General features: G+C 43.4%; 1 long non-coding RNA gene and 2 pseudogenes across 1 annotated transcript; 2 read left to right on the top strand and 1 right to left on the bottom strand.

Annotated features, from left to right (window-relative positions):
• The first annotated feature begins 19184 nt into the window (after positions 1-19184).
• LOC100459296 (leucine-rich repeat-containing protein 37A3-like) lies at positions 19185-49234 on the top strand (annotated as a pseudogene).
• On the top strand, positions 35687-38182 carry LOC103889746 (endophilin-A2-like; annotated as a pseudogene).
• A 577-nt stretch (positions 49235-49811) lies between the features above and the next one.
• Positions 49812-68489, bottom strand: LOC129051422 (uncharacterized). The gene is made up of 3 exons (XR_008515685.2): positions 68049-68489; positions 55844-55947; positions 49812-55309 (listed from the first exon to the last, which is right to left on the bottom strand). It is a non-coding gene; the product is annotated as an uncharacterized LOC129051422 (long non-coding RNA).
• Positions 68490-72089: the final 3600 nt, after the last annotated feature.

The raw sequence follows: 72089 nt of genomic DNA, 5'->3' as shown, positions 1-72089 counted from the left end.
TAATTTTTGTAATTTTTTTGTAGAGAAGGGGTCTTGCCATGTCACCCAGGCTGGTCTTGAACTCCTGGGCTCAAATGATCCGCCCACCTTGGCCTCCCAAAGTGTTGGGATTACAGGCGTAAGCCACCACACCAGATTCTTTAGGCGTTTCTTAACCTCTCTGCAGTTAATTTAGTAAGAGTGTTGTCAGCCAGGCACGGTGGCTCATGCCTGTAATCCCAGCACTTTGGGAGACTGAGGCAGGCAGATGATTTGAGGTCAGGAGTTTGAAACCAGCCTGGCCAACATGGTGAAACCCCATCACTACTAAAAATGCAAAAATTAACGGGCGTGTTGGCACTCACCTGTAATCCCAGCTACTCAGGAGGCTGAGACAGGAGAACTGCTCGAACCCGGGAGGCAGAGGTTGCAGTGAGCTGAGATAGTGCCAACTGCGCTATAGCCTGGGCGACCTCCCTGTGCTCCCAGTGTTGGGAGACCAACCAGGTGGAATCAGGAGCCAGAAACCAAGTCCCAAGTCTCAGCTCTGAGTATTATGGGGGTATTAACGCCCACCTCCCAGGATAGGGAGCACAGAGCAGGGAATTCTTAGTATTGAAACCCTGAAACGCCAACTTCCTGTACATGAGTCGCTGCTGTCCTCTAGTGGCCACTGGATAAATTGCACAGCACGCTGGCCTGAAGAAGGGGAAGTGGGAGATGCTTTTCCCCACTTCTGAATCTACCTGATGCTGGGGTTCTCAACCATGCTCCACTCATGACTTCCTTCTGAATCTACCTGATGCTGGGGTTCTCAACCATGCTCCACTCATGACTTCCTTTTCATAAAATGTATTTTGTATAATTACAGTAATTTTTAAACATTTTAGGCAGATTTACTGAGGTATTGACATATAATAAACTGTGCGTATACAGAGATTACAATTTGGTATCTGACCCCTGGTATACAGTTCAAGTCATCACATTCAAGATAGTGAAGATATCCATCCTCTCAAAAAGTTTCCTCGTTACCCCCAGTGATCCTGCTTTCTGCCCTTTCTACTTCCCCATCACCCCCAAGCAACTACTGATCTGCTTTCTTTTTCTTTTTTTTTTTTTTGAGATGGAGTCTCGCTCTGTCACCCAGGCCGGAGTGCAGTGGTGTGATCTTGGCTCACTGCAAACTCTGCCTCCCAGGTTCAAACAATTCTCCTGCCTCAGCCTCCCGAATAGTTGAGACTACAGGTGCCAGACACCATGCCTGGCTAATTTTTGTATTTTTAGTAGATACTGGGTTTCACCATTTTGGCCAGGCTGGTCTCGAACTCCTGACCTCATGTGATCCAGCCACCTCAGCCTCCCAAAGTGCTGGGATTACAGGTGTGAGCCACCACGCCTGACCCTGATCTGCTTTCTGTCATCATAGGTTAGTTTATATTTTCTAGTGCTTTCTAGACATGGAATCATACAGTGTGTACTTTTTTTTGTCAGGCTTCTTTCACTCACCATAATTATTTTGAGATTTATCCATGTTGTTTTGTGTGCCAACAGCTCATTACTTTTTAAATTTTTAATTATAGTTTTTGTGGGTACATAGTAAGCGTATGTATTCTGGGATACCTGAGATGTTTTGATACAGGAATGCAATGCATAATAATCACATCATGGAAAATGGGGTCTCCAGACCCTCAAGCTCAATCCAATTATATACTCTTATTTTTATTTTCATTTATTTATTTTTGAGATGGAGTTTCACTCTTGTTGCCCAGGCTGGAGTGCAATGGTGCTATCTTGGCTCACTGCAACCTCCGCCTCCTGGGTTCCAGCGTTTCTCCTGCCTCAGCCTCCCAAATAGCTGAGATTACAGGCATGTGCCACTAGGCCCAGCTAATTTTGTATTTTTAGTAGAGACAGGGTTTCACCATGTTGGTCAGACTAGTCTCGAATTCCTGACATCAGGTGATCCACCTGCCTCTGCCTCCCAAAGTGCTGGCATTACAGGCGTGAGCCAGCATGCCCAACCATTAGTTATTTTTAAATATATAATTAAATTATTATTGATTATAGCCGCCCTATTGTGCTCTCAAATACTAGGACTTATTCATTCGGGGTTTTTTTGTTTTTTTTTTTTTTGTACCCATTAACCATCCCCACCTCCCCTCATTACTTTTTATTGCTGAGTTCTATTCCATTGTATGAATGTACCACAATTTGTTATTAATTCAGAATGATAGTAATTTTAAAAATCAATATAATGCCCTAACTAGAATATACAACAGAACCTAACTCAAAGGTGAGTTCTGTATAAAGGCTCAGGGAAGCTGAGTGTGACGGCTCACACTTGTAATCCCAGTGCCGAGGCAGATGGATCACTTGAGTCCAGGAGTTCCAGACCAGCCTGGGCAACAGAGCCCCTCCCTCCTCAACCTGTACAAAAATTTTAAAAAATTAGCCAGACTTAGTGGTGCAGGTCTGTAGTCCCAGCTACTCAGGAGGCTGAGACAGGTAGATCACTTAAGGCCAGGGATTTGAGGCTTCAGTGAGCCGTGATCATGCTACTGCACTCCAGCCTGGGCAATAGAGTGAGACTCCCCCCACCAAAAAAAAAAAAAAAAAAAAAACTCAGGCATGACCACCCTGGCACATACAATGATACAGTCGGGCACATATATAGTATACATGTACTAGCTACAAGTACAGCCAGGCAGAGGTGGGGCAGATGGGTACATCAACTACTAGCACCATTATGCCGGACATCACACAACAGAGGGGCAGGGCTGGCCTTTGAGCCCAGGTTTGTTTGGCTCTGAAGCCCAGTGGCTGGCCATTCCATGCAGGAGGGTACAGTGCTCTGTGGCCCAAAGCATGGGGACTGGTGTTGAGCAGACAAGATGGACACAGGCAGATTTTAGCTGGATGGAAGGATGCGTTTCTCACAGGGCTGACCACTGGGGTAGCAGTTCCTTTTTTTATTCCATGGATGGTGTGTTTGGGCTGGCTCACCCCGGGATTTCTCCAGTCCAGCCATGACCCAGACTCATTCACTAAGGTCCACATTTGTCTTTCAAAGGTATGTTTGTATTTCACCCACTTTGCATTTCACGGTGACCCAATCCAGGGGCTTTTCCCTGGCATTTCCCACAGCAGAGACATGCTCCTTCCTTGCCCACGACCCTCAGGGGCAGCAGCAGGAGGTGGCACTTCACAGTCTGGCTGGGGGCCTCCCTCAGGGCAAAATATAATTTTATGGAAGAAAGTGTTTAGCAATGCTTTCTTGAGACAGGATCTCATTCTGTCACCCAGGGTGGGGGTGAAGTGGTGCAACCACAGCTCACTGCAGCCTTGACCTCCTGTGCTCAAGAGATCCTCCCACCTCAGCCTTCCAGGTAGCTGGAACTATAGACACACAGCACTATGCCCCACTAATTTACCTCATTTTATTTTTTGTAGAGACAACGTCTCACTATGTTGCCCAGGCTGGTCTTGAACTCCTGTGCTCAAGCAATCCTCTCACCTCAACCTCCCAAAGTGTTGAGATTATAGGTGTGAGCCACTGTGCCTGGCCCATAGCAATGCTTTTGAGACAAGGTTTTAAAATCTGCTACTATAAGATAATCAGTTATATTTGCCTTCAGGGGTAATTTACCTATCGTGTTTTTATTAAAGGAGTCTGTTGGTTGGTGGTAACTCCTTGGCTTCAGAGTGGCTGTCTCCTTGCAAGGAAACTTTGAAGAATTTAGTCCAACATTAGTGTTACAGAGAAGGACCCAAGGTCCATAGGAAGTGGAATGTAATACACAAGTTCTCCAGTCATTTCCTAACTCTGTTTTTAACATCTTACCCCAACAGTTTCCCCTGGATCCAATTAAATGTGTATGTCATGCTTTTATTCTTAGGCTTTGCTTCTTCCTGTTTTCCTTGGAAATGTTTTCCTTCTGCTCCTTGTAACTTTTTGGGTTGAATGCTCAGTTCATTTATTTTATTTATGGGTTTTTTGGTTTTTGTTTTTAGTCCCCTTTCCTCTCCTCTGTTGCTCACAGTGCAGACGACTTTGTGCAGTGGACACAGTGTAGTCTTTGGGACCTGAAAGTCTTTTGTTTTGACTCTTGGTTCAGCTTCCCATGAGCAACTGTTAAGTCTCAGTTTTTTCGCATGTAAAAGGAAGGCAGTGATAGCCCTCTGCAGTGTTTTTTGAGGATTAAATGGGATTGTGGTATGTAAGGAACATTGTGCAGTGCCTGATACACGGCAGATGCTTATCAGATACCTGTCTCCTGATCGTTTCCCACCCTGCACATGTACAATGCCCACCTAGTTAATAAAACAAACAAAACCCCATGGTTTCTTTTTTCTTTTGTGTCGTTTATATTAGTACTTCTTGCTGTAGTGTCACAATGCATAAGCTGAGAGGTGAGTTACCAGCAATAAGATGGGGACATAGCATAGAATAGCTATTAAAATGGGGGATTCTGGAGTCCGGCTGCTTCTTTCTGTCCCAGGTGTCTCCACAGACCACCTGGATTAAGCAAATAGCATCGAAGCCTGAGGATCCTGCTCTCTATTTTGTTTTATTGGAACAAAAGCAGTTAAGACAGGATTTCACCACGTTGGCCAGGCTGGTCTCTGTGGGATTTTAATTGTAGTCAGAGTATTTATCTATATAATTTCTCCTCGGAAAGCTTGAGGTATTTTTTGTAACCCAGTTTATATCAATTTGTATACTTATTCCTGAAATATCTGAGAAGGTATACCTTCTGTAGAGTAAAGACAAGCCTGATAATAAAGCCAAAAATTCAGTCTTATTAATCATATGATTTGAAATATGTCTAAGCAGTGATGGTCTTTTTGTTTTGTTTTGTTTTGTTTTGGAACAGAGTACACCTGTCAGCTCCGCAGACCCACCTTTTGTCATCTCTGGTGTGTTTGTCCAGAATATCTGTCATTCAACTTCAGAGCTCCAATCTTTGTGGACCCTGGCCATCCTTCTCTGGTTCACTGTTTTTCACACCTTTCTCCTCTGTCTTCTCGAGGAATGTCTCAGGTGTGCAACTACAGCCTTGATCGATTTCATTTTTGTCACTGGATTTCAGTTCCTTGAAAATTCTTTTATCATTGCTGTCAGAATTTCAGCAGACTGTATCATTTTTGGTTTTGTCTTATATTGTATTGAGTATTCAAAGCAGACATTTCCTTAAAATTTCCTCTGTAGGCTGGGCGCTGTGGCTTATGCCTGTAATCACAACACTTTGAGAGGCCTAGGTGGGCAGATCACAAGGTCAGGAGTTTGAGACCAGCCTGGCCAACATGGTGAAACCCCGTCTCTACTAAAACTACAAAAATTAGCCAGATGTGATGGCAGGCACCTGTAATCCCAGCTACTTGGGAGGCCGAGGCAGGAGAATTGCTTGAACCCGGGAGAGGGAGGTTGCAGTGAGCCGAGATTGCGCCATTGCACTCCAGCTCTGGGCAACAGAGCAAGACTCCATCTCGGGGGAAAAAAAATCTTCTGCTTTCTACAGCAATTTATTTCCAGAAGTATATTTTCCCAGTCCTGTCCTTAGAGCTGACAAGAGGAGCCCCTGACTGGGCCCTGCAATTTAGAGAACTCTACATACAAAAAGATTAAATTAATTAAGGACTACAAGGCTGGGTGCGGTAGCTCATGTCTGTAATCCCAGCACTTTGGGAGCCCAAGGTGGGCAGATCACCTGAGGCCAGGAGTTCGAGACCAGCCTGGCCAACATGACAAAACCCCATCTCTAGTAAAAATACGAAAATTAGCCAGATGCGGTGGCACACACCTGTAATCCCAGCTACTAGGGAGGCTGAGGCATGAGAATCATTTGAACCCGGGAGGCAGAGGTTGCAGTGAGCTGAGGTTGCACCACTGCACTCCAGCCTGGGTGACACAGCAAGGCTCTGTCACAAAAACAAAAACAAACATACAAACAACAAAACAAAAAAAATTAAGGCCCACAGGATGCCTCTGCTAGTCCGGATCTGGTGCCTGGCATTGGTGCAGCACCACCTAACCTCATGCATCCTCTCTTGACTGACAATGTTCAGGCCCCAGAGAGATGCGTCTCTACATCTTATCCTCTGTCCATGGGAAAAATTACAACTAAATCTAAAGGTTGAATGGGGCCTCTGGTAGGCACTATTTTGATGTACAGAGAAGCTGCGGGCAGAAAAGGACTTAGATAAGAGAAAGACAAGTTAACATATCATGGTTCCAGAGGTTCTCATGAGTTAGCACAGTATTTGTCTCAGTTGCATAGAAGCTGAGGAAAAGTTTGCAATATTAACCCTTTTCCCGTTTAGGAAAAAAAGGGCAGCTCACTGCCAGTGCTCATTTAAATTTTACAGAAACATGCTCTTTGAGGCTGAAGCAAATATTACGGATTTCCTTCCTTCCCCGCCTCCCTCCTCCCTCCTCCCTTCTCCCTTCCCTTCCTTTCCTTCCTTTTACAGAAACATGCTCTTTGACGCTAAAGCAAATCTGACTTCCTTCCTTCCTTCCTACCTTCCTTCCTACCTTCCTTCCTTCCTTCCTTCCTTCTTCCCTTCTCCCTCCCTCCCTCCCTCCCTCTCTCTCTTTCTTTCTTTCTTTCGACAGAGTCTTGCTCTGTCACCCAGGCTGGAGTGCAGTGGTGTGATCTCAGCTCACCACAACCACCGCCTCCTAGGTTCAAGAAATTCTCCTGCCTCAGCCTCCCGAGTAGCTGGGATTACAGGTGCCTGCCACCACAGCTGGCTAATTTTTCTATTTTTTAGTAGAGTCGGGGTTTCACCATGTTGGCCAGGCTGGTCTGGAACTCCTGAACTCAGGTGATCCACCTGCCTCTGCCTCCCAAAGTGCTGGGATTGCAGGCGTGAGCCACCATGCCTGGCCACAAATCTGAATGATTTTCAGTTTGAAAATAAAATATAAAAATTGTTCTTGGAATTATTTCTAAACAGAACTAACATCAGAATCATCTGAATCATCAGAATAGTCTATTCTGGAAAAATCAGATTCATCAAATGAATCTTTGGCCAACAACTGTCTGAGAAGGATGTTAGTATCATGTGTAGGAATGCTACATTTTCTAGGATTTGATATTTTCAGCCATGGACAATTACTGTATTTTGTAAATGGAAATCCTGCTACTAAAAACACAATGCTATAAATAGAATGATGCCTTTTGTTTCCAAAGTGGATATACTAGAGTGATGAGAAAATAATGATAAAGTGAGATATTTCATGGCAAAGTTATCTTCGGGAAGATGCTGCAGCTGCAGGTGCCACCAGTGAGTCTTCTCTGGGCAAACGAGAAAAGGATTAAGTAAATCACATTACACATTACTCTTAAATTTGTATCTATGTCTAGCCCTCAGACAAACCGTGACGCTTACTCTTTTTTTTTTTTTTTTTTTTTTTTTGAGATGGAGTCTTGCTCTGTCACCCAGGCTGGAGTGCAGTGGCGCGATCTCAGCTCACTGCAAGCTCCACCTCCCAGGTTCAAGCGATTCTCCTGCCTCAGCCTCCCAAGTAGCTGGGACTACAGGCGCCCGCCACCACGCCTGGCTTTTTGTTTTGTTTGTATTTTTAGTAGAGACGGGGTTTCACCATGTTAGCCAGGATGGGCTCGATCTCCTGACCTCGTGATCCGCCTGCCTTGGCCTCCCAAAGTGCTGGGCTTACAGGCGCGAGCCACCGCGCCCGGCCACCTTTTCTTTACATCAGCTATGAGGTGGTCATTGAATGCTAGAATTATGAATTTTAATATAATTGTTTTCAAAAATCAAAATAAAATGGATTTCAATCATTTTGATTTACAAATTTGATTAATTCTAATTTGTATGTTGCCTTTTGGTTTAATAGGTACTTTTCTTTCTCTTTTTTTTTTTTTTTTTTGAGATGGAGTCTCGCTCTGTCACTCAGGCTGGAGCGCAGTGGCACGATCTCGGCTCACTGCAGCCTCTGCCTCCCGGGTTCAAGTGATTCTTCTGCCTCAGCCTCCCAAGTAGCTGGGACTACAGGTGCGCCACCACACCTGGCTAATTTTTTTTGTATTTTTAGTAGAGATGGGGTTTCACCATATTGGCCAGGCTGGTCTCAAACTGCTGACCTCGTGATCTGCCTGCCTTGGCCTCCCAAAGTGCTGGGATTATAGGCGTGAGCTACTGGGCCCAGCAATAGATACTTTTTAATATTTGAAAAGAATATTGTTTGGGAAAACATTTCTGACAAAATTAAATTTTTTACATAAACATATTTTGATGAAAATATTAAGATATTTGTACTTTGAATATGACTGTTTTAATCCTTACATGTATTTTTTTTTTTTTTTTTTTTGAGATGGAGTCTCACCCTGTTGCCCAGGCTGGAGTGCAGTGGTGCCATCTTGGCTCACTGCAAGCTCCGCCTTTCAGGTTCACGTCATTCTCCTGCCTCAGCCTCCTGAGTAGCTGGGACTACAGGCGACCGCCACCACACCCAGCTAATTTTTGTATTTTTAGTAGAGACAGGGTTTCACCTTGTTAGCCAGGATGGTCTGGAACTCCTGACCTCGTGATCCGCCTGCCTCGGCCTCCCAAAGTGCTGGGATTACAGGCGTGAGCCACTGTGCCCAGCCTTCTTACATGTATTTTTAAATCTTGACAATAATAATTGATTTTGCTGAAAGGAATAAAAATAAATTTCATGGAATAGTTTCAGTAATTTATAAATTACACATATCTTTATTTTATTATGCATCTCAATATTAAGAATTGGTTGAACCCGGGAGGCAGAGGCTGTAGTGAACCGAGATCGCATCACTGCACTGCAGCCTGGGCAACAGAGTGAGACTCTTGTCTCAAAAAAAAAAAAAAAAAAAGCAAAAAAATTTTATGATCTTTGATATTTTGCTAACTTTCTGTCATGTACAAATCATAGCTTCGAACACATTTTAAAATTTTATCATTTTAAAGGAATATTTGTCAGGGGATGAGGTTAGAACATAGTTTATTTAACACCCTGTTACTTTAATTTATAATTTGCAAATATTTAGACAGATGGCCTGTGCTGTCCATCTGAATGCTACAGACACCATCTTCTCTCAGATTTTAAGTTGCAGAGACCAAATTTCCAGCATGTGGTCCTGGGCTATGGAAACCTCTCCTCCTGCCCAGGACTCTCACTCTACAGAGACGAGTTCATTCAGGTCCCTGAAGCCCTTGTAGAGTTTTGGCCATAAATGGTTCCTCATAAAGTGGTGCCCCCCAGGATGTTCAGCCTCCCCACCCCTGCCCCTGCAGACCTCCTATCCCAGGGTGCCATATGCTGCTGCTCTGCTGGGAGGAGAAGTCTGGAGGGCACGGGGCAGCACTGCCCGCTTAGAAGCCCCTTGTACTTTCTTTCTGCCAGATCCTGCCGCCCTGTTTCAGAGGGTAGAGTGGGCCAGCAGTAACAAAATGTTTCCTCCCTTTCCCCTTTTTGGTAGAAATTTCTCCCAGACTTCCTTGGTGACTAATGGTGTTGGGATGTTGTGGCCTTCCCAGGGAGGGGACAGGTTGTCAGCTCACCGTTTCACAGATGGTTGACCGATGCTGACAGTAGCCGCAAGTGACAGAAACCCAACTCAAACTTGTTCGCAAGTAGGGACATTTACTGCTTCTCAGAATTGAAGGAAGGGGAAGGGTGTGTTTGGGTCCCAGAAAGGGTGGACCGTGGGACTGGAATCCCGTCCAGACTCCACTCCCTCTTCACAGAAGCTTAGCATCTCAGATGGGCTGTGTCCTCTGGCCCTGCGCACATGGGCTTCCTGTTGGAAGCTGAGCAGCTCCACCAGCTTCCCCTTATAAATGTAGTGACTGGCGCAGAAGCGTTCCTATGACTATGGGGGGTGACGGGGGGCAGGGCCCTGGGACTGGCAGACCCCGCCTAAAACCCCATGAGAGAACGAGTTCCCCCAAAGGTGGTGCTGTTCCCAGAAAGGAAGGGAACAGCCCGTGCTCTCCACCCTGTCCCACCCAGCCATTTTCCTCACAGGCGTCACCTGTGCTTCCAGGCCCAGCTGCTATTTGTGCCTGATGCTTAACTAATTTGCATGTTAAAACCAGCAAATTTCCAGGAGATGGATGATGTCACAGAACTGGGGTTCCAGAAGGCTGGGGTGGTCCAGCACTCCTGCCTTCTTTAGAACATGGAAAGCGGTTAGTTGGGCAGGGCTGAAGCATAGGTGGCGAGGAACAGGAGGCTCCTACTGCAGACGGCCTTGTTCTTTGGATCCTCCCAGAAATCCCCAGGCCAGCTGGAACCAGGGGTCAGAGAGGGATGGGAGAGAGGTAGGCTGTGAAAGGGGGTGGGAACACACCTTCTGGAACCACTGTCTTCCTTGAGGGGACCCCGAGAGGGGGCTTGATGGGCAGGGATGGAGCTTCCTCTTTCCTGAGGCTCAGTGACACTTATCTCTGAGGGACCCTCCTGAGACAGTGTGGGGTAGTTTGTTGTTTGTCCGAAATTCTAATTTAACACAATCTTGTAAATTTTATTTGCTAAATCTGTCAGCTCTCGGGTAGGAGGATGAGAGGAGCAAAACAATGGTCCCAAGCTCAGGCTGGTATGGAGTGAGTCTTAGACAGAAAAAGAGACCAGAGAGGAAACAAGCCCACCAGGGTAGCCATCTTGTCCAACCGGAAGCCGCCTGACACTTGAAGGCGATGGATGGAAGAACTCAGCCCTCTGCCTCCTCAGCGACATGCACCTAGTTTAAGGGGAAAGACACACCTTCTCTCAGTGACAGAAATAGCCCCAGATTTTCAGATTTATCAAAAGTATTATTTTTTCAGGCCAGGTACAGTGGCTCATGCCTGTAATCCCAGCACTTTGGGAGGCCAAGGTGGGTGAGATCAGGAGTTTGAGACCAGTCTGGCCAACATGGTGAAATCCCGTCTCTACTAAAAGTACAAAAATTAGCCAGGTGTGGTGGAGGGTGCCTGCAATCCCAACTACTCGGGAAGCTGAGGCAGGAGAATTGCTTGAGCCCAGGAGGTGGAGGTTTCAGTGAGGTGAGATTGTGCCACTGCACTCCAGCCTGGGCAACGGAGTGAGACGAAAGAAAAAGACAGACAGACAGAGACAGAGACACACAGAGAGAGAGAGAAAGAAAGAATTTAAATCTGCCTGTTGTGGTGGCATGCACCTGTAGTCCCAGCTATTTAGGAGGTTGAGATGGGAGGATTGCTTGGGCCCAGGAGTTTGAGGCTGCAGTGAGCTATGATTGCGTCACTGCACTCCAGCCTGGGCAACAGAGTGAAACCCTATCTCTAAAAAATGAATGAATGAATGAAATTTTCACCAGAAGAGTTCTGCTTATATTTACTTTTTAAAATTTTTTAGAGACACAGTATCACTGTGTTGCCCAGGCTGTTCTCTAAGTCCTGACCTCAAGCAATCCTCCTGCCTCAGCCTCTTAAGCAGCTAGGTACAAGCCACCATGCCTAGCTATATTTACCTTTTTTTTTTTTGAGATGGAGTCTCTCTCACCCAGGCTGGAGTGCAGTGGCACAATCTTGGCTCACCACAACCTCTGCCTCCCGGGTTCCAGCAATTCTTCTGCCTCAGCCTCCTAAGTAGCTTAGACTACAGGCACACATCACTACGCCTGGCTAATTTTTGTATTTTAGTAGAGATGGAGTTTCACCATGTTGGCCAGGCTGGTCTCCAACTCCTGACCTCAAGTGAGCCGCCCGCCTCAGCCCCCAAAAAGTGCTGAGACTACAGGTGTGAGCCACCACACCCGGCCATATATTTACTTTTATGTGAATTTAAAACGTGTAGGTGTGACCAACTCTTCTGCCAGCTCTTACATAAGGAGACTTTATCATCATCATCATGCTCATCATCACTCACAAACTGCCTATTTGGAACTCCCTTCAGTTCTCAGAGTGGGAACATTCTTTAAGTGGCCTTGTAGAAACCCTACTCCATGCTAACATGCCAACCAATTTTACTTTCCCAGAGCCACAGAATGACATTTCATTGTATGCCTCGACTCAATCACCTTTCCTTTTTCAAGGACCATTTCAATGCCTGATTGGCTACTTGATCTGACTGCTTCCTGCTAATCTTGCTGCCTATTCTTGTCTATATTCCATTCCTCATTGAATTAACCTTGATCAAATCTGAGAACTCTGCTTAGTAATGACTCCGGGTATACTATACCCACTTCTGTAGCTTGTTCAACACCCTCTTCAATCCTGGTTCCACTTCCTGTGACTGAAATGATTACCTGTGAGATATTATTTAACTTTTGGACTATGATCTGTTTCTAACCTGTGACCATTTCACATAGCCATCCACTCAAATATTATAAAGGTATGGTAAAGATGATGAAACAGTTACTTGGCATCATTTTGTAAGTAATGAGTTTGTAGTGTGTTTTGGACATTGAGACCACTTCATAAGCTTTAGGTTTTGAGAATTTCACAGCATAAAGCTCATCGCTGATGCAGTAATGAAGGAAATGTTCTACAAGTCAATAGATAGGTGAAAGGAGAGGGCATTCATATTAGATTTACTTACTGAACTCAGAGCCTTGGGTTACTACCTGACCACCACTGCTATCTAGTTTAAGTGTCCTTTTCTTTTTCTTTCAAATCTCTGGCAGGTTGTGATATTTATGGGTCTATCTCTTGTGACTTTAGGTTCGTCTTGGCACCAGACATAAGGTAGTTCCACATCAGGCTCTTGCCCTAAACAGCTCCTGATGCCAAGAACTGCCGAATTACTACTTTGATTTCAGTGGATGTCAGAAAGGATCATCAGGGTAAACTTTGTAGATTTTCTTTCAATAACCACACTCTCCTTTCAACATTGAAATTCTAGACTGTAGACGGTATTGAAATGGGTTATAGGGAGGAGATGTGAGAGGCCTCCTGCCATTGATAAGTGGACATGTCTGAACTGGCCTGCTACCTAAATTAATAATCTCAATCACTTGGATGGTGGTATCCATAATTTTCTCTACTGTTTGTGTGGCATATAATTAAAAATGGTTGTATCTAGCAATTCATTTGCAAATCTTACTTGATTTTGAAGCCATAGAACGCCTCAACTCTTAGCTTGAATGACTGGAGTTTAGTTTTTATTTCTCAGAACAAAACAGTTTGAAGCCTAATTAATATCCTTGGAAGGAACTTACACTAAAAATCCTAACAGTTTCAGGAGTTTTCTGAACTTGAAGAAAGGGAAAATGAAAAGACATGGTGCCACTTCCGAAGCAAAGCCTGAAGTTCTGTGCTTTAGAGTTGGTGCTGCCATCCTATGATTGCAGGAGTCTGGCATCGGCTTGGGGGAGGAGCCTGTGGGTAAGGTGGAGGAAGGTCTGTTTTCAATGGGGGTAGAGGAGGGTAAGGAGTTGAAGTGGGAATGATCTCTTTTTTCTTAATTTCTAAAACTCATCTTTTCAGACACATATTAAGTCCTTCCCTCTCTGAGCTACTGAAGTCCTAGGCAGAGTTTTTCTGTCTTACAATATAGGTTTTTACCTTAGGCAATACCTGACAGAACCTTTAAATTTAAAATTGTACAGTCGATTTCCTGCCAGGAAGCTTAGGAGGAAGAAGGAAGTAATGTTTTTCCAGTTTTGGGTTAAGAACTTGTTTTGTACTAAAATAGTCCTTCAAATATGTATCTGTTGTAGCCTTCAGTTATCCTAGCAAAATCATCTAAAGATTTATTTATTTATCTATTTATTATTATTATTATTAGAGACAGGGTCTCGCTAGCCCAGGCTAGAGTGCAGTAGTGTGATCATAGCTCACTGTAACCTCAAACTCCTGGACTCAAGGGATCCTCCTACCTCAGCCTCCTGAGTAGCCAGGACTATAGGCACGCACCACCACATGTGGCTAATTATTTTTTCTAGAGATAGGGGGTCTTGCTGTGTTGTCCTGCCTGGTCTCAAGCTCCTGACCTCAAGTGATCCTCTTGCCTCAGGATCCCAAGATGCTGGGGTTATAGGCATAAGCCACCTACCATGTCAGGTCATCATCTAAAGATTTACAAAAACTTTTGTGTTAACATTCAGTCCTTTTTTTTTTTTTTTAAGAGGGAGTCTCGCTCTGTCAGCCAGGCTGGAGTGCACTGGTGTGATCTCGGCTCACTGCAAGCTCCACCTCCCAGGTTCAAGCAATTCTCCTGCCTCCTGCACACCACCACACCCAGCTATTTTTTTTATTTTTTATTTTTTTGGTATTTTTAATAGAGACATGATTTCACCATGTTGCCGAGGCTGGTCTCAAACTCCTGACCTCAAGTGATCTAGTGATCTGCCCATCTTGGCCTCCCAAAGTACTGGGATTACAGGTGTGAGCCACCACGCCTGACCTCTTTTTTTTTTTTTTTTTTTTTTTTAAGAATAGTCTCACTCTGTCGCCCAGGCTGGAGTGCAGTGGTATGATCTCAGCTCACTGCAACCTCCACCTCCCAGTTCAAGCTATTCTGGTGCCTCAGACTCCGAAGTAGCTGGGATTACAGACACGTGCCACCACACTTCTCTAATTTTTATATTTTTAGTAAAGACGAGGTTTTACCACATTGGCCTGGCTGTTCTTGAACTCCTGGCCTCCACCAGCCTTGGCCTTACAAAGTGCTGGGATTACAGGCATGGGCCACCACGTCCAGCCAACCAAACCTTTTTCGGTGAGTGATTTCAGCCCTTGATGCATAGGAGGGTAGGGTCTGTAGGAGTGTAGCCTGAACTGATGAATTTGAAATCTCTGGGTGATGTGAGCATGTGCCAGGTTCTTGGCTTGTATCTCCCTTCTAGTACTTCCAGAACTTCCCAGCTAGATGGAGGCAGTAAAAATGGGCCCTGCCAGGATGTACCTATAACAGATCCAATCAACCATACCCTTGTGCTGTCTACCCTTAATCATGAAGATTATGAGCTAAGAATCATGGATGCATTTTTATTTTTTAAACATGTAGCAATTATCACTCAGCTAGGCATCTTAAATCCATTTGTTCTGATTGGATTTAAGACCGTTGTTGTTCCTTATGAAAGGGAAGACAGCCCAGAAGCTTGCTATTCAGAAGGTTTTGTCAGATGCCTTCCAGAAACTGTTGATTGTGGTTCTAGGTAAAGCTTTCTTAATTTTAACTTCAGTTTCAATGAGCAAATAAACTCATTTTGAAAAGTTAATTGGATAAAAATATTGATATCTAAAACACTCCACAGTATGCTTTCATTTGCTAAATTCTTTCACAGCAACAGGCTCAAATTTGTTATTTGTGACATTTGTAGAAAAATGACAGCAACTATTGTCCCTAGTTTATAGATGAAAAAGGACTTGCCTCAGTTCACACAGAAAATGTTTGAGGCAGGTCTTCTTTAATTGCATGCCTATCATACAGAATAGTAATTATAAGCTTTGGACACATGGATTTGAGTCCTAACTCTGTCTCTTAGATTTTTTTAATGCAATTTTAAGTCTTATAGCCGGAGAGATTTGAAGATATTTAATATCTCTAAGCTGCAATCTCTTTATCTGCAAACTGGGGTTAGTAATCCAATCAATCTTATGGGGGATATTGTTTGAGAAAATGAGATGACAAATGTAAAAACTCAGAACTATACTTACAAGGTAAGCAGACAAAATATGCTATTATTGTTGTTTTCTCTCTGAATAAACTCTCTGCTGAAGAGTTTACTAGATTATGTTTCCCGAATCAAGAATTCAGTTCCAGCTTTCATTTCTGGCACTGACATACTGTCCAAATAGGATTCTTATGCAATAATCAGCTGCTTTGCTGTGAGCCTTGGAAGTGGTCATGCTATTGAATGGCATTGCTTGTATTCCTTGTTCAGTTCTACAGTGGTGCAAATGTTATAGGCTGTGCCCAGAGGAAGCCTGATGTTTAGCAAAGAGTCTCTGAACAGAGTTGCTCTTCTGCTTCACAGCCCTGAAGGCTTAGAGACTGAGAGATCCTAATTAAGTTACCACAGACCTTTATTTGCTTGTAAGAGGTGGCCCTGATTGCTCTCGGCTTTCCAACCTGGGCAGCCCTTCTAGTGAAAGTCTTAACTTTCTTGGTCATCAGCTCTCAAGTCTGAGTAACAACCTTTAATAACCAAGCTAAATGTGTGGGTTGTTTACCTCTCCCTAGTATGCAAAGGTATCCCTTGCACACACTCAAAACTTCTTAGACCAAAAGCCTTATATTTCTAATTTGCCTTGAAGGAAGTTGTATTGTCTATAGAATACGTGGGATATTTTCTGCGAAAAAAATGTTCAAATGTTCTCTCTCTGAAGCTTTGTTCATTGTATCTGGTGGAATTTTGGTTCTCAGGGAGTAGACACCTAGCTGTGCTTCCAATGTGAAGTGTCTACTAGCCCAGTGGTCTCTATTTTGGATTTGAACTTCGACCCCCCACCCAATGCCTTACTATTTAATCATATTGTGATTGAACATTTTTGTTTCCAAATTTTTTATTTCTTATGTTATTATTCCTTAGTTCCTATCTGTAAGATCATAAAGTCCTTTGAACCAAACACAGTTGATATTTCATACATATGTTAAAAACTGAGGTGTGAGACTGGACATGGTGACTCACACCTCAAATCTCAGCACTTTGGGAGGCCAAGACAGAAGGATCACTTCAAGTCAGGAGTTCGAGACCAGCCTGAGCAACAAAGCGGGACTATGTCTCTAAAAAAGAGAATTAGCCGGGCACAGTGGTGTAGTCCCTGCTACTCTGGAGGCTGAGGCAGGAAGATCACTTGAGCCCAGGAATTCCAGGATGCAGTGAGCTATGACAGTGCCACTGTACTCTAGCCTGGGTGAGAGTGAGATCCTGAAAAAGAAGAAAGGGAGGGAGGGGAGGGAAAGGGAGGGGAAAGGAGGGGAAGGGAAGGAGGAAGGGAAAGGGAAAGGGAAAGGGGAGTATGTGATGAGGAGATGAGGAAACTTCCAGGAAAATGCTCTTATTTTCTGCTTTTAGAAACCAAAAGAATGTCTCATTGTGGGATGCTACCATTATATGCAGGAAGTTTTAGAATGAAAAAGATTCTGAATTGCTCCTTGCTAACTTTATTTCAGAAAGTGGTAAAATAGCTGTGGAGTACAGACCCAGTGAAGAGATTGTAGATGTCAGATGGGAAGAAGAACTACATGGCTTAATTCAAGTATGTGGAGATAAAAACTCAAGGGTAACAGAGCCAGGCGTGGTGGCTTACACCTGTAATGCCAGTGCTTTGGGAGGCCGAGGCAGGCGGATCACCTGAGGTCAGGAGTTCAAGACCAGCCTGACCAACATGGAGAAATGGTGGCACATGCCTGTAATCCCAGCTACTCGGGAGGCTGAGGCAAGAGAATCACTTGAACTGGGAGGCGGGTTGCAGTGAGCCAAGATCATGCCATTGCACTCGAACCCGGCCAACAAGAGCGAAACTCCATCTCAAAAAACAAACAAACAGGCCAGGCGCCGTGGCTCACGCCTGTAATCCCAGCACTTTGGGAGGCCAAGACGGGTGGATCACGAGGTCAGGAGTTCAAGACTAGCCTGGCCAACATGGTGAAACCCCGTCTCTACTAAAAATAGCCTAGGTATGCTGTAGGCTATACCACCTAAGTTTGTGTAAGTATACGCTATGATGGCAAGCAACTCATGACTGTATATGAAAGCTCTTAAATAGGGATTAAGTTTCTAAATTAATCCCAAAACAGTCATTATTTACTATATATGGATTTTTTTTTTTTAAAGGAGCAAAAGTTTCATTTCAGTGAGAACTTCATTTGGGCTAGAGTGTTTTATTTAACTTTTACACCAAAGTTGCAAAGTGTTTTGAAGTTTTTCCCTGTAAAATAATTATTTTAATTCAATTTAAATAAAATCCACCAAGAAAACTTCAAGCTTTAAGAAGTCTAGCTTCCTGTGAAATGTGAGAGGAAGTCAGCACTGATTTCAGAAATCTGATTATAACAATAGATCTATCCCTAAATGAGGCAAATCTTGCAATTCCTTCAATTTTATTTTATTTTATTTTATTGAGGCAGAGTTTCACTCTTGTTGCCCAGGCTGGAGTGCAATGTTGCGATCTTGGCTCACTGCAACCTCCGACTCCCAGGTTCAAGCAATTCTCCTGCTTCAGCCTCCCAAGTAGCTGGGATTACAGGCATGTGCCACCACGCCCGGCTAATTCTGTATTTTTAGTAGAGACAGAGTTTCACCACATTGGTCAGGCTGGTCTCGAACTTCTGACCTCAGTGATCTGCCCACCTCAGCCTCCCAAAGTTCTGGGATTATGGGTGTGAGCCACTGCACCCGGCCCCCTTTCAATTTTAAAACCATCACTGTGCACCCTATACCTATGCTAGGCACTGGAATAAGATGAAGAAACTTCTTGGAGTTTACATGCTGGTAATTGTGCCAGACAGTAATACAATAGGTAACAATGGCTGTGGGGGAAGTCAGCTGGGTTCTAGTTATAGTCGCATTTCAGGAAATTATTTAACATGCTGACTTTAACAACCTAAGCCTCTTCTCCATGTGTACACACAGGGTAGATCTCTGAAGGGTGGCGCTGTAACTTCTAGGGTAACAGCCGTGTTAAGTCAAGGCAGGATGACAGTTCAGCCTCCTCCCAGGCTAGTGCAAAGGATTCTTCACTCTCCCAGACTGAACTGCCCACCCCCAACACCCCTCCTACAGAAAATTTGGAGTCCTGGCTTACTCCCTGGCAGCCCCTACCTAATAGGGTGATGAATTATCAAACATGCAACAAAAGATACCGAAAGTTTGGAGAAAATGACAAATTTTGGAATAAATGACTGTAATGTGCGTCCTCCCTGCCACCCTAACTGGTGCCCATTTTGCAGGTCAGTTGCTGTCCTTGGAAAGGAGCATATTCTTGGATTTCACCTTGGAGGAGGAAGAGTTCAGGCTGCCAGAACTGGACTAGAGCTTCTGAATATCCTGAGGCAGGGTCCCTGACTTCCTTGGGAAGCTCTGCCACGCCCCCACCCCACTCCACCACAACAGGCCGCTGGAGTCTTGGGACCACCGGGGTCTGCGGCCCAAATCCTACCTCACTAAGGGGAGGGGAGGGGAGGGGGGAAAGGGGAGCTTGGGCGGGATTGTGACATAAGATTGCCATGGTGACTTGGAGCAGATCTGGACCCAAGCCTAATAAAGGTGGCATAAAGATGTCATAAAGACTGGGCGGGGCGCACGCTTATCGCGGGTGCGAGCCTCTCTAGGCTGTTAGAATGGCTCCCGCTCACCGCGCGGCGCCAGCGCGTGTCATGTCCCAGCTGTGTCTCTGGGGCCCACGGCCCCCCCTCACATGGCAACTATTGTGGCTACTAGTCCAGGAGGCTCAGCCTCTTGAGTGGGTCAAAGACCCGCTCCAGCTGACTTCTAACCCCCTGGGGCCGACTGAACCCTAGTCTTCCCGCTCCTCCCATCTCCCATGGGAATCTCCCCATGCGTCTACTCCCCCTGCCGACCTGGAGGGCTTTGATTACCTGGCGTCCTCTGCTTCCTCCCAGATGTCAGCCCTGCCCCAGGAATCGACGGAAAATTTGGTTCTGTTCCTGGACACGGATTCAGCTGGAAAGCTGCCCCCAGGGCCAGAACAGTTCTCGGCTGCACACCAGGATCTAAATAACAAGCTGACTCCAAAAAAAAGGCACCCAGAGGTGGTTCCGATGCTGGACTGGGATGAGAACTAGACCCTAGTTCAGCTTCCTCGCCTCAAAAGTAAGGTTCAAGCTGCAGATCTAGATCGGGCTGCAGATCATCAGGCAGATGAAATACTTGTTCCACTAGCCAGTAAGGTTTCAAAAACCAACCAAATTTATTGTTTTGCCCAAGAAGCTGAAGAAAGATCTAGCTCGGCACCGGAGCCTTGCTAACCAATTATCCAAACCTCGGTGTCAGAAACAAGCTTTGCAGGATGAATATTCAAGTATGGATATATTATATCCCAGCAGCCTGCCTCCAGAACTCCGGTGAACTCCGATGAACTCCGATGAGCTTCTAGGGCTGCCTCCAGAGTCCTCTATGGAGAGTCTAGCTCAAACTCCACCGAATCATGAGGTGACAGTTCAACCTCCAGGTGAGGATCAAGCTCATTATAACTTGGCCAGCATTACAGTTAAACCTGCAGATGTGGAGGTTACCATAACTTCAGAGCCTACCAATGAGACAGAATCTTCCCAAGCCCAGCAGGAGACCCCAATTCAGCCTCCAGAGGAGGTGGAACCTTCTGCAACCCAACAGGAGGCCCCAACTGTGCCTCCCATTCCTCCTATGGAGATTGAACTTTCCCCCAGTGAGCAGGAGCAGCCAGCTCAGCCTTCTGAGTCTTCTAGGGAGGTTGAGTCTTCTCAGACCCAGCAAGAGAGCCCAGCTCAGCCTCTAGAAGAGATGGAACCTTCTGCAATCCAAGATGAGGCCCCAACTGAGCCTCCAGGTCCTCCTATAGAGCCTGAACTTTCCCCCAGTGAGCAGGAGCAGCCAGCTCAGCCTTCTGAGTCTTCTGGGGAGGTTGAATCTTCTCCAGCCCAGCAGGACAACCCTCCTATTCCCACTGAGCAGGCTGACTTTTCTCTAGCCCAACCTGATCTCCGTTCCCCACCTCTGCATTCTCCTGAAAAGATTGAATCTCCAGTCCAGCAAGAGGCCACAGCTCAGAAACCAGATCCCCCTAGGGAGGCAGAACCTTCTCCAGTCCAGCAAGAGTTCCCAGCTGAGCCACCAGAGCCCCCTAAGGAGGTTGAACCATCTGCAACCCAGCAGGAAGCCTCAGGTCATCCTCTGAAGTCCACTGAAGAGGTCAGTCCTCCACCGCAGCGGGAGATACCAGCTCAGCCATCAGAGCCACCTGAGAAGGTCAGACCATCTCCAGTCCTATAGCAGGCCCCAACTCGGCTTTTAGAGCCACCTAAAGAGGTAGAATCCTCTCCAGTCCAGCAGGCAGTCCCTGCTCAGTCTTCAGAGCCCCCTATGGTGATAGAACCCTCTCTGACCCAGCAGATGGCCCCATCTTTGCCTCCAGAGTTCCCTCAGGAGGTGGAACCATCTCTAACTCAGCAAGAGGTTCCAGCTCAGATTCCAGAGCCCCCTATGGAGGCAGAACCTTCTCCGACCCAGCAGGATGCCACAGTTCAGGCTCCAGAGCCCCCTAGGGAGGTAGAACCTTCAAGCCAGCAGATGGTCCCAGCTCAGCTTCCAGAGCCACCTAAGGAGGTTGCAGCTCAACCTCCAGCTCATTATGAGGTGACAGTTCTAACATCAGGTCAGGATCAAGCTCAACATTGGACATTGCCCAGTGTCACAGTTCAGCCTTTAGACATGGGACTTACCATTACTCCAGAACCCACTATGGAGGTTGAACATTCTACAGCCCTGAAGAAGGCTATAGTTCCTCCAAAGCACCTTAAGGTGACACTTCCATATCCAGACCAGGTTCAGATTCAGCATTCACACCTGACTGAAGCCACAGTTCAACCTGTGGACCTGGGGCTTATCATCACTCCAGAATCTACTACGGAGGTTGAACTTTCTCCAACCATGCAGGGGACCCCAACTCAGCCTCCTAAGAAAGTTGTACCCCAACTTCCAGTATATCAAGAGGTAACAATTCCAACACCAGGTCAGGATCAAGCTCAGCATCAAATATCATCCAGTGTCACAGTTCAACCTGTGGACCTGGGACTTATCATCACTCCAGAACCCACTATGGAGGCTGAACATCCTACACCCCTGAAGAAGACTATAGTTCCGCCAAAGCACCCTAAGGTGACACTTCCACATCCAGACCAGGTTCAGACTCAGCATTCACACCTGACTCAAGCCACAGTTCAACCTTTGGACCTGGGACTTACCATCACTCCAGAATCCACGACAGAGTTTGACCCTTCTACAGCCCCGATGACTACAGCTCTTCCTCCAAAACACTCTGAGGTGACACTTCCACCTTCAGACAAGGGTCAGGCTCAGCATTCAAACCTGACTCAAGTCACAGTTCAACCTCTGGACCTAGAGCTTACCATAACTACAGAACTTACTACAGAGGTTAAACCATCTCCAACCACGGAGGAGACATCAACTCAGCCTCCAGACCTGGGGCTTGCCATCACTCCAGAATCCACTACAGAGACTGGACATCCTACAGCCCTGGAGAAGACTACAGCTCCTCATCCAGACCAGGTTCAGACTCTGCATCGAAGCCTGACTGATGTCATAGGTCCACCTACTGAACTAGAACCTACTCAGGATTCATTGGTGCAGTCTGAAAGTTATGCCCAAAATAAGGCTTTAACTGCACCAGAGGAACAGAAGTCCTCCACAAGCACCAACATATGTGAGCTCTGTACCTGCAGATATGAGACGCTGTCGTGTATTGATCTCAGTCCAAAGCAGAGGTTCCGCCAAGTGCCTGTGCCAGAGCCCAACACCTACAATGGCACCTTCACCATCTTGTAAGAATCACCTTTCCTCAATTGTCCTCTGTGTCCTGCCTGACATGGCAGCCTTTTCCTGGAGGCCTTCCTGGGCCTTCTTTATCTCCCTAAGCCATACTGACAACTGACTTTCTGCTTTCACCTTTGCTTGTCAACTCTCCCTTCTCTTCATTCTCCTTTACTGTTAGGCCCCTTCTCCAGTCTTTTACTTTTATTCCAGTCTTTTACTCATTTTCATATCCATTTTTATTTAGCCCCATCACATCATTGCTTAACCGCTGCTCTCCTCCCATTTTCCCTTCACTCCCTTTACAGCAGCCTGTCCCTCTCCCCATCTCAGTGATGATGCTGTAAGTGGTTAAGAGTTTATTCTGGAGTCAGGCTGCCTGGGTTTGAACCCAGGTCTGTCATTTATTAGCTTGGTGACCCAGAGCAAGTTATTCTGCTCTGTGACTCAATTTCCTCACCTTTAAACTGAGGATTATGCTAGTTACCATTTCATAGGATTGTTGTGAAATTTAGGTGAGTGAATATATGAAACACTTCATCAGTGCCTAGCATATGTAGGAGTGTTGACTGTTACCATGATTACTTAGTCCTTTAGTTATGTCCAGAACTCATCTTTGTCCCTGGCTTTCTATATGTAGCACTCGTTTTGTGTCACACCCAGGGCCAAGTATGCTACTGTCTCCAGAACATGAAAATGATAGGAGGGAAGAAAGAGAATAGGCATAAAAAGGGAGGTATATATAATTAATTACTAAAAGATAATGCAGACCATTGGTGCTATAATTTACCAGAATCTGTGATCCTTGAGGTGTGGCGATCAGGGAAAGCTACATGGATAAGCTAAAACTTAGGTCTTAAAGAGTAGCTGTAATTTGTTAAATAGAAAAAAAAAATGGGAGTACAGTCTAGGCAAAGGCATGGCTACAGGTATGGTTGGAATTTAGTAGACCAATCTGGCTGCAAAGAATTAGGTGAGGGAGCAATGAAGATATGATTATGTAAAACCTTGACTATCAGCTATAGGAGTTTGAAAGCTACACAATGAGGTATGGAAAGCCATTGAAAGTTTCCAAGCAAGAGAGATTAAATGATTAAAACAAAAGGATTCTTTCATTTTATTTTGTTTTTTGCTTTATGTTCAAGTGTAAACATGCAAAGGATTATTTTAGAATCCATATGTAGAGTGCCCAAAAGGAAAATCTTATTTCAGGGAGACAAAATAGAAAGGTCTAGCAAAATGTAGGACTAAGGTGTGAAGGGGCTAAATCAGATCAGTTGTAATAAGAATGGAAAGAAAAAGCCTAGGATGTTTCAACAGAGGGCAAAGCTTTGGTGTTACCTGGCATAGGGTTTCTTTCTACTTATTTATTGATAATGATAAGCTTTTGCCCATTTTTCTGTTGAAGTATTTACCATTTTTGATTTGTAGAAGGAGTTAGTTCAGACACATAAGTGCTTTTGGATAAAGTCCTTACATTCAAAGTAATTAACTGGCATTGTCTGTCCAAGAGATGGGATGGATAGGAAGTTAAGCTTCCGGGAGATGCCTCATCATTTGTGCCAGTGGCCCCGCATTACTTCTTGATGAATTGTGCACACTGGGAAGCTACTAGCTCTGGAAATGAGAAAGCAGGTGTTATTTTCTGTTTCTGAATATCCCCGACAAGGTTGCCATGATTCTTTTACTTATCCTGTTCATTCTTTTCCTACCTATTCAAGGATATAAACTGTGTTTCTTCACAGAAATTACCAAGGAAACTATATTTCCTACATTGATGGAAATGTATGGAAAGCATACAGTTGGACCAAGAAACTGTGAGTATATTCTCTCCAAATATGACAAAAAACTAACTGCATTGTAAGATCCTTCTTGGTCCAGAATTTTGAGGTCGGTACGTCTGAGAAAAGATATTTCCCCTCCATACCCCAAATCAACCTCTATTGATTGCAATCCTACGGTTATTTTAAAATTAAATTTGGTAGGCTCTCTTTAAAATAAGAGGCAATTTAAATTTATTTTTTATCACAGAAATAATACGTGGTTATATTCTTTTTTTCCCCTCTTTTTTTTTTTTTTTTTAAGAGACAGGGTCTTACTTTGTCCCCCAGGCTGGAGTGCAGTGGCACAATCACAGCTCACTGCAGCCTTCACCTCCCAGGCACAAGTGATCCTCCCACCTCAGCCTCCCAAGTAGCTGGGACCACAGGTGCAGGCCACTACGCCCACCTCATTTTGTATTTTTTGTAGAGACAGGGTCTTCCTATGCCGCTTAGGCTGGTCCTGAACTCCTGAGCTCAAGTGATCCTCCCACCTTGGCCCCCTGAAGTGCTCATATTACAGGCATGAGCCACCACCCCCAGCCCATGATTCTATTTTTAATGTATAAAAATGCAATAACAGGTATAACAAAAACCCTCCTTGTGCCCTGCTCCCTCATCCCTGAGGTAATGCTGCTCTGCATTTAGTATACATGCTTCCAGACTTTTTCCCATTTGCCTACATATATATTTACATAAGGCAAAATAGATTTGTTGTGTGGTTTTTAAAATCTTTTTTCTTTACCTAAATGGTAACTTCTTGCAACTTGATTCTTTTACTTCATGGTTATGTATCATTTGGTAAGTGTATCACCTACATGATATCATATAAGTGTATCAATTATCATATGATATGATATTCTTTCACTTCATGATTTCTTTCCTTCCCAGTACTTAGAGGGTCACCCCGTTCATTTAAACTCCTACATAATCCATGGTATGGATGCACCATAGTTTATTTAATAATTCCCCCATTGATGAATGTTTAGATTAGGCTTAGTTTTCTTGTTACATGCGTTGCTGCAATGAAATCCCTGTACATGCTTCTTTGTGAATATGGGCAAGTATTCCTGTGGAATACATATCTAGAAATGGAATTGTTGGGGTGAAGACTATGTAGACTATGTAGATATAAAATTTTAATTGCCCTCAAAAAAGCCACTTCTGGAGAGTTTATATGATGACTGTGTGCAGGATAGTTTAGGAAGGGAGAGACTAGAGATGGAGACACCAGCCAGACAACGTTACACCATCCAGGTAAAGAGGGAGGGACAACAAGCCCCATCAGTGTATAACTGAAGAAATCGCTTTCATGAAATATTAAAGCAATATAAAGCCAAAAATGAATTTCTATTAATATGATAGAAATTAATTATATTGATATGATTTGAATTAGTTCAAAGTTATGTATTAGGTAAAGGGGTAACTTCCTTTCAAATGCTGTGAAAGGATGTCTTTTATCTCTTCTGATCCTGAACTGGCTTAGGAAAACAGACCTAAGCTAGGAAGGTGTATAAATGTGAGGCTATTTGTTTTAATATTAGAAACTATATATAGAGATCAAAACTTTGAGCTCATAATCTAGGATTTGATGAGACTACAGAAGGGCATCTAATCAAGTCTACTGCTCTCAGGAAAAATTAATTCCAAAGTCTATTAAGTTGTATATTTTATTTATTGAAACTATGAAGGTAAGACTCTAGGAGAGGTACAGGCAGGGTTAGGGCTCTGGAAAGTTCAAATACAAGTCCAAACGTTTAGAGTTGAAAAATGTGTATTCAATATTATTCTAAACTTTCACTATTATTCATACTAATCGACATCTAATAACTTATCAAGGCAATATTTTCCTTTTCCTAGAGATTTATCCTGCAATAAAATAGTCTATTGAAAGACATACATTTGAACCCCTACCATTTTTGCAGTTTATGTAAGTTACAAATATAACTTGATTATATTTGGAATTTTTATAAAACTTAATTATAAACCTCTTTGCTATCCATTTTGAAATATGATTAAAATTTGACCAGTAGAAAGGTACTAAAATTATATAGCAAACTGTTTTTGTCTCTAGCAAAGATTAGTGTGAGAATTATTACACAGACCATAGTGAATCATCAGAGAGCAGTGGTTCTCAACTGGTGTGATTTTGTACTCAGGTGACATTTGGTAATGTCCAGAGACAGTTTTGGTTGACAAAACTGTGGATGTGCTCCTGGCATCTGGTGGGCAGAGGCCAGAGATGCTGCTAAACATCCTCCAAGGTATAAGACAAACCTCCACGGCAAAGGATTATAGAGTCCAAAATGTCGATGGCACTGAAGTTGTGAAATCCTGTTCTAGAGAAATAAAGATCACTTAACACAGGTATTTACTGAGCATTCACTGTTTTGTATCTAATGCACCACATGTGCAATGTTAAATTATAAATCATAAGCCAGTATCTTCCACAGGGAGATTTCTTTAGTGCTTAGAGAAAGGATTGAGGTTATGTTCCATCCTATACAAATTAGACTCATGGCAAATGATAAATGTTCTGAAATAATTTTTTTTCCTTTGGCTTATGTCTTTTTTTGTAGAAATCTTGGTTGCAATTTACTAACAGAACTGAGCTTTGGAACATTTCAGGCCTGGCACGGAATGCAGTTTTTACACAAGTTGTAAGTGAAATAGAAGATGAATAAGTGTAAACACCTATTTATGTATAAAAACTCATACAATTATTGGTTAGCTGGGTACAAGCCCATTATGAACTCTGAAAAGTATGTCTTAAGATCCATTCGTTTTTCTCAAATGGGGAAACTAAGGTACAAAGAGGCCAAGAGACTTACATAGCTTATATATGACCTCCTCTGCTTGTCCTAGTTCTGACCTATAGCATGGGCAAGAAAAGGTATCAAACAAGTGACCCCCAAATTAGTCTTGTTGCTGGGCGGGGTGGCTCAGGCCTGTAATCCCAGAACTTTGGGAGCCGAGGTGGGTGGATCACCTGAGGTCAGGAGTTCAACACCAGCCTGGCCAACATAGTGAAACCCTGTCCCTACTAAAAATACAAAAAAATTAGCTGGTCGTAGCGGTGCAGTTTTTTGCTCCCTGGAGGACTTTGTGTTAAGCTTCCCTCCTTGCAGGTAAGTGCTGCAGACGTTTAAGCAGCTAGAAACTCTGCGCGTGAGCAGCTAGAAACTCCGCGCGTGAGCAGCTAGAAACTCTGTGTATGAGCAGGAATCAAAGTTAAATCCAAAGTGTAGGGCTGGGCATGGTGGCTCACACCTGTAATCCCAGCACCTTGGGAGGCCAAGATGGGAGGATCACTTGAGGTCAGGAGTTTGAGACCAACCTGGCCAACATGGCGAAACCTCGTCTCTACTAAAGATACAAAAATTAGCAGGTCGTGGTGGCGGGCGTCTGTGATCCCAGCTATCGGGAGGCTGAGGCACGAGAATGGCTTGAACCCGGGAGGTGGAAGTTGCAGTGAGCCAAGATTGTGCCACTGCACTCCAACCTCCCCTCCAGGCTGGTCTCGAACTCCTGTGACCTCAGGTGATCCACCCATCTCAGCCTCCCAAAGTGCTGGGGTTACAGGTGTGAGCCACCATGCCTGGCCAAGATGGTGTTCATGTTAAGCAATTGTGAAAAAAAAAAAAAAAATTGTAAAGAAAATACATCGCTCTATTTTAATTCCATATACTTTCCTGACTACTCTTCTACCATAAGTGCAAGAATTCTATGATTTCTCTGTATAACATACCCAGCAAATCAGAGTGGGTATACTCAATGGCCTGAAGGGGACTTTAGACTCAAGGTGAAGATTCTCCTCCACATCTGACTTTAGAAAAGACTTTCCACTTCTCTTGTGGTTGAGAAATCTAGTTTCACACAGTTCATTCTGAGGTAGAGGGAGGCGTTCAGGATGTGTCTGGACTAGAGCAGCAGTTTCTGCAGATACTCCTCTCTGTCCTCATTAATTTGCTGATGCTTAACTTAGGGAAGGGACACTGAGGGTCTGTTTTTCGTTTGCCCTCACACCAGAGAACAGGCTCATTAGGTCCCTCCACCAAGAGGTTTAGGTAGCATCAATACAAGTGTCTTAAACTCACCACCTTTACTAAACACTTTATACACTGGGAGTCCCTCATAAGAATCTGGCAGCCAGGAGCAGTGGCTCATGCCTGTAATTCCAGCACTTCTGAAGGCTGAGGTGGGTGGATCACCTGAAGTCAGGAGTTCAAGACCAGCCTGACCAACACGGTGAAACCCCATCTCTACTAAAAATACAAAAATTAACTGGGTGTGGTGGCGGGCACATGTAATCCTAGCTACTCAGGAGGCTGGGGCAGGAGAATCACTTGAACCCAGGAGGTGGAAATTGCAGTGAGCCAAGGTCATGCCATTGCACTCAAGCCTGGGTGACAGAGCAAGACTCTGATGGAGATGGGGTCTGGAACTCCTGACCTCAGATGATCTACCCACCTGAGCTTCCCAAAGTGCTGGGATTATAGGCCTGAGTTACCAGGCCCAGCCAATAAATGGAAACTAACTTAAAAGAAGGAAGGAAGGAAGGGAGGAAGGGAGGGAGGGAGGACAAGGAGGGAGGGAAGGGAAAGAAGGAGGGAGGAAGAGAAATGAAGAAAGAAAGAGAAAGAAAGAAGAAAAATTTTAAAAACCATAAGGTTAAAGTAAACCTTTCTTCTTCATACAGATTAAGCACATGAGTTCAGATTACAGCTTTGTTTCTTAATAGCTTGGTGACCTAGGACAAGTTATGTTACCACTCTGTGCCTCAGTTTCCTCATTTATAAAATAGGGCAATAATATCTACCACATAAAGTTATTGTGAGGATTAAATGTGAAATGCTGATCACAAATACCTAGCAGCCCAATAGATACTCAATGTAATAATTATTATTTTTATAATTTCTGCAAAAGTACAGTGATTCTTGGGTTAACCTGAAGGGTGGTTTTCTTTTATTTCTTCCTGTTTCTTTTCTTTTTCCCATTCACTTTAAAGAATTAAAAAGAAAATAGATTCCAGTATTTTGGAATAAAAATTCACATCAAAATTAATGTATTCATTTATTGACATATAAATAAAATGTCATTTGTTTATTCAATAAACATTTATTAAATTCCTAGTAAATTTCAGACATGATGCCAGTCACAGGGATGACAATGACAATAAGATGTGGTCTCTGCCCTCAAGGAGCTGATAGCCCAGGAGACTGACAAGTAGACAGGTGATTACATGCAGTGTAACAAAGGCTGTGATGTCATACAAGACGACAAGTGGGAGTATGTGATAGGAGTATGGTTTTGACCAGTTCCTCCTCTTAGATTTATCCCTTTTTCTTTGGCTATAAAGCAAAAGAATTAGTCCAATTTTTTTTTCTTAACTGTGCAAATTAAACCATAAAATTTAAAAACTTTATGAAGATAAAAGGCAAGCAGTCAGGTGCAGTGGCTCATGCCTGTAATCCTAACACTTTGGTAGGTCAAGGGGGATGGATCACCTGAAGTTAGGAGTTTGAGACCAGCCTGTCCAACATGACGAAACCCCGTCTCCACTAAAAATACAAAAGTTAGCTGGGCGTGGTGGCGGACACCTGTAATCCCAGCTACTCAGGAGGCTGAGGCAGGAGAATCGCTTGAACCCAGGAGGTGGAGGTTGCAGTGAGCCAAGATGGAGCCATTGCTCTCTAGGCTGGGTGACAGAGCAAGACTTCATCTCAAAAACAAAAAACAAAAAACAAAAAAACAAGCAACTTGAATTATGGAGGACACTAGAAATAGTGTTTCCTACAGAGTCAGGGCTTCCTACCGACATAGTCACTTCTAGGGTTTTTGACCTGAAAAGTTCTGTGGCATATTTTTTCTTTGCTATCCACTTTTTGTTTTTTTTTCTATTTCTTCCCCTCTTTCTCTCCTCTATCTTCTAGATATCTAGGTAGTTCCCAAAGAAATAGTGCTTTACAGATTCTAATGGTGATTTATTAGGTAAAAACAGAAAATGATTTTTTTGACCTAAAAGTTCCATACCAAAAAATGAATATAAATTTTGATACAGTTTCACACATTGAAAACGCAGGTAATTTTAATTTCATCGCATTTTTTTCAGAATTCTCAATCACAATCCTCTGACAGCTGCTGAAGATCCATATCTCTTTGAACTGCCAGGATTACTGTATCTGTAAGTACTATAGTACCCTCATGAGTCATGAGATGATTTATGCTCTTTTTAAATTTGTCATCAAAGATTAAGTATTTTGCATTTAGGCTAAAAAGTCATAAATTTTAACTGAGTTATTGAAAAAAGTTATTGGCAAAGAAAAGGATTAAGAAAAGATGTGTAATGGTCAAGACAGCCAGCAGGGGAAAAGAACAGTGTTGAAAAACCTGTATAGATTTGGAACATGTAGACATATGGAGGAATATTACTTAACCAAGAAAGCAAAGAGGAATAGGTGCTCATTATTCTAAAAACTAAGAAAAGAGTAAATAATCAAGATGGGTGAATGCAATATGAAATGAGAAGTAAGATAATGGTAAAAAAAAAAAAAAACAAAACTGTAAGTTCTACTCTTAAATATCATTAATTTGATGACACAGATCAACTTAAATTTCTTTAATAAGAGCTCTCTGGAATTTTACAGCAAATAAACTGTTGAACTGGCTTGTTTTATAGAGAAGCCAAAATTGAAGTAGTCATATGTCCTTGAAATATCTTTTTAAGTACAGAATTGGTATTGGGGTTCATATCATGAATGTTTCGGCTCTCTTCTTCGGAAACATGGGAACAACACAAGTCCCACTTACCATACTTAAGAACATTCTCACGATGACTGTTGAATTGGAAAAACTGTTAAGTTATTTTTTTCTTAGATTTATTTTTACTTAGTTGGTTTTTTAGGTTTTATTATTTTCTTAAGTCAGGTTTACTGATATAATTTTCATATAACATTCACCCTTTATAAGTGTACAGTTTAGTGTTTTTGTTTGTTTGCTTGGGTTTTTTTGAGATGGCGTCTCGCTCTGTCGCCCAAGCTGGAGTGCAGTGGCGCAATCTTGGCTCACTGCAAGCTCCGCCTCCCAGGTTCACACCATTCTCTTGCCTCAGCCTCCCAAGTAGCTGGGACTACAGGTGCCCACCACCACACCCGGCTAATTTTTTGTATTTTTAGTGGAGACGGGGTTTCACCATGTTAGCCAGGATGGTCTCGATCTCCTGACCTTGTGATCCACCCGCCTCAGCCTCCCAAAGTGCTGGGATTACAGGCGTGAGCCACCACGCCCGGCCCTAGTTTGATGAGTTTTGACAAATGTATAGTTACATAACCACCACCACATTCCCAATATAAAGCATTTCTGTCACCTCAAAAAGGCCCCTCGTGTCCCTTTGTAGGCAATCCCCTCCTCCCACCATCAGCCGGTTAGCTACTAATCTGATTTCTGTTCCTATAGTTTTGCGTTTTTCAGAATGTCTTATAAATGAAATCATGTAGCATGTAGCCTCTTGTGTTTGGCTTCTTTCACTTAGTATTGCTTTTTTTTTTTTGAGATGGAGTCTCACTGTCACCCGGGCTGCAGTGCAGCAGCGTGACCTCGGCTCACTGCAACCACCACCTCCCAGATTCAAGCAATTCTCCTGAGAGAATCCCAGCCTCCCAAGTAGCTGAGATTACAGGCGTGTGCCACCACGCCCAGCAAATTTTTGTATTTTTAGTGGAGACGAACTTTCACCATGTTGGCCAGACTGGTTTCGAACTCCTGACCTCAAGTGATCCTCCCACCTCGGCCTCCCAAAGTGTTAGGATTGCAGGTGTGAGCCACCTTGCCCGGCCTCATTTAGCGTAATTTTTTTTAAGATTATGCTACCATCCATGTTGTTACACCAATCAGTACAGCTGGCCCTCCATATCTGCAGGTTCCTCATCCATGGATTCAACTAACCATGGATGGAGAATATTTGGAAAAAATTAAAATATGTAAAATAATAATACAACAATAACAGAAAATTTATGGTATAATTATTTACATACCGTTTACACTGTATTAGGTATTTAAAGTATACCCGAGGCTTATGTCATTTATTATATCAAGTATTATGTCATTTCATATAAAAGACTTCAGCATCTGTGGCCTTTGGTGTCTGCAGGGGGTCCTGGAGCCAATCCCCTGCAGACACCAAAGGACAACTGTTCACTCCTTTTTATTGCTCAGTAGTATTCCAGTTGTGTGAACGTTATCAATGTGTTTAACCATTCATCAATGTATGGACATTTGGGTAGCTTCCAATTTTTGGCAATTATGAATAAAACTTCTAAAAACACTCATATACAGGTCTTTGTGTGAACCTATGTTTTCATTTCTTTGGGTAAATACCTAGGAGTTGGATTGTTCACATGCTTAGTGTATATTTAACTTTTTAAGAAACTGCTAAACTGTTTCCTAAAGTGGCTGTGCCATTTTACATTTCCACCAGCATTGTATGAGAGTCACAGTTGTTCCACATCTTCAGCATTTTTTTTTTTTTTTTTTTTGGCAACACAGTCTTGCTCTGTCCCCAGGCTGGAGTGCAATGGTGCCATCTTGGCTCACTGCAACCTCTACCTCCTGAGTTCAAACAGTTCTCCTGCCTCAGCCTCCCAAGTAGCTATAAGCACCTGCCACCACACCCAGCTAATTTGTGTATTTTTAGTAGAGACGGGCTTTCACCATGTTGGCCAGGCTGGTCTTGAACTCCTGACTTCAATTTGGGAGGCCACCTGCCTGGCCTCCCAAAGTGCTGGGGTTATAGGCGTGAGCCACCATGCCTGGCCCAGCAGATTTTTTTTTTTTTTTTTTTTTGAGACAGAGTCATTGCTGGAGTGCAGCAGCAAGATCTCAGCTGACAGCAACCTCTCCCTCCCAGGTTCAAGTGATTCTCCTCCCTCAGCTTCCTGAGTAACTGGGATTATAGCTGTGCACCACCACGCCCAGCTAATTTTTGTATTTTTAGTAGAGATGGGGTTTCATCTTGTTGGCCAGGCTGGTCTCGAACTCCTGGCCTCACTTGATCCACCCGCCTTAGCCTCCCAAAGTGCTGGGATTACAGGCGTGACCCACCATGCCTGGCCCAGCCCAGCAGATTCTTATATTTGAGTTTTTAAAGAAATATTCACCTTTCTACTGCTAGACGTGTAGTGGAATTTCATTCTGGTTTTAATTTGCATTTCTTTAATAGCTAGTGATATTGAATATTCATGTGCAAATATCTTTACTAAATTGTTCAAATCTATTCCCATATTTTAATTGGATATTATTATTTTTATTGAGGTTTTTTTTTCCCCCCTGTAATCCCATGAGACATTCGTCATTATTGAGTTTTAAGAGTGCTTTAGGCCGGGCATTGTGGCTCATGCTTGTAATCCCAATTCCAGCACTTTGGGAGGCTGAGGCGGGTGGATCACGAGGTCAGGAGATCGAGACCATCCTGGCTGACATGGTGAAACTGCATCTCCACTAAATATACAAAAAAAAAAAAATTAGCCGGGCATAGTGGTGGGCACCTGCAGTCCCTACTCGGGAGCTGAGGCAGGAGAATGGCATGAACCCAGGGGGCGGAGCTTGCAGTGAGCAGAGATCACGCCACTGCACTCCAGCCTGGGCGACAAAGTGAGACTCCATCTAAAAAAAAAGAAAAAAAAAAAGAGTGCTTTATAGATTCTAGATACAAGTCTTTTCAGGGACTAGGTACAGTGGCTCATGCCTATAATCCCAGCACATTGGGAGGCTGAGGCAGGAGGACTGCTTGAGGCCAGGAGTTTTAGACCACCTGGGCAATATGGTAAAACTTTCTCTCTACCAAAAATATAAAAATTAGCCAGGTGTGGTGGTGCTCACCTGTGGTCCCAGCTACTTGGGAAACTGAGGTGGGAGGATTGCTTGAGCCTGGGAGATCGAGGCTGCAGTGAGCTATGATCGCCACTGCACTCCAGCCTGGGTCACAGAGTGAGATGCTATCTCAAAAATTAAATAAGTAAATAAATAAAAACAAAAAACAAGGCCTTATAGATATGTGTTTGGTAAATATCTTCTCTCGGGTTGTGGTTTGTCTTTTCATTCCTTTAAAAGTGTTTTCTGGCTGGACACAGTGACTCACACCTGCAATCCCAGCACTTTGGGAGGCCAAGGCAGGTGGATCACTTGAAGTAAGGAGTTCGAGACCAGCCTGGCCAACGTGGCAAAACCCCCATCTCTACTAAAAATACACATATTAGCCAAGTGTGGTGGCCCAAGCCTGTAATCCCAGCTACTCCGGAGGCTGAGGCACAAGAAGTGCTTGAACCTGGGAGGTGGAGGTTGCAATGAGACGTGATTGCACCACTGCACTCCAGCCTGGGTGACAGAGTGAGACTCTGTCTCAAAAAATAAATAAATAAATAAAGTGTTTTCTGAAGAGCAGAAGTTTTTAATTTTGATCAGCTTTAAGTTAGCAATTTTTTCTTATATGGCTTGTGCTTTTTTGTTTCTTATCTAAAGAAATCTTAGAACCTGTTGTTTAATCCAAAGTAGAAAAGATTTACTCTCTATGTCTTCTCCCAGAAATTGTACTGTTACATCATTTAGGTCTATGATCCATTTTGAGTTAATTTACATATATGGGTTTTTTTTTTCAATTTTATTTTTTGGAGAAACGAGGTCTCACTGTGTTGCCCAGGCTGGTTTCAACCTCCTGGCTTCAAATGATCCCCCTGCCTCATTCTCCCAGAGTGCTGGGATCACAGGCATAAGGCACCATGCCTGGCCTTCTTTGTAGATATAGCTATAGATATATATGTACCTATATATCTATATCTATATCTATATCTTCGCCAGGTGTGGTGGCACATGCCTGTAGTCTCAGCACTCTGGGAGAATGAGGCAGGAGGATCGCTTGAAACCAGGAGGTAGAAGTTGCAGTAAGCCAAGATGGCACCACTGCACTCCACCCTGGGTGACAGAGGAAGACCCTGTCTAAAAAAAATATATATATATATGTTTCTTCTCCAGGGCCCTATTGTGAGTTTGTTACACAACTTACTGCAACTTAAATTGTGCCACCACCACCCCCATCCCCCCACAATATGCAAGCTAAATAGAAACTCAGTTATGCTAAGGCTGGCTGAGGGCATTATACAAGATTAGCCCTTCATTTAGCACTCTGCTCCATTCATTTTTGTCAGGTCACTTTCTTACTTTCACCAGGTTGTCAGATCTATTTTACTGCTCTAGGCTCACTTTCCTCAGCCTCCTACAGCATCTTCCCTGTCAGCTAGATCCCTTCCTCTCTGGATGAAGTCCTCTTCACCCACCAGCTTTCTCATTTAGTTCTCTAAGATAGTGAGGATCTGTCTGCATTTTTCTTGACCATTAATGGATAGGAAAAATGCTCTCATTGTCTGTAACCATTTGTCACCAAGGCCATAAAGACATTGAACTAATTGCCTTATTGGAGTTCATTATTGGAAGTCTTCAGGAGTTTACGCATTTATATACAAAGTAAGTAGACCAGCTCATTTTTCTTGGCTCATGTGTAATGATCTTTAATGCATATTGAAAAATTACTATTCTCAAGTAAAGATAATGTATACCTCAGGTCATTTACAGTCTCAAAGGTTTGTCAGTATGCTTTTAAACAATCCTGGGAACAGATCTAGATTGAAGGAGACTAAAGAATCATGAACTCAAGGAGGCACCGGGGTGGGTGCCAAGCTGGCAAGCGGGTGGTGGAGGCGGTGCCGATGGGGGCCGCTGAGACGCGCAGAGGGTTGGTGGTGCCCGGGAGCCTGTCGCTGGCGGGGTCTGGGCAGGAGGTTCTGCGGCAGGGGGCAGCATGTCGGTTGTGGGGCTAAAGAAGCAGTTTTACAAGGCGAGCCAACTGGTCAGTGAGAAGGTCAGAGGGGCTGAGGGGACCAAGCTGGATGATGACTTCAAAGAGATGGAGAAGAAGGTGGATGTCATCAGCAAGGCGGTGACGTAAGTGCTGGCCAGGACCATCGACCCCCCAACCCAGCCTCGCAGGCTAAGCTGACCATGCTCAACACGGCGTGCAAGATCCGGGGCCAGGTGAAGAACCCCGGCTACTCGCAGTCAGGGGGGCTCCGGGGCGAGTGCCTGATCTGCCACGGGAAGGAGCTGGGCAACGAGTCCAACTTCAGCGATGCACTGCTGGATGCCGGCGAGCTCATGAAGCGCCTGGCAGAGGTGAAGGACTCCCTGGACACAGAGGTCAAGCATAACTTCATTGACCCCCTCCAGAACCTATGCAAGAAAGACCTGAAGGAGATCCAGCACCACCTGCAGAAGCTGGAGGGCCACCACCTGGACTTTGACTAAAAGAAGCGGCAGGGCAAGATCCCCAATGAGGAGCTGCATCAGGTGCTGGAGAAGTTTGAACAGTCCAAGGAGGTGGCAGAAACCAGCATGCACAACCTCCTGGAGACCGACATCCAGTAGGTGAGTCAACTCCCGGCCTTGGTGGAGGTGCAGCTGGACTACCACCGGCAGGCCGCGCAGATCCTGGACGAGCTGGCCCAGAAGCTCAAGTGCAGAATCCGGGAAGCTTCCTCACAACCCAAGCGGGAGTATAAGCCCAAGCCCCGGGAGTGCTTTGACCTCAAAAGCCTGAGCAGTCCAACCGGGGCTTCTCCTGCACCACAGTCCCCAAGATCGCAGCTTCGTCCTCTTTCCGATCTTACGACAAGTCCATCTGGACTCCTAGCAGGAGCATGCCGCCCCTAGACCAGCGAGCTGCAAGGTGCTGTATGACTTGGAGCTGGAGAAAGATAGGGAGCTGGGCTTCCATGAGGGCGATGTCTTCACGCTGATCAACCAGATGAACGAGAACTGATACGAGGGCATGCTGGATGGCCAGTCGCGCTTCTTCCTGCTCAGCTATGTGGACGTGCTTGTGCCTCTGCCCAGTGACTCACGGGCGCCCCCGCCCTGCCCCTCCATCCACACTGGGTGGCACCCCCTGCCGGGTCTCCTGCCTTCCATGGGGCCCCTGCTGCCAGGGCAGTGTCCAAGCCTGCTGGCGCCACCCAGGCCAGGGCCCTTGAGGTACTCCCTGAGCAGGGCCCCACACTTGGGTGGGGGGCTTATCTGGGTGGGTGGAGACGCTTGTTTACACTAGCGCTGATCGCCAATGGTGACGGCTCCCTTCCCCACTCCATGGTGCCGGCCTCCTCCCCGCTCCCCAACTCCTTGCCCAGCTGGCTGAGGCAGGGCAACACTAAGGTGCTCTCAGAAACACTAATGTGCCTCCAGGGCAGCCCCCACACCTCCATCCTGACCCCACGGTGGCCCAGCCCACTGCCTACCCTCGAGTTCCACGGCCTTAACAGGCTTAAATCAAGCGTCCCTGTGGGGTGGCTCAGAGAGAGGACCCTGGTTTTAAATCCTCCCCATGCCTGGTGCTGGCGATGAGCCCTAGCCCCACTCCAGGGCCACTGTATCCCAGCCTCACACATGCACTCCTTCTCCCCAAGGCCAGGGCAGAGGGCCTCACTGCTTCCCCAGCCTGCTGTCAGCTTGCAGCCCAGGGACAGGGGCCAGTTGGGATCTGCCCCACCTTCCCTCCCACACCTCCCCCCCTCCTAACCAGGACAGAGAACATGGCCTCCTGCAGGGCCCTGCCTCCCAAGCCTTGCCCTCACAAAGCCAAGTACCTTTTCAGCTTTTTAACTTCCCCCAGCCAGGCCCACGGAAGCCTGTGTCACTCTGGCACAAGCTGTCACCACCAGCCACCTACACACCCCTCAGCACACCTTGCACGGGACCACAGCCCCAGCTGTGCTGCTGAGGACCAAGCACAAAGGCTCCAGTGAGCAAATCTTCAAGCCCCTAGTGGCCAGGCCTCCCCTTGCCGAGCTGCTGCCACCCCACCCTGTGGGAAGTAGCCCCAGCCATCTCCTCTAGACCATGGCAGGCAACCCCGGGGTTCCCAGACCCCTGCCCAGACCAGCAGGTCCGCAGCCTGGACATCTGCTTCCTCTGTTGCCCAATCCAAAGTTGATGAAATGGAGGGTCCTCTGGGCTAGGCCACATTCACATTCCCCTCCCACTGAGGCCCAGCAAAGCCTCCAGACCCCAGGCTCTGCTCTGCACCCTCCTCGTCAGCAGTACATGAGGGCACAGACACCCTGGCAGAGATGAGCACACAGCCTTGGGCACAGTTCAGGGCAAACTGAAATGTATGCCTGAATTTTGTAAACAGAAGTATAAAAGGTCTTTCTACAAAAAAAAAAAAAAAAAATCATGAACACTAAATGCAATGTCTGATGTTTGACTGGATTCTGAATTTTTTAAGCCATGTTATGATCGGGACAATTGTGAAAATGTATATATGCACTGCATAGTAGACAATGATAATATGAAGTTCCATTGGGTGATGATAGTCCTCTGGTTATGTAGGAGAATGCCTTGCTTCTTAGAGGCTGCACACTGAAGTCTTTAATGGCAAAGGGTCATTTTGTCTGCAACTGACTCAAATGGTTTGTCCAGAAAATTTATAGACATACACACATGGAAAGCAAATGCGGCAAAGTATTAGCAACTGTTGATTCCAGATGAAAGTTATACAGGTGTTCATTATACCATCTGAAAATGCTTCCTAGCCATCCTAAGGCTTAAAGGAAAAAAAGAAAATGCTTAAAATCAAAAGTCGGGGCCAGGAAAAGAATAACAAAAACTTTAGGGTCATGCCTGTAATCCCAGCACTTTGGAAGGCCAAGGAGAGAGGGTTGCTTGAGCTCAGGAGTTTGAGACCAGCCTGGGCAACATGGTGAAACTCCATCTCTACAGAAAATACAAAAATGAGCCAGGCATGGTGGCACGCACCTGTAGTTCTAGCTACTCAGGAGGCTGAGGTGGGAGGATCACTTGAGCCCAGGAGGCAGAGGCTGCAGTGAAGTGAGATTGCACCACTGCACTCAGCCTGTGTAACAGAGTGAGACTTGGCCTCAAAACAAAAGAAACACCTTTGTGTCAGAGTTAAGGTTGCTATATAAGTAAAATGCTAGGTTACGGTTCTGGGTACATTCAATCTATATGAAGATCAGAGACTTCTATTGGACCAAAAGGAAAACTAGTCACTTGTGATTATTCCTCCATAGGTTTGAAAGATGTGTCAGACCAACTTATTGGATGCAGTTTTAATCTAAAACTCCATAAATCGTACTCCCACCTCATAGACTTCATGTTGAATACTCTTCTGTTTCCACAGTCTTAATGTGGCCCTAATAAAGTCATCCTTTTGGAGGACTCAGAAAAGGCCCCCCCCCAACCTCTGTAATGTAATAATTATAGTAGTTAACATTTATTGAGCATTCACTGTGTGTCAGGCATTTTTCAGGTACTGATTCATTTAATCCTCAAAACTCATTAGAGGTAGGTACTATTATAATGACAAGGCCAAGGAACAGAGATTAATCAATTTGCCCAAATTCACATTATTCACAGAGCTGGGATTTAAGCCTAGTCTGGCTGTGGAATCTGTATTCTTAATGACCATGCTATATTGCTTAAGATTAACCTTGAGAATTTACTCCAGTTACAAAGATTGTTTTTATTTCTCTGAAACTGCCCCCAATGAGCCATAACAATAAATTAATCAATTATCTTGGTTATCTCTTTTGACCAAATTTATATTTCAAAAAAAATTCAAACATACCAGAAAGATGAAAGAATAGCACAGAATCCAATCAAAGATTGGGCACTGCATGTCATGTCTTCATTTCCTTTAATCTAAAACATTCCTCTACTTTTTTTGATATTTCATGACATGGCATTTTTTAAGAGTCAAAGATAGTTGTTTTGTAAATTGTCCCACAATCTGGATTTGTCTGTTTCCGCATGATGAGATTCAAGTTAGCATTTTTGGGAAGAATACTGCATAGGTGATGTATCCTTCCTGCCTCGTGATTGCAGGTGGCTCATAATGCTAAGTTTGATCACTTGTTTAAGGTGATCTTCCAGATCTCTCCATTGTAGTTATTTTGCTGGGTGTGGTGGCTCATGCTTTTAATCCCAGCACTTTGGAAGGCCGAGATGGGCAGATCCCTTGAGTCCAGGAGTTTTAGACCAGCCTGAGCAACAAGGTGAAACCCTGTCTCTACTAAAAATACAAAAAAAAAAAAAAAATTAGCTGGGTGTGCTGGTACAAGACTATAGTCCCATACACTTGCAGGGGCTGAATTTGGAGGTTCACTTGAGCCCGGGGGGGGTCAAGGCTGCAGTGAGCTATGATTTTGCCACTGTATTTCAGCCTGGGTGACAGAGTGAGACCTTGTCTCATAAAAAAATAAAAAATAATTTTTCCCTTTGTTAATTAATAAAATATCTGTGGGGTGGTACTTTGAGATCAGTAAAGATCCTGTTCTCAAATGTCTTCTCACCCAGCTGTGTCCATCAGTGATAATCCTCGTCTGAATCAATTTTTATTACATTGGTGGTTGCAAAGTAACACTTTTTAAAATTCTGTCATTCCTTCTACATTTATTAGCTGGCATTATTTCATTAAAGAACAACTCTCTCTCTTTTTTAATATCATTCTTCATGGATTCTTTTTTATATATTATGTTGTAGCTTATTGTTATTCTTTTGAATGCTCAAATTGTCGAGATTTGGCCAATGCAATCTCTGTTATTTTTTTAACCCCACAATCCAGGTTAAACTGAACTATTTTTAATGCCCAGAGTAATTTCTAATATTTCTCACTGCCAACAGGAATTGAGAAAGGGACTCCAGAAGTTGGGGGCTTACTCAGACTCTTCTTAGAAGTCCATTTTCTTCCTGTGTACTTTCAGCCCAAAGTGAGACTTTTGAGTTGGGAAGAGATATTTCTGAATTAAACTACTGATCAGTGTCACCCAATTCTAATCCCAACCACTTTTATTCTAGGCATACCATACTCACTGCCATGCTTACCCTTCGGTTGGGCACCTTTGTCCTCCTTCCCATTGGCCTTCTGGTTCCTACCCAACTGTCCAGTCCACAGGCCTCAGTAACACCTTTCTGCCCAGCCCTGTGGTAGCGTTGGCCTGCCTCCTTTGCCTACTCAAGTAACTGCTTTACCACTATTTATTGTTTTGTGTTTTCATCTTATAGGATCTTACCTAGCCATATGGCCTGCTGCCTCTGCCAATTTAAAAATAGCATTAAGGCTGTCTGCAAGACAGTCAAGCTGCATTGCAACAGTGCATGTCTGACAAACACCACACATTGTCGTGAGTCCAAATTGCCTGGTGATAAATTGTTACATTATTTTAAGTATTTGTTTTTAAATTTTTTATCTTTAATTGATGATAAAATTTTAAGCTAATGATATAATTGCTTTATTTACTCATTCAGATTTAAACTCCCTCAACTTCTGAACTACTCCCTCGCTGGGAGTCAGGTTCTCAGTTATTATTACAAAATTTAATAATGGAACTGTTCCATATGCATAAAGGACCAAGAGAAGGGAATGGGAAGGCTAGGGAATGACATTAACATCCACACCCTGTGTATTGTGCTCCCTACTTGGTGCTTTGCCCCCAGTGATAATTTCTTCATATAGTGCAATGTAGTTTGTAAGCTGGTTTTATATGCATGAGGTCTCAAGTACTCTCTGCCTTTTAGGACAGATGTAGATCCAGTTTTGTTTTTGTTTTTACAATTTTATAAGAATACAAGTGATGCTGTTTTATTTGAAGCTTGAGAGCTTCTGGTTCCATAACCAGAAATTGCTCCCTGACTCTTCTAATGGAATGGAGGGCTTTTCCATTCTTAGACCATCCCACTCTGAACTTGCTCTGAATCTCAAACATTTCTATTCACAGAACAAATGCTCAAGTGCTTTGAAGAGTTTTTCTGTAGATTGGGTTTATTAGCACCAACTTCATCACTTCTAAAATGTGATTGCTTTTATGTCCACATAGCTTGAATACAGGTATCTACCAGTGATATGGGGTGGATAATTAATAATGCTTGGCTACTTATATAAAGACAGAGTTGCTTATTTTTCAAAACTTTTTTTTTTTTTTAACCAACTAAATTATTCCCTTCTCCCCAAGAGGTGGGCAGAAAAGCTTCGTTAATCTCCTTTTACAGATGAGGAAAAGCAAGATCAGAGGTGCTAAGTGCTATAACTTAGTGCCAGGTCTTCTGTCCCCAATTCTGGGTTCTCCCCAAGCCCATGTTTCTCCTTTCTCACAATCTTTACTTCTTCCTCTGACCCTCAGCACCACCCAAAATACTTTTAATTCTGGAAAAGAAACCCAGCTGCACACTGGCACACTTGACCTTCACGCAGTCAGAAGCTTTGGATGATTCCCCATCCAACATATTAGAGATGAAATGAAAGCAAAGTAGGCATCTGACAAAAGCTGTTTTTTCCCTTCTGCATTTTAGGACCTCAAGTAATGTTTATCCAGAAACTGCTATCATACCATAGATTCATTGTATATTTAACAACATAGGCATACCATCTGGCAAATTAAAAATCTCTTAACCTACACCCTGGATCCCTGCCCAAATTTAAGAAAAGGACTAGGGTGGACACAGTGTTTTTTCCATGTCGCGTCTTCTTTGATGGGGCTACGATATGTGGTAGCAGAGACTGGGGTGGGTGGGTGGAGCGCGTGCCAGATGAGGATCTATCAGCAATGGGAGGGGGCCTCCACTTTAGCATCTCCACCCTGCTCCTCTCAGAGGATAGCCTTTCATTGCATTCAGCTGTGATGGTAGCAAGAACACAGGCACACTGAGGACGAGGAGAGAGGGAGCCTTGTGCTCTCTCTGCATCTGAGGCAGGACAGCACAGGGTACAGAGCAGTCTGCAGAGAGGACAGCTCATCAGGGAAGCACTTGTCTTCCACCTTGGGCTTTGACTGAGCACTGGGCAATTGGCCCCTGGGGATCAACGAAATAATCCTAAGCAGAGTTACTCTATGTCACACTATGGAATGTTCCAAGTAGGTAGCCATATTTTCAAAAGATATCTTTTCCTCCTTTTGTTGTTGCCATTTCATAGGTTTAGGATTGGGTGTGTGTTTCTCCTCTCTGAATGGCATTCTAATGTTTGCTAACTCCTACTTTGTGTGGCTGGGGCATACAGCTGTGGACTGATGCATGCTGTCCCATTATCTTTCAGGATCAAAGCAGTCTCTTCTTTTTTGACAGGTGAAGAAGCATCTGTAGGGAATCCAGAAAGAGTGTTCATGAAAGTGTTACAAGCCTGGAAGAAGCACATGAGCACTGAGCTGACTACTGAGCCGGAGGCAGCCTCAGACAGCAGTGGCATCAACTTGTCAGGCTTTGGGAGTGAGCAGCTAGACACTAACGATGACAGTGATGTTATCAGTGCGCTGTTACATCTTGCCTTATTTCTCAGCAGGAAATCTAGATGCAGAATCAATGTTGTTACCATTCATTAAACTGCTTTTTTCAAATGTGCAAGATGGAGATAGGCTCCTGTTTTGAAAAACAATACAAAGAGCCCCTCGTTTCAACCTGCATCCAACAATTCAACTTATGAAAATAAATTGAGAAAGGTGTATTTGCTAGAAAAGATGTTAGATGCAGAAATACAAGAAAAAATCGATGAAGTTAAAAAGGGAAGAAAAAACTGCCATGCTTGCAGCCCAGCCTTCTAGGTAACAAATTTAAACGCCAAATATTTGAAAATAAATTAGAAACTGTCCAACCACAGGAAAACAGCCTGGCAAAGGTTCAAAGTGTAGGCAAAAACCTGCAGAGAGTGAACAGAGTCCTCATGGGCCCAAGGAGCATCCAGAAAAGGCCCTTCAAAGAGGTGGGAAAGCAGAGTATCAGGAGGGAACAGGGTGCCCAGGCATTTGGGGAGAATGCTGCCAAAGAAAAAAGGCTCGGGAGTCCAGCCCCAAGGGAGCTAGAACAGCCTCAGATAGTGCAGGGGCCCGAGAATGTAGCGGGAAATGCCATCTACACCAAGCCTTCATTCACCCAAGAACAGAAGCCAACAGTCTCCTCTCTGCTGAAACCCTTCTCCATGGGCGTGCCTTCTGCCTTCCACAACTGCAAAAGCCCTACCTCAGGTCGGAGACAGATCGAAATACTTAGCCTACACCATTTTAATTTTAGAAAATGCAAAGGCTAGAGTTAAAAAATATGAAGGCTGCTAAACCAATCGTACATTCCAGAAAAAAATACCACTTTCACAAAAATCACTCCCATGTGGCCCACAGAACACCCAAGGCCAAAAAGATTAGAAAATTCAGAAAGAAAAGTTATCTCAATAGATTGATGCTCACAAAGAGGCCGCCGTTCTCTGCAGCGAAGAGTCTCATAAATTCCCCTTCACAAGCAGCTTTTTCATCCTCAGGAGACCTGAGTCCTCAAGAAAACCCTTTTCCAGAAGTATTTGCTCCTTCAGAACGTTTTATAGAAAACACTACTGTAAAAAACACAACTGCAAGAAATGCCTCTGAAGAAAACGTTTTTATGGAAAACACTACTATGCCAGAAGGCACCATCTCTGAAAACACAAACCAATCATCTTCCTGAGGCAGATTCCACTAGGACTGCGTTCAACTTAGAGCCAACTGTTAAACAAACTGAGACAAAATGGGAATACAACAACGTTGGCACTGACCTGTCCCCCGAGCCCAAAAGCTTCAATTACCCATTGCTCTCATCCCCAGGTGATCAGTTTGAAATTCCGCTAACCTATCAACTACAGTCCATCATCCCCAACAACGATGTGAGAAGGTTCATTTCTCATGTTATCCGGACCTTGAAGATGGACTGCTCTGGGGCCCATGTGCAAGTGACCTGTGCCAAGCTCATCTCCAGGACAGGCCTCCTAATGAAGCTTCTCAGTGAGCAGCAGGAAGAAAAGGCGTCCAAGGCAGAATGGGATACAGAACAGTGGAAAACTAAGAACTGTATCAATGAGAGCACGGAAGCCCAGAGTGAACAGAAAGAGCAGAAGTTGAGTGAGGTAAGGACCACACAGAAACATGAGACCCAGACTTTCCCATCATTTAGCATATGCCAGGGAAGTGCCCACACAGGAGAACCTGGGACTCCCAGGCCATAGCTTGTCTTGGCCATGTAACTTTGGCCATGACAGTGATCTCCCACTTTGTTCATTTAGAGAGTGAAACAGATTAGTGCACAGGACGAACTGTAGGCCGGGCATGGTAGCTCACGCCTGTAATCCCAGCACTTTGGGAGACCGAGGTGGGTAGATCACTTGAAGTCAGAGGAGTTTGAGACCAGCTTGGCCAATATAGTGAAACCCTATCTTCACAAAAAATACAAAAATTAGCTGGGTGTGGTGACTTGTGCCTATAGTTCCAGCTACTCGAGAGGCTGAGGTGGATCACCTGAGCTCAGGGAGGTCGAGTCTGTAGTGAACTGTGATCGCACCACTGTACTCCAGCCTGGGTGACAGAGTGAGACCCTGTCTCAAAAAAAAAAAAAAAAAAAAAAAAGAACCTGTAAGCTACTCAACTGGAATACTGGGGTTTTGAAAAGTTAGCTTTCACTCTCTTTTTTTTTTTTTTTTTAATTGTTCTTTCCTTTTTTTTTTTTTTTTTTTTAGCTCACGAAAGAAGTTCCAGGATATGGCTATAACAACAAACTCATCTTGGCGATATCTGTGACTGTAATACTAACGATTTTGATTATAATTTTTTGTCTTATTGAGGTAAGGACAATAATTAATTCAGGTTTTCAGAAAGCAATCCTGTCTTTGTGTGGATTCAGAACCCACAAACTGAAAATCAAAGCCACTTCCCCACTTGACATTCTTCTTCAGTCGTTTAAGGCTGAGGTATGCTTTGTTCTTTTACTGCAGTGTATATTCCAGGATTTTTAAAGGATCCTCACTTCCAGGAGATCTCTGTGAATTGAAACCAAGTTAATCCCACTAGACCATTTTAAGAAGTTGATATAATAGCAAAATTTCTCCTACCGAAAACTATGTTAACAATTGGATGTACTCACCAAGTCACCCTTACTCTGCCACTAATTTATTTCCTTGTTGCTGAAATGATGAGAGATGTATAATCTCCACCCTCACGGAGTTGTCATCACCCTAGAGAGGAAGGAGACAGCCAAAAGAGAGAAGTATTGTCTGGTAGATTTATTAGAGTCACATAGTATCATCCTTCTCCAGTGTGTAAGGCGTTGTCTAAATAGGTCCAGTTAAAGCATTGCAGGGTAGCCATCTTTTAAAAAAATTGTTGGCCACATTTTTAAGTTCACAGGGGAAGGGAAATGTCTCATACTGTAGCCCTCCTGAGTCTAGGCCCTCTGTGAGATGTGTCCATTTCTTGGACACCATATGAGACATTCCCCCTCGGATTAGAGATGCTCAACCTGCATTAACATATCTAAAGCCTACATCTGGCGACTCTAGGGTGAGTCTTGTTTACAATGCTCATTCCTGGAGCTTGCCTCTGTTTGCGTTTTGTTTGATTACATGATGCATTACTTTTCCCAATAGGCCAGTGCTAGCATATTGAAGAGTGATTTAAAAAGCTGGTAACCTTGATGCTATGCTACCAATCCAACCTTATTTGCCTCATTTACTATTTCCATTATTGTGGCAGCCAGCCCTCCATTCCAGCCAGAGCAGCCCCTCACCATACCCCAGTCACACCATCCGCATTTCTGCTTTTGTCTGTGCGTTTGTCCATCTAAAATTCCCTTATTTCACTCTGCCTGTGGGAATCCTATGAATCTCTCAAAAGCCAACTCAAGTTCATCTTTCTGCTTGAAACCTTCCTTGAATATTCCAGCCCTCCTAAGCCTAGTCCCTTTGTGAGATTTTTCTCCATTTCTTGGACACCATATGAGAGACTTCAGAGGCTGAAGTGGGAGGATTGCTTGAGCCTGGGAGGTCGAGGATGCAGTGATCTGTGGTCATACCACTGCACTCTAGCCTGGGCAACAGAGCGAGGCCCTGTCTCAAAAACAGCCACCACCAAAAACTATCTGAGGATTTGAATAGGATTACATTAAATTTATAGATTAATTTGAGAATTGACATCTGTACAACATTCTAGGAATGTGCTGCCTCATGTATTCATTTCTTTTTAATGTCTTTCAGAAGAGTTTTAGGGTTTTCATCATATAGATCTTATATATTTTTTGTTAGATAAAAGACCTTTGTATTTTTGTTCCTAAATACTTCATACATTTGTATTGCCATTGTAAATGGGATCTTCCTTCCATTTTCTAATTAGTTATTGGTGGTACATGGGAAAAGTAGTTGAGGTCTGTGTGCTGCTCTCTTGATTTTGTATATAGCCATTGTATTGAATTCTCATATTACTTCCAGTAAAAGAAACTTAGTTGATTCTCTTAGGCTTCCTTGGCTGTCTAACATTTATCATTTCATATGCAAATAATCATAGTTTTGTCTCTTCCTTTTCAATACTTATATTCTTTCCTTCCTTTCCTTTTTCCTTTTTTTTTTTTCTTCTTTCTCAGGGCCTTGTTGTCACCCAGGCTGGAGAGCAATGGTGTGATCTAGCTCACTGTAACCTCAAACTCCTGGGCTTAAGGGATCCTCCTGCCTCAGCTTCCGAGTGGCTGGGACTACAAACAGGCAGCTAATTAAAAAAAATTTTTTTTGTAGAGACAAGGTCTCGCTATGTTGCCTAGGCTGATTTTCCTGCCACTGTAGAGGAAGGACTCAGGTTTCCTTTTTTTCCTACTTTTAAGAGTGTTTTGTTAGGAATTGTCTGTTGAATGTTAGCTAAAATAGTCAATAAAATGTATTAAGTGCCAGCTGCACGCAAGACCCTAAGTTAGACACAGTCAGCCCTCTTCATCAGCAGGTCCACATCTTCAGATTCAACTAGATGAGGCTGAATATTTGAAAAAAGAAACAATAAAAATACAAATAGAAAATACAGCATAACAACTGTCACCATTGTACAATATCTATACATTTTATAAGTAATGACTTAAAGTACATGGGGCCAGGTACCGTGGCTCACCCTTGTAATCCCAATACTTTGGGAGGCCAACCTGGGCAGCATAGTGAGAACTTGTCTTTACTAAAAATAAAAATTAAAAAAAAATTAGCCAGGTGTGGTGGGATGCACCTGTAGTCCCAGCTACTCAAGAGGTTGAGATGGGCGGATCACTGGAACCCAGGAGGTTGAGGCTGCAGTGAGCTGTGATTGTGACACTGCACTCCAGCTGAGCAACAGAGGGTGATCTTGTCTCTAAGTAAATAAATAAATAAAGTATATGTGGGGATGTGTGTTGGTTATATGCAAATACTGCACCATTATATGTAAGGGATTGAGCATCCACAGATTCTGGTATGGTGTGGCGGCGGTATCCTAGAACCAATCCCCCGCAAGATATCAAGGATGACTGAACTGTGGAAGAATCAAAGCACTGCTAAACAGCATATAATTCCTGTCTTCAAAAAAGTTATTTCATCAGGTAGATGAGACTTATAATGAATAGAAGCAATGAATACAGATTTGGAGATAGGGGTTGTTATGATGGATAATCTTAATTGCATTTTCTTCCAAAACAGATTCATTCTCATAGAAGGGCATCAGAAAAAGATAAAGAAGGATCCTCAATGTCAGGCCGCTGAGCCCAAGCTAAGCCATCATAACCCCTGTGATCTGCAGGTATACGTCCAGATGGCCTGGAGCAACTGAAGAACCACCAAAAAAATGAAACAGCCAGTTCCTGCCTTAACTGATGACATTCCACCATGGTGATTTGTTCCTGCCCCACCCCAACTAATCAATTGGCCTTGTGACATTCCTCCCCTGGACAATGAGTCTCATGATCTCCCCACCCTGCACCTTGTGACTCCTGCCCTGTCTGCAAGAGTTAACTACCTTTAACTGTAATTTTCCACTACCTACCCAAATCCTATAAAGCTGCCCCACCCCATCTCCCTTTGTTGACTCTCTTTGTGGACTCAGTCCACTTGCACCCAAGTGAAATAAACAACCTTGTTGCTCACGCAAAGCCTGTTGGTGGACTCTCCTCACATGGACATATGTAACAGTTGGGAGTTCAAGACCAGCCTGACCAGCATGGCGAAACCCCGTCTCTACTAAAAATACAAAATTAGCTAGGCGTGGTGGTGCAGGCCTATAATCCCAGCTACTTGCGAGGCTGAGGCAGGAGAATTGCTTGAACCCAGGAGGCGGAGGTTGCAGTGAGCCGAGATCACACCATTGCACTCCAGCCTGGGCAACAAGAGCAAAACTCTGTCTCAAAAAAACAAACAAAAACAAGAAACCATGAAGCTGCATGACAAGGAGTCTTCCAACGAGGATGAGATCCTCAACAGGGACACCGGGTAGACGACAGGGCCCTCACGGTTCCCATCTAAAATGAGGAGGGGGTGAGAAGCTTAATTGTTCCTTTCAAGAATCAAAACCTTGGCATTGTTATTCTTATCCCAGGGACACTGAAACCCCAACAGAGAAGACCCCAACTGGAGAGTCGGCTGCTGAGGGGGAGGAGAGTGAGGCCCTGCTGTAGGAGGAGAACAGAGTGACTCCAGCCCACGTCAGGCCTCCTGCAAAACTACTTATTTTTTTTTCTTTCATAATTGAGATTTTATTGGTTGAGGATCAGTACAGACATTTCAATTTGTACACAATTCTTAACACACGTAACGAAAATCTAAAAAGCCAGGTATTGTAATTTTTTTTAAAGTTATTCCAGTGACTTTCCAGCTTAAAATTTGGAAGCAAATTTTCCTTAAGAGGCTATCAAGTACCAGTATCTTCACATGTTGATCAGCTGTGACATACATCCCAGTAGTTCACAACTGAACTGTTTCAAGCAATTCTCCTGCCTCGGCCTCCCAAGGTTTGTCAGTATACTTTTTTTTTTTTTTTTTTTTTTGAGACAGAGTCTTGCTCTGTCACCCAGGCTGGAGTGCAGCGGCACGATCTTGGCTGCGGGTTCAAGGGTTCAAGTGATTCTCCTGCCTCACCCTCCTGAGTAGCTGGGATTATAGGTGTATGCCACCTCATCTGGCTAATTTTTGTATTTTTAGTAGAGACAGGGTTTCACCATGTTGGTCAGGCTGATCTCGAACTCCTGACCCCGTGATCCACCTGGCTCAGCCTCCGAAAGTGCTGGGATTACAGCCGTGAGCCACTGTGCCTGGCCTACTGTCTAGTTTTTTAAAAAATTATTATGATAGCCATCACTGTGGGTAAGAAGTGGGAGCTCATTGTGGTTCTGATCTATGTTTCCCTGACAGTTAATGAAGTTGAACATCTTTCCATGTGCATATTGGCCATTTGTGAATCTTCTTTGGAGAAATGTCTATTCCGAACCTTTGGCTTTTTTTTTGTTTGTTTTTTTGAGACAGGATCTCAAAAAAAAGACAGGATCTAGTGTTGTCCAGACTAGAGTGCAGTGGCATGATCACAGCTCACTGCAGCCTCAACCTCCCGACCTCAAGTGATTCTCCCACCTCAGCCTCCCACATAGCTGGGATTATAGGCATGCGCCACCATGACCAGTTAATTTTTTGTAGAGATGGGGCTTTGTGATGTTGCCAGGCCGGTCTCAAACTCCTGGGCTCAAGTGATCCTCCGGCTTCAACCTCTAAAAGTGCCAGGATTACAAGTGTGAGCCACCACATTCAGGCTACCTTTGCCCATTTTAAAACTATGTTTTGTTGTTGTTGTTGGATTATAATAGTACTTTTTTTCTCTTCTTTTTTATTTATTTTTGAGACAGGGCCTTGCTCTGTCACCCAGGCTGGAGTGCAGTGGCGTGATCTCAGCTCACTGCAGCCTCAACTTTCCAGGCTCAGATGCTCCTCCCGCCTTAGCCTCCTGAGTAGCTGGGACTACAGGCTCACACCACCAAGACCAGCTAATTTTTTTTATATTTTTTATAGAGACGAGGTTTCACCATGTTGCCCAGGCTAGTTCTTTAAATCATATATATTCTGGATACTAGACCCTTACCAGATACATGATTTACAAATATTTTCTCCCATTCTGTTCACTCTTTTGATGGTATTGTTGGCAGCATAAAAGCTTCTAATTTTGATATAGTTCAATTTATCTAGTTTTTCTTTTGTCACTTGTGCTTTTGGTGTGGTATCTAAGTACCCATTACCTAATCCAAGGTCACAAAGATTTACTTCCATGATTTCTTCTAAGAATGTTATTTTGGCTCTTACATGTGAGTCTGTGGTCCATCTTGAGTTAACTTCTGTGTATCAAGGATGTAGATACCCAGTAGAACGAGCACCATTTGTTAAAAAGGCCGTCTTTTCCCCTTTGAATTGCCCCACTTTCTCCTTTAAAAACTTTTTGAGGAATGATGTATCTAAAGTACCAGATCTTCAGTGTCCACCTTGGTGAGTATTTACATATGATGCGCACCCTGTGAACACCATCTAGATCAAGATCTAGAACATGTCTAGCCCACCAGAGACTCCTGCGTACCTTCTCCCAGTCATTGCGCCCCTTGAAAACCACCATTCTGACTTCTAGAGCCGTGTGTTAGTTTCTCCTGTTGTTGAACCTCACACCTATAAATGGAATCATGCAGTATGTACTCTTTTGTGTCTGGTTTCTTTCGCTGAATACTACATCTGTGAGCTTCGGCTGTACATATAGCATAAGACTGTAGTTCATTCTTTTCCATTGTTCTGTAATACTCCATTGTAAAAATATATCACAGCCTATTACCCATTCTCTTGTTAATGGACATTTGGGTTGTTTCCAGATTTGTTTGTTTGTTTGTTTGAGATGGAATCTCGCTGTGTTGCCCAGGCGGGCGTGTAGTGGCATGAGCTTGGCTCACTACAACCTCTGCCCCTCAGGTTCAGGTGATTCTCCTGCCTCAGCCTCCCAAGTAGCTGGGATTACAGGCACGTGCCACCGCACACGGCTAATTTTTGTATTTTTAGTAGACACAGGGTTTCACTATATTGGCCAGGCTGGTCTTGAACTCCTGACCTTGTGATCCGCCTGCCTCAGCCTCCCAAAGTTCTGGGATTACAGGTGTGAGCCACCATGCCCAGCTGTTTCCAGGTTTTGACTATTATGAAGAAAGCTGTAGTGAACATCTTGTACATGCTTTTAGAGAACCTTGGTGCTTATTTCTGTGGGTATATACCTGGGAAAGGAATTGCTAGGTCCTTGGATATATTTACTTTTTTTTTTTTCCCCCCGAGACGGAGTCTCTCTCTGACGCCCACGCTGGAGTGCAGTGGTGTGATCTCAGCTCACTGCAACCTCTGCCTCCCCAGTTCAAGCAATTCTCCTGCCTCACCCTCCTGAGTAGCTGGGACTACAGGCGCGTGCCACCACGCCCAGCTAATTTTTTGTATTTTTAGTAGAGACGGGGTTTCACTGTGTTAGCCAGGATGGTCTCGACCTCCTGACCTCATGATCCACCTGCCTCAGCCTCCCAAAGTGCTGGGATTACAGGCGTGAGCCACCGTGCCTGGCATGTTTAGCTTTAATAGATACCACCACCAAACAGTTTTCTAAACTGTGCTAATTTATACTCATATTGGCAACAAATGAGCATTCTAGTTGCTCTTTATCCTAGCCAATGGTGTTACCAATCTTTTTCATTTTAGCCACTCTAGTAGATGTGTAGTGGTTTTAATTTTCATTTCCTTGATGACTAAAGATGATACCTTTTCATTTACTTATTGGCCAGTCAATCCTCTTTTATAGAATGTCTGTCCAAGTTGTCATCCCAGTCTTAAATTGAGTTGTATGTGTATGTACTGATGTGAAGGAGCTCTTTGTATATTGTAGATATGAGTCTTTTACTGGACAAAAACAGTATATATATCAAGTATCTCTTTCTAGTCTATAGGGCTTGACTTTTAAATCTCCTAATGGTATTTTTATTGAACAGATTCTTTTAATGATGTGCAGTTTATCAGTCTTTTTGTTTATGGCTTGCTTGGTTTTTGTCCCATTTAAGAGATACTCATCTCCCCCAAGGATCTGAAGGTATTTGCCTATATTATCTTCTAGAAGCTTTAGTGATTTATCTTTCACAATTAGGTTTATGATCTTTCTGGGATTAATTTTTGTGTGTGGTGTGAGTTAGAAGTGAAAGCTCATATTTTTCCATATGGATATGTGATTGGCCTCCCTCTGTTTCTTGAATATGATCATGTAAATCACAGAACTGTCAGTATGGGTCAGCCTCTTCATATTTGCTATTCTGAAGATGCTTCAGTACATCCTGAAGATTTACTTCCTGAAAATGAATGCTCTAGGACCCTGAAGGTTTTGACTGTGCACCTGCCAACTCAAGCTGAAGGTTGAAGAGGAAAGCTCTGCAGCCCCTGCCTCGAGCTGGAGGCAGAGTGACGTCTGCTGGGGATGCAGGCTGGGCGCCCCACAGGGCTCCACAGAGTGGCACTGACCATGTTGACTTCATTCCTGCCTAAGGTCTAGCTTCTGCTTTGCAGGCTCAGGCATCCTGTCTTGCCAGGGCCTCAAAGCTTGATGGGACAGGGTAGCATCTCTGCTCCATAAAAATCTTAAAATTCACATTTGTCTCCTTCCTTCCAGTTCCCTTCACCTACCTTTGTTATTTTATTTAAAGACATTGAGATGGTCATAATTTATTCCCTCATCTTGTATGATTCTGGGCCAGGCACTTGCTGGAGATACCAAGAAAAAGAACCATTCCAAACAGCCTTATAGCTAGGATGGGGGAACAAAATAAACTTACGAGTTGGCATGTCAAGAATCTCTTGGGAGTTCAAGAACTATTCAAGAAGGAAGACTATTGGTCTTCCTTCTCTTTGAGTGCCTGTTTACAGTGGTTATGGTCTCAGCACTAACTTAATGCTGACACTAATTATTCTAATTTTTTTTTTTTTTTTTTTTTTTGAGACAATGTCTCACTCTGTCACCCGGGCTGGAGTGCAGTGGCATGATCTTGGCTCACTGCAACCTCCACCTCCCAGGTTCAAGCGATTCTCCCGTCTCAGCCTCCCGAATAGCTGGGACTACAGGCGCATGCCACCACGCCCAGCTAATTTTTGTGTGTATTTTTAGTAGAGACGGGGTTTCATCATGTTGGCCAGGATAGTCTCAATCTCTTGACCTCGTGATCCGCCCGCCTCGGCCTCCCAAAGTGCTGGGATTACAGGCATGAGCCACTGTGTCTGGCCAAAAAAAATTTTTTTAAATAGGCATAGAAGCATGTGCCTATAGTCCTAGCTCTTTAGGAGGCTGAGGCAAGAAGATCACTTGTACCTAGGAGTTCAAGGCTGCAGTGAGCCATGATCACACCACTGCACTCCATTGAGCCTGGGTGACAGAGAGAGACCCTGTCCCTAAAAAATTAATTAATTAAACTACTTATTTGACCTATACATATAATTATAGTACTTAGATGCCACCAGCAGATGATCATGATTAAGTTTTCCCAATAAACATTCAAACTCTAGTTATAAGTCAGTAACACAAATTCCACAGAAACTATCAAGTCCTAAGTATGATGTGTAAGAGATTATTTTTAAAAATCCACGCTAAAGAAACCACCCATCTATAGGTTTAAAAGATGACAAAATGAAAATAAGTCTACAAATACACACATGTAATGCTAAATAATAATGGGAATTATTGAAAACATAATTTAATTTTGGTTGGATTTAAGATTAGGGAAAGCAGAATTACAATGATCCTTAAAACATTTCAATACAGAGCTAGTGTTTCTCCTACATTTATATAAAACTAATTTTCATATTTAGAAAAGAATTCTTATAGTAAATATAATATCAGAAATAAATCACTGGCTGGGTGTGGTGGCTCACACCTGTAATCCCAGCACTTTGGGAGGCCGGGGCAGGCAGACTATTTGAGCTCAGGAGTTCGAGATCAGCCTGGGCAACATCGCGAAACCCCATCTCTACAAAAAAAATACAAAAATCAGCTGGGTGTGGTGGCTTGTACCTGTAGTCCCAGCTGCTCAGGAGGCTGAGGTGGGAGGATCTCTTGAGCCCAGCTTGGGGAGGTTGCAGTGACCCAAGATCGTGCCACTACACTCCAGCCTGGGTGACAGAGGGAGACCCTGTCTCCAAAAAAAAGAAAAGAAAAGAAAATCAATTTGACTTGACCTGTGAGTTACAAATGTAGCAGAAGCATTACACCTTCTGTACTGAAACATTCTGAGGACCATCATGATATGTACATGTGTATACACACATGCATTCATACACATTCATTTAACAAGGAAAAAAGGCATAACAATGGAAGCAAAGAGAACCAGTATTCAGTTCGTCATATATCATTTAAATCTCAAAACTGTTCCTGACAATGTAAAGCAGAGGCAATAACATGCTGAAGGAGAGAGATGGAGAAAACACAGGGCCTGCAGTCTCACTGGACTCAGATGATCTATTGGGAAGTTCTAAAATACTTGTCCAGTAGCGGTACTACCCTAACCTCATTATGAATACATCTATTAGGATATCCTCAGTAATACAAACATTAGGGAATAGAATACCAAAAAATAAATGTCGATGAGAAAGTTACACCGCAGGAAGTATCTTAAATTGGTAAGTACAAAGATGCGTATGTCATAACCTGGCAAGCAAGTCCTTACCTGGTAACCCCTCTGTAGTCAAGGCCTTCTTCTCCATGAAATTTTATCATTAATCGCTTCCAGAGATCTTTTGGTCTCATTTTCATGATCTGTCAATATGATTCCTGAAAAAAATAATTTTTAACACACTATTACTATTAGGTCCTTTTAGCCTATTACTTAATTGCTCCCTGCCAATCCACTCAAAAAACTCAAGTCAAAATAAGGTGAAATTTGGCCAGGTGCAGTAGATCACACCTGTAATCCTCAGGTGGTAGGATCACCTGAGGCCAGGAATTCTAGACCAGCCTGGGCAACATAGTGAAACTCTATCTGTACGAAAAAGTTTTCTCTTAAATAGCTGGGCATGGTGGCAGGCACCTGTAGTCCTAGCTACTTGGTAAGCTAAGGTGGGAGGACTGCTTGAGCCCAAGAGTTCAAGGCTACAGTGAGCTATGATCATGCCACTGCACTCCAGCCTGAGTGACAGAGCAAGACCTTGTCTCTCTTAAAAAAATAAAAAAAGGCCAGGTGCAGTGGCTCACGCCTGTAATCCTAGCACTTTGGGAAGCCGAGGCAGGCGGATCACGAGATCAAGAGATCGAGACCATCCTGGCAGACATGGTAAAACCCCATGTATACTAAAAATACAAAAATTAGCTGGACATAGTAGTGGGTGCCTGTAATCCCACCTGCTCGGGAGGGTGAGGCAGGAGAATCGCTTGAACCCAGGAGGCGGAGGTTGCAGTGAGCTGAGATCACGCCATTGCACTCCAGCCTGGGCAACAGAGCAAGGCTCTGTCTCAAAAAATATATACACATATATATTTGTATATGTGTATGCAATTTTGTATGTGTATACACATATATTTGTATATATGTGTATATATTTTTTGAATATATATATGCTTACATTTTAATAAAATTGTTTCTTCCTTTCTTTTGCCTTTTAGAAAAAATATACACATAAAATAAGGCAAGCAAAAGCAGGCCAGGCACAGCAATGGCTCAGGCCTATAATCCCAGCACTTTGGAAGGCCAAGGCAGGGGATCACTTGAGGCCAGGAGTTCGAGACCAGCCTGGGCAACACAGTGAGGCCCCCATCTCTACAAAAAATAAAACAAATTAAAAAATTAGCTGAGCATGGTGGTTCATGTTTGTAGACCCAGCTATTCAGAAGGCTGAGGCGGGAGGATCACTAGAGCCCAGTTCAAGATCGCAGTGAGCTCTGATTGTGCCACTGCACTGCAGCCTGGGTGACAGAGACCCTGTCACAAAAATAATACAAGCAAAAACAATAAATACTCATAATCCAACCCACACTTAACACACCAATCACCTCCTTTCTTTTCTATAGTCACATTTTAGATATGTTTATTCTTTATATCCCACCTTTTTCCAAAAGTGATTTGAGGGGACTGACAGCTGGTAAACAGGCAAACTTTGTTAAGTCCTGGTTGTCATAATCCTCTTTCATCACATCAGTAAGAGATGAAAAAGATTAATAATTTAAAAATGTAAGGTTCATAATAGAAATTCTTAAAGGAAAACTACAGGGCCCAATCTAGGCTTTTTCTGATTTCTCATATCTCCATTCATGGTACCACATAATAAAAATAATATCTGTCACAGATCAAAAATGATAAATACTTATTGGCTGAACAAATTAAACAATGGCTCCAAAGCATTACAAGATCCTAAATCAAAGACTCAATTTGTTTGAAAGCTGCTTTATTTTAAAGCTATAGTAATCAAGACAGCACGGTGTTAAAAAGAATAAACTTAAAAGGGGTAGAATCATAGATAAAGAAAACAGAAGAGAGTCCAGAAATAGAATTATATGTATATTGTCAACTGATTTTTTTGTTTGTTTTGAGACAGAGTCTCGTTCTGTCGCCCAGGCTGGAGTGCAGTGGTGAGATCTCGGCTCACTGCAAACTCCGCCTCCTGGGTTCAAGTGATTCTCTTGCCTCAGCCTCCCGAGTGGCTGGGATTACAGGCGCCCACCAACATGCCCGGCTAATTTTTGTATTTTTAGTAGAGACAGGGTTTCGCCATGTTGGCCAGGCTGGTCTCGAACTCCTGACCTCAAGTGATCCGCTGGCCTTGGCCTCCCAAAGAACAGGCATGAGCCACTACGCCTGGCTTGTCAACTGATTTTCTACCAAGGTGCCAAGACAATTCAATGGAGGAAACAAAAGTATTTTCAACAAATAGTGCTACAAAAATGGAATATCCATATGAAAAAAAAACCAGGACCCTTACTTCTCAGAGCATATTAAAAAATTAACTTGAAAATAAGTTTAAATGTATGAGTTAAAATTATAAATAATGCTGAAAAAAACACAGAAAAAATCTTTAGAACTCTGGTTTAGAAAAAGACTTAGGACTCAAAAAACATGAACCACAAAAGAAAAAAGTTGATAAACAGGTTTCATCAGCATTCAAAACTTCTTCTCTTTGGGACATCTTTTGCAGGGTGGGTGGGAGCTACGGTCCAGGAGGAAATATTTGCAAAGTATTTATCTCATAAAAGGCTTATATCCAGAATACATAAAGAATTCTCAAACTCAATAAGAAAACAATCCAATTTTAAAACATGAACAAAAGACTTAGATATTCACCAAAGATTATATGGACAATAAATAGGTCCATTAAAATATGCTTAAAACTGTAGGTTATTAAGGAAGTAAAAATTAAAGTATAAAGAAATATCTGTACCTACCAATTAGAATGGCTAAAATCAAAGAGACAATATCAAGTGCTGACTAGGATGAGGAACTACTGAAACTCATACAATGCTGGTAGAAATGCAAAATGGTACAACTTTGAAAAAAAATTATTATTATTTTTTTTTTGAGACAGGGTCACCCACGCTAGAATGCAGTGGTGTGAGCACAGCTCACTGCAGCCTTAACTTCCCAGGCCCAATCAATCCTCCATCAGCTTCCTGGGTAGCTGGTACTACAGGCACAGGCCACCACACCTGACCGATTTCTGTATTTTTTATAGAGATGGAGTTTTGCCATGTTGCCCAGGCTGGTCTCAAACTCCTGGGCTCAAGCAATCCACCCAGATTTTTAAAAAGTTAAAACGCATACTTTTTGTATGGTGCAACAATCCCACTCATTTACCCAAGGGCAAGTAAAACATGTTCACAAAGAGCCATGTACTCAAATGTTTATTCGTAATGGCCAAAAACTGGAAACAACAAATGTCTGTGGATATTTACAAACGGATAAACAAATTGATGTACAATGCAATATTCCTCAGGAATGAAAAGGAACAAAGTACTGATACCCAGTATGGATGGATCTCAAAAGCATTATGCTAAAAGAAGCCTCACCCAAAAGACTGCAGACGGTATGATTCCATTTACACAAAATCCTAGAAAAGGCAAAATTATAGTGACAGAAAACAGATCAGTAGTTGATAAGTTCTGGGTATTAAAGAAGACAACTGGCTATGAAGAGGTAAGAGGAAACTTTTTGGGAAGAAATGGGAATAGCATTGCATGATTGCAATAATCTATGTGGTAATTCCTCCCTAAAAATGAATCATCACGGTTTATTTAAAAATTTAAAGTTTAGGCCAGGAGCGGTGGCTCACACCTGTAATCCCAGCACTTTGGGAGGCCGAGGCAGGCAGATTACCTAAGGTTGGAAGTTCGAGACCAGCCTGGTCAACATGGAGAAACCCCGTCTCTACGAAAAATACAAAAAAAATTACACTGGCATGGTGGTGCATGCCTGTAATCCTAGCTACTCGGGAGGCTGAGGCCGGAGAATCGCTTGAACCCGGGAGGCAGAGGTTTCGGTGAGCAGAGATGGCGCCACTGCACTCCAGCCTGGGCAACAAGAGCAAAACTCTGTCTCAGAATAAATAAATAATTTAAACTTTATGTCTGCTATCAATTTTTGTATAAAACCAAACCAAACTGCCAATCAAACTTAAGATTAGGTTTTGATACTTTTTAATACAACATCAAATGTGGTTTTTAAAAAAGGTAGCCAATGCCATCAGAAGCTATTCTAAAACAGAGTCTGTCTGAAACTATTCTTGTTCAGGAGACTGCTCGTATTTAAAAAAATTTTAATAAAATAAACAAAATTTCTCACTTTGTTCAGCTACTTACATGTTGGGGAGGAATCCAAGAGAAAAGAAAAATCTTAAGTATTAACATTCAACTGTAACAAGTACCAAACACTGATACCTAGAAAACTAGCATCAGCCGGGCGCGGTAGCTCATGCCTGTAGTCCCAGCACTTTGGGAGGCCAAGGCAGGTGGATCACCTAAGGTCGGGAGTTCGAGACCAGCCTGACCAACATGGAGAAACCCCGTCTCTACTAAAAATACAAAATTAGCATGCCTGTAATCCCCGCTACTCGGGAGGCTGAGGCCAAAGAATCGCTTGAACCCGGGAAGCGGAGTTTGCAGTGAGCCAAGATGGCGCCATTGCACTCCAGTCTGGGCGACAAGAGGGAAACTCAGTCTCAAAAAATAATAATAAATTAATAAATAAATAAATATAGAGATGAGGTCTCACTATGTTGCCCAGGCTGGTCTCGAACTCCTGGGCTCAAGTGATCCTCCCACCTTGGCCTCCCAAAGTGCTGGGATAACAGGTGTGAGCCACCATGCCCAGCCAAAATTGTTCTAATCAAGCAAAAATACATATAACTGCATTCCTAAATACAAGCAATAATTAGGATTAGAAAACACAATGTAAATCACACAAATATAAATTATCTGAAATTAAATTCAAACATAGGAAGAAAATTATAAAGCTATCCTAAACAATATGGGCGAAAGCTTAAATAAACGTAAAAACATAGCATGCTTCTGGGTGAGAAAACTAAATAAACTTAGATGCCTCTTTTTCCCAAAGTAAGGAAATTCTAATAATAATCCCAATGAAACGTTTTTTTTTTTTTTTTTTTTTTTTTTTTGAGACACAGCTTCACTCTGTTACCCAGGCTGGAGTACAGTGGCATGATCTCGGCTCACTGCAACCTCCGCCTCCTGGGTTCAAGTGATTCTCTTGACGCAGCCTCCCCAGTAGCTGGGATTACAGGTATGTGCCACCACGCCCAACTAATTTTTGTATTATTAGTAGAGATAGGGTTTCACCATGTTGGCCAGGCTGGTCTCAAACTCCTGACCTCAGATGATCCACCCTCCTCAGCCTCCCCAAAGTCCTGGGATTACAGGCATGAGCCACCACGCCCGGCCCCAGTGAAATTTCTTATTAAACTTAACAAGTTTAATATTTATGTGGAAGCAAAACATAAGAATAGCAAAAAAAAAAAAAAAAAAAATTGGGAGGCCAAGGCAGGCAGATCACTTGAGGTCAGGAGTTTGAGACCAACTTGACCAACATAACCCCATCTTCACCCCAAAAAAACTGGCTGGGAGTCATGGCATGCACCTGTAATCCCAGCTACCAGGGAGGTTGAGGCAGGAGAATCACTTGAACCCAGGGGTTAGAGGCTGCAGTGAGCCAAGATCACACCACTGTACTCCAGCCTGGGTGACAGAGCGAGACTCCATCTCTTAAAAAAACTGGCCTAGTGAGAATATTAAACTAAATTATAAAGCTACAATAATGAAAATAGTATGGCACTGAACAAGAGATATATCTGACTCTTATAATTAACATAACTGAAAAGATACTACATCACTGTTGAAAGGAAGAACTGGTTAATAAATAATGATGAGATGGCTAAATAGAAATTGAAGGGGGAATAGTTTATTAAAGCATTTTTAAAAAACACTTATCAAACTTCTTGAAGAAAAAGGCTTTCCAAGTATAGAACAGGAAAAACAAAACAAAAGTTGGACAGATTTTGACTCCTAAGGTAACACATTTCTACACGTCCAAACAAAGACCAATATTAAAAGACAATTCACCATGGAAATGTTTGTAGCAAATATGACAACAGATTAATATATTTGTAAGTCTCAGGTAGATGAATAAGAAAAACACTAAGGCTCTAACATAACTAGGACAAGGCCAAACAAGTCAATGAAAATAAATATGATTAGTAAACAGACAGGAAAATATTCTGCTTCACGAATGTTTAAATGGCACATGCCATGAAATTAGCAAAAAAAATTTAAAACCCTATTAGCTAATGCTTATAACAGAATAGTGAAAAGGGACATCTTTATTTACTGCTGCTTTAAATAGGCCCAACTCTTTTAAGAAGCAGCCTAAAGGAAAAATTAATCACGAAACCTTAAAAATATCCACACACTTGAACTCAGTAACACTATTTTTATGGAAGCGTCCTAAAAAAAAAATCCTTTAAAAAAAATCAAAGTTACCTACACCAAGATGTTTACAGCAATTATTTGTAATAAAAAATTTGGAAATAAACGTTCAAACAAGAAAACAAAACTGAACAATGGTTGCTGTTGACTCTTCTTAACCAGTTATCCTAAAACCAGTCTTCATGGTTCCCATTCCAGTCCATCCTCCATATTGCTCCCAGATTGTGTCTAAACAGCAAATATATCAAAGCTTAAAATCCTGCAATGGTTCCCACCACCTTAAAAAAAAATGAACATCTTGGCAAACTACAAAAAGGTCCAAACTAGGTTGGTCCCTGTCTAGAGCCTCACCTCTTGCCACTCATACCCAATGCATTAGCCATAAAGAACACATGCAGAACTATTCGGAACTATTTATAGCTCTCCAGAATTCATTAAATAAAATGCCAAAAAGGTCTTAATCCATACTCACACAAGGATCCTGACTTCATGGAACTTAAAGCATAGGAACAATAAATCCTACCAGTGGGTTAGGTCTGATACTAGAAGAAGAGTTTCTTAGAGTCACAGAGGACAGTTCAACTCAGGTCACGGAAGGTTCTAGGGATAATAGTAATCCTTGAGCCTTAAAAGATGGGCAAGTATTGGTAGGGGCGAGGGCAATTCCAAGTGAACAGAATATGTCAATTTTATTTTTCCACACAAATTCTAATAAACTTGTAATAAGCTTTCTAGACAACTTTGGTTGTGACATGTACTTCTCCAACTTTCAGTTTCTCCTACCACTTAGAGCTACTATGAAAATTAAAAGTGATAATAGATATGAACTTAACACAGCATCTGGCACTTAAACTTTCAATACATGTCAATCATACAGAAACAAGTAACAATGCTGATTACAATGGTGTATTTCAAGGGTTCAGCATTCTTAGACAAAGAAAGTATCAGTAAACAAAAATGAAGGCAAAGAGAAAAACTAGTAAGAACAAAGTTAAATGACCTATCACCGTTTAGCCAGGGTGAAATACTTCTCTCTACAGGCCCTAATGAGATCCTCACATTACATATGCAACAAAACAATAATTTATATTCATAATTATATTGAATCATAAGTAAAACATCAAGTTCTACTAAGTATGACCTATTTTAAAAGAGGAGGACATATTACATCTTTAAGACTCTCACCAAAAAAGACTAAAATAGGCCAGGCATGGTGGCTCACACCTGTAATCCCAGCATTTTGGAAGGCTGAGGCAGGAGGATCTCCTGAGTGCAAAAGTTCAAGACCAGCCTGGGCAACCTGGAGAAAGCCCATATCTACTGGGGGGAAGAAAAAAAGTAAAAAAAATTAGCCAGTCACGGTGGCGCATACCTGTAGTCCCAGCTACTTGGGAAGCCAAGGTGGGAAATATCACTTGAGCCAGGAGGTCAAAGCTGCAGAGAGTCGGGATCGCTCACTGCACGCTGTTGCCACTGCACTCCAGCATGGGCAACAGAATGAGACTCTGCCAAAAAAAAAAAAAAAAGGCTAAAATAAAATCTTGTATGCATAAGTATGACCCTTCATTTATCTTGAAAACTGAGTTATGCTAAATGAGATGTTAGTATGCTGTGATAGTAACAGCTCAACCAACAAGAAAAAAATAAAAGTTATGACTAAAATACACAGACTTTACTATGACTACCAAACTACATCAAGAACCTTGACATGTTCTACTGCCTGCCTGAAGAGGGTTAGACTAGAAGACAGAATTTAAGAGAAAAGGAAGGCGCTCAGCTACCTTGGCTTCCTCCTCAGAAACCAAGAAAATAAAATGAACTGGGGACATTCAAATTACTAACACCTCTAGTATATAAAAGTCATTATGGGCTGGGTGCGGTGGCTCACACCTGTAATCCCAGCACTTTGAGAGGCCAAGGCACGCAGATCACCTGAAGTCAGGAGTTCAAGACCAGCCTGGCCAACATGGTGAAACCCCATCTCTACAAAAAAAAATTATCGAGGTGTGGTGGTGGGCGCCTGTAATCCCAGCTACTCAAGAGACTGAGGCAGGGAATCGCTTGAACCTGGGAGGCGGAGGTTGCAGTGGGCCAAGATTGGGCCATTACACTTCAGCCAAGAGCGAAACTCCATCTCAAAAAATAAATAAAATCATTATGGTGTATAGGCATACTTAAAAAGCTATGAAACAGAATGAAGCTATAATTTTTAAAGCCTTGAATCGATAAAATATGTAGTGTACCAAGATTAAGATGCTAGCATATCTAAAGGGAACTTTTTAAAGTTAAATTTCCTTACATTATAGACAAGTTCAACCTCCTTATTGCCAACGGGTTTGAAACTAATAACATGAGAAGCAGCATACAAAAACATTAAATTTATAAAAAGGTCTGAAATAAATGTTCTAGAGGAGTAATCTTGTTCTACTTCTCCATACCTAAGAATTTAAAATATTAGAAATTACACTGAGCTGCTTTTTCCAACCTTTGGTTTTCAGAAACAATAATGGTCTAAAAAATTATCCCAAAGTGTTTACTGTAAAGAATATTTTTCTAGGCCAGGCGCGGTGGCTCACGCCTGTAATCCCAGCACTTTGGGAGGCCAAGGTGGGCGGATCATGAGGTCAGGAGATCGAGACCATCCTGGCTAACACGGTGAAACCCCGTCTCTACTTAAAATACAAAAACAAAATTAGCCAGGCATGGTGGCAGGCACCTGTAGTCCCAGCTACTCGGAAGGCTGAGGCAGGAGAATGGCGTGAACCTGGGAGGTGGAGCTTGCAGTGAGCCGAGATTGCACCACTGCACTCCAGCCTGAACGACAGAGCGAGACTCCGACTCAAAAAAAAAAAAGAATATTTTTCTATCCAAACCATTGGAAGAAAAGCCTGTATCAGATAGTCGTATAAGTATAATGATATAGAAATTATACATTTTGTAATCAATTCGTTATAGAAATAGTAGTTGAAGTTGATAGTGTTACCATACAGCCCATTTTAATGATCATATGTTAATGTGTCATAAAGAACAGAAGTAGCTTGATGGATGAAATCGGATTCTAACCCCCAATTGCCTGAGGAATCTAAAATTTGGGATTAAATTATTAAATTAGCCCCACCTTGTTAGCGTTGACAAATACCAAACAGTTCACTGATTGTAGTTTTAAGAATAATATGTGGAAAGGTCTAATATCAATTGTGGGCAGAGATCTCATGGTTTAAATATTTCCTCTTCTTCAGAAAGAGTGTGTATGAGTGTGTGAGAGTGTGTGTGTGTGTGTGTGTGTGTGTGTGTGTCACCACGCAAGAAATGTTTATAGCTTTCAGTAAAGGGGCAATTCCATAATAAGGTTATCACCAAGTAACTAAAGTTTATACAGCATCTTGAAATCAAAGGTACTCTATAAATTTAAAATACTAATATGGTATTAACTTAAAGCAAAGAACAATAATTTTAAAACACCTTATAGCCCAAGTGTATTATAAACCAAATATAAATTAACTGTGGGATCTGTCTTTTTTTAAGTGATTTTTTTTCCTCTATTAGGGAACCCAGATCTAAATGAACTGTTAAACACTTAGTCTAAAGGTATGCCAAACATTTCTTAAGGTCTTCACAAAGAATCAACTTTTTTTTTTTTTTTAAACAAAATGAGGCCTAGGTTAAGTATTTTATTTGGCTTCTCAAGATGGACTGAGAAGTTGGGCACCAGCTCCAGACCAATTCCTGGACGCACATCAAACACAGCCCTGTCATTTATCCAGTTAGTCAAAACAATCTTTTCCATCTAACCCTTTAATGTTTATGTCCTTAAAAGCTGCTAATTGAATCCAGTTCTTAAAATCTATTTGCTAAAATCTATACCATCTGATTTGTAAATGATGAACAAAAATGAAAAACACAATATGTTAACTTTCCTGACAAAACAGAAGAGACTCCACTGTAACCAAAGAAGGAAGGACAATGTTTTTAATATTTGTCAAATTTTAAGAGAAAACTATACAGAGACAAATAGTTGTAAGAAACTCAGAGTACCTCACACTGTTTTTACCATTAAGAGGACACAGGCTATTTAAAATTCTTCAGAAAAATCTGAAACAAAATCACTCTATAAATGTAGTTCAATATTCCCTCTTCCCCTAAAATATAAGCATAATCTTTCCTCTTAACAAACTTTATATATAAATTTTTATAATGTATCATAGGCAGTACGGAAACTACAGATAAACACTTAAAGATCTATTGAGTCATACTAAAAACCTCAACTCATTTTATCTGCAGAAAATCAAAATCCCTATTTTTTCCCTCATTTTCTCTATATAGCCCAGAGGAAAGTAAATGGAAACAGCCTATTTCTGACGCTTTCTGCACACCTGGGATCACATGTTCTTTCCACGATCACTGACTCCAGATAGCAACAGCAACAGATAAACTCTAAAGCAACAAAGATCCCCTATAAAGGTTTCCATTGACTCCTCCCAATATAAGGACACTGAATGGGGGGGAGGGGGTGGAATACAAGTATCCTCCAATACAGGTTTTCCATTAAGAACCACTCAGTTAATGATTCCCTGCAATTTTCCCTAGGGAAAGGAAAACTGTCATGAAGGTAATATATTATTTAAATTGCAGCCAACATACATTCAAGCTAAAGTCTCAAATACCAAATTCACTGCAAGTTTTCATCTAGCAAGTTCAGCCAGTGGACTGGGATGTGACACACAAGCATTCAACTACAAAATTAGTCCAAATAAATCTCAAAGTCTAGTGTGGGCAAACATAATTATAGTTTATTAGTACACGTGCACGCACACACAAATCTTCTACGGAAAATTATCTTTCTCACCACTCATCCGAATATAAACGTGGACAATTTATCAGGGGTAAATGGTGAAGGTAGGATAACGCCGTGATTCCAATTCCTTTTCAAACCAAATACAAGTTTTCTTAAAATGGGGGTGGCATGTCCATATAAGAATACCAAAAATGGCACCGTAAGAAAAACGTATCTGTAATGTTAAAGATTTCATGCACCTGGAATCATAAACACTTTGTAAGTGTAGTCTTCTATCTGGCAACCCCTCCGGACATTCTTTTCCATTTAGAAAAAGGAAGGGGGAGGGTGGGGAGAGTAACAGAAAGTTTGTTCGAAAATTTGTATGAGGACATACTTAGAATTGTACCCCCTCCGCCCCCCCCCCACCAAAAAAAAGTGTGTTTTTAAAGCAGGTCTGGAGCTAGAAGTGAGACACAATTTCTGCGGCCTATAAGTAACAACCCCAAACATGCCACCCTACAATCAGACACTTCCAAGACACAGTGTACAATGAGTCCGAGCCGTCGGATCAGACAGGCACACCGGAAAAGTCAACCTGTCTCCTCTCCTCAGAGAGACATGAGTTTAAGGTGTGTGGCCCCGGCAGCGGTGGCCGGCGGCGGGGAGTAAAGGTTTTTCATGCGGGCATAACTGGGTGTGTAAGGTAACAACCCGGGAACACACACGCACACCCTCCCGTTAAGCGCTCCATCTTTAAGGAGTGTTTACTGCTCGCAGTCAGCAACCGGATTCAATAATCCTCGCCACGGGAGCTCTTCATCCCCTTCACGATCTCACCTGGGCGGTAGCCCAGGGGCTGCTCCCCGAGCCCCGGGAGGCAGCGTCTGGCTCCTTGACCAAGACTTTCCGACCTGAAATCCGCCTGCGATGCGAACCGGTGTATCCTCCCCTCCACAAAAGACCACCCCCCGCCCCGAGTCATCCTCGGCTTTTTAAAGAATATCCAAACCGGAGCAAGTGGTTTTCCAACTACTCTCCCTGAACTAGGCCTTCCCACTCCTCCGACCCCCAACTCACCATTGATCGCGACCCTGGCCCTTCCCAAGGCCACAGGCACCCCCCGCCAGCTCGCCCACCCCGCGGCTGCCCGGCCGGGCCCGCCGCCCCGCCTCACCCGTCAGGCGCAGCTTGACCCGCCCGTTCCTCCGGCCTCCGGGGTTAGACATGTCCCTGGCGGCTGAGGCGGCGGGCGGGACGGGGACCGGGGCGAAGGCGAGGCGCGGCGGAGTCACCACAGCGGCCGGGGCTGGGGCCCGAGCAGCTGACGACGCAACCGCAACGGCCTGAGGGTCCCGGGTGTGCCAAGTGTCGTCGCCATGAGCCGCGGAGGGAGAGGACGCCGCGGCCTTTCCCTCCTCTCGTCTCGGCGAGGCCCAATAGCCGACGGGGCTGGTCGGCTGAGGTGGGCGGTGCTCGGCGGCACCGGAGCAGGATCGTGGACTTGGCCGCTTCCTCCTCCACTGGCCCTCTTATCTGAGGGACCCGGGACCTGGGGCCGCGGCGGCCATCACTTGTCGGCTCCGGGGGGCTGGGGGGAGACGGGAGGCGGGGCCGGCGGGGCGGGGCGGGATCAGCGGGGCGGGGCCGGCGGGAGCGCGCAGGATGCCCGGAGCGGGCACCGGCAGTCAGGGAAGGTGTGAGCTGCCGCCGAGGGTCCCACGCGGAACGCGGGGAGGGAGCAGGCAAGGAGCAAATTGGCGGCGGGAGCGGCAGCTCTGTGGCACCTGGAGGGGTTTAGTGTCCGGTCCACTTAAGGGAGAGCTTTAGTCCAAGCGGGGCCGACTGCATTTATTAGACGCCCACTGCGTGCAGGGCGCTCCGAGAGGCTGGGGCGAGGAAGATTAGAACCGAGTCTGCTGCCCGCCGGGAACTTGGCGTCTTTCCGGCGAGGGAAGAGACAGCATTCCCACGCTGATGGTTCCAGCGAAGCCCCAGGAGTGCTCTGCTCCTGGTCTTGTAGTTGACACCTCCATCTGGGACTCACCTGGTGGAGGAGATCGGGTTACCTGCCGACTCCCGCTCTTTGCAGGTGCAGCCAAGGATAGGGAGATGATACGTCTTAAAGGATTAACAAGATAAACCTTGGAGAGTAATGTATGAAGAGTTGTTCATACACTACTGTATTTCGTTATCTCAGGAGCAGAAAGATAATAAAAACTTTTAAAATGTGTACCTTATCCTTTGACCTTGTAACTGTACTGCTAGGAATTTTTTTTTCTTTTTCTTTTTAGACAGGGTCTCCTTCTGTTGCCCAGACTCACTGCAGTCTCAACTTCCCAGGCTCAGGTGATCCTCCCACCTGAGCCTCTGGAGTAGCTGGGACCACAGTGTGCACCACCACGCCCCACTAATTCTTGTATTTTTAGTAGAGACATGTTTAGTAGAGACATTTAGGTTTTCGCATGTTGCCCAGGCTGGTCACGAACTCCTGACCTCAAGCGATCCGTCCTCCTTGGCCTCCCAAAGTGCTGGGATTACAGACCTGAGCCACTGCACCCGGCCCTATTCTCGACAAATAATAATACAGAAGATGTTCTTTGCTCTATTCCATTAAAAACAAAAGTGGAATGAGGGAACAGCGTAATGGTCCAGGAACCACATGGTTTTTTATGCAGCCATTTAACTATTTTAATGAAGATCATATGGAAGAATGTATATGTAATGCAATGTCTAGCACAATGTAAACTGGTAAGGACAACAGCGTGGGGGATTTTTTTTTTTTTTTTTTTTTTTTTTTGAGACGGAGTCTCGTTCCGTCGCCCAGGCTGGAGTGCAGTGGCGCCATCTCGGCTCACTGCAAGCTCCACCTCCCGGGTTCACACCATTGTCCTGCCTCAGCCTCCCAAGTAGCTGGGACTACAGGCGCCCGCCACCACGCCCGGCTAATTTTTTGTATTTTTAGTAGAGACAGGGTTTCACCATGTTAGCCAGGATGGTCTCGATCTCCTGACCTCCTGATCCGCCCGCCTCGGCCTCCCAAAGTGCTGGGATTACAGGCGTGAGCCACCGCGCCCGGCTGCGCGGGGGATTTTTTATGTGATTCATTAGTTTTGCTTTAGGCTGTTATAACATTAATGCAATTTTAAATGTTTTGGATTAATATATTTTAATCCTTATTCCATGCCAGTCATTTATTTTAATGAATCAGTGAAGTCATTTCAAATAGTTACCTCTAAGAGCATTTCATCAGTTTGGATACAGCCCTACAATTAAAGTCATCCAAAAAAGTATATGAAGTTCTAGACATCACACTAAAAATACAGATAGGCTGGGCACGGTGGCTTATGCCTGTAATCACAAGACTTTGGGAGGCCGAGGCGGGCGGATCATTTGAGGTCAGGAGTTTGAGACCAGCCTGGCCAACATGGTGAAACCCCGTCTGTACTAAAAAAAATACAAAAAAATTAGCCAGGCGTGATGGCTGGTAGTCCCAGCAATTAGGGAGGCTGAGGCACAAGAATCGCTTGAACACAGGAGGTTACAGTGAACCAAGATCACACCCCTGCACTTCAGCCTGGGTGAGAGAGCGAGACTCCATATCAAAAATAAATACATAAATAAATAAAAATAAAAATACCAGAGATAGTGTCAGCAATTCATTCAACAAATATTAAGTGGCCATTTTGTGCAAAGCAATGAACAGGGTCCTTTAGAAATGCTTCCTTGTACTACAAACATACACAAATCAATGTGAACAATAGCTGCTACCACAATTTAAGAGGCCAGACGGTGGCAAAAAGCTTAGCAAACTTTCACACATTCACATTTACCTTATTTTTATGGCACACGCTTTGTTCCCAACCACCCAATGAACATAATTTGTAGCCTTGTATTAGGTGATAGAAGTTAGGATTTCAGAACGTCATGGGAGACCTGGGGGAGACTGCTTGTTTGGAAATTTAAAGCAGTATATTCAAATATGTAAGTGACAGCATAGAAAAATGTATATAGGGTTAACGTGCAGAGGTTTGTATTTAGGCTTTCCTGTAAGGTTAAATCCTGTTGTTTAAAACAAATATTCAGATAAGAATAACACTTTAAAACCATTCAAGAGCTGGGCATGGTGACTCATGCCTGTAATCCTAGCACTTTGGGAGGCCAAGGCAGAGGAGTCACTTGAGCCCAGGAGTTTGAAACCAGCCTGGGCAACATGGCAAAATCCCTTATCAACAAAACATTAGCCAGGAGTGGTGGCGTGCACCTATAGGCCCAGCTACTCAGGAGGCTGAGATAGGAGGATCACCTGAGCCCATGGAGGTCAAGGCTGCAGTGAGCCGTGATCACACCACTGTATTCCAGTGCCACTGCATTCCATCCTGGGCAGCAGACTGAGACTATCACAAAAATAAAAAAGAAAATCAATATACTGGTAATGATTTTTTTTAAGTAGTTACATGGATGTTCATTTTATTGTTTTCCTTGCCATGTTAAATATTATTTGACATTGACCGAAACCTTATTTTTAAAGTAACTAAACATTTAAAATGAAGTAAAATAAAACAGAATAGGGGCCGAGCGTGGTGGCTAATGCCTGTAATCCCCACACTTTGGGAGACCAAGGTGGGAGGATCACTGGAGCCCAGGAGGTCGAGGCTGCAGTGAGCCATGATTATGCCATTGCACTCCAGCCTGGACAACAGAGTAAGACCCTACCTCAAAAAAACAAACACACACAAAAACAGAATACTCCTAATAGGAAAGTCATTTTGAAGGTCTCTCTTAAGTGAGTGGCCACAACTAGTCCAGGCTCAGATTTCAGAGATGATTGGGTTAGAAACCTTTAAAAAAAAAAAAAAAAAGTCTATATGTTTCTCTTCCCTTAGGTTTATGTTTATGTCCCCAAGAGGGGATATATGTACATTATAATGACAACATGTAGGGAATTACCAAATTAATAGCCGGAACTTGGGAAAGATAAAGCAGAAAATTAAGGGATGGGAATCTTACGTAAAATCAACTATATACATTCAGATGTAAAAGTCTTTGAGGAAAGGAAAATACCATTGGACATGAAAACAGGAACATTCTTTTTTTTATTTTTTATTTTTTATATATTCTCCTGTCTCAGCCTCCCAAGTAGCTGGGATTACAGGCACGCGCCACCACGCCTGGCTAATTTTTTGTATTTTAGTAGAGATGGGGTTTCACCATGTTG

Source organism: Pongo abelii, chromosome 19 (genome assembly GCF_028885655.2).
Source record: "Pongo abelii isolate AG06213 chromosome 19, NHGRI_mPonAbe1-v2.0_pri, whole genome shotgun sequence".
Taxonomy (NCBI): Eukaryota; Metazoa; Chordata; class Mammalia; order Primates; family Hominidae; genus Pongo; species Pongo abelii.
The sequence above is the reverse complement of the archived record's forward strand: the minus strand, read 5'-3'. Positions and strand labels throughout refer to the sequence as shown.